General features: G+C 42.3%; 1 protein-coding gene across 1 annotated transcript; it reads left to right on the top strand.

Moving 5' to 3' along the window:
• The first annotated feature begins 20434 nt into the window (after positions 1 to 20434).
• LOC111969368 (FERM domain-containing protein 4B-like) lies at positions 20435 to 68312 on the top strand. The gene is given in 25 exon segments (XM_070445534.1): positions 20435 to 21079; positions 25872 to 25937; positions 26059 to 26153; positions 26646 to 26738; positions 27411 to 27495; positions 35893 to 35949; positions 36388 to 36410; positions 50454 to 50537; positions 51282 to 51347; positions 51854 to 51873; positions 51876 to 51910; positions 52414 to 52500; positions 57068 to 57144; positions 57716 to 57854; positions 59940 to 60081; positions 60212 to 60345; positions 60428 to 60544; positions 60947 to 61175; positions 61406 to 61462; positions 61589 to 61736; positions 62403 to 62540; positions 65398 to 66143; positions 66380 to 66521; positions 66911 to 67176; positions 68201 to 68312. Coding segments are annotated over 25 exon segments (3219 nt in total). The 5' UTR covers positions 20435 to 20917; the 3' UTR covers positions 68212 to 68312.
• The last annotated feature ends 3777 nt before the right edge of the window (positions 68313 to 72089 follow it).

The following is a 72089-nucleotide window of genomic DNA, read 5'->3' as shown; positions in this document are numbered from 1 at the left end:
CCTAAAACAATGAACCCTCCACTTTAGCGGTTGATATCTCTGCTTGTTATTTTGAGAAGAATAACTAAGTTATTCTATCTTATTTTACTTAATCTATATTCAGTTTTCTATTAAACATTATTCATACAATTATTCTCAAAATCAGTCATTTGTTGTTTTTTTCATCTCAAGGGACCTGTACATTTTTAGCTTATAAATAAATACTTGTATGGTGAGGCTTTTGGTTGTTCATACCTGCACAAATAGGTCTTATTCTTATTTATGTACAATATGAATTTAATAGAGGTTTTACTCTGTAGCCAATACCTTCTTTCTCATCAATGACCAGACTGATTTTCTTTTTCTTTTGGAAAACTGCCTCCATCCTTTAAAAAGAAAATTGGTGTACAATCTATATTTATTTTTTAGTGTATCGTGAATAGGACAGATATAGGAAGTGTCAAAGTGACAAGGCCTGTGGTATTCGCCATGGGACCTGAGGCCAGGCTGAGATTTGGGGGTAGAGATGCTTAGTGCACACATGGCACTGGATTAAGCCTAATCACTCGCAAGCAGAAATCCCCCAAAATGGGGGATGGAGGTGAGGCAGTCCCATGGGTGACTAATTTAGGCTTTGAACTAAACATTTTGTCTCTGTACACACCAGTAGGTTGCCTAGACACAAATTATAATCTTTTGTTTTAAATGGGTATGCAAGGGTGAGATTGAGAACAGGGCACCACCCACCTTTAGTTTGTCTGTTAACGCTTTGACCTGGTTGAGCTACCTTACAGTAAACCTAGTCATTTTTTCAATTCCTCCCATTTCCTAGTCCTGCAGTTTCTGGGGATTTCAGAGTTTTTCCATTGTTCAGTTTCCAGTGACTACACAATGATCTGGCACTCCCTTCCTTTCCCGTACAACTTGTTCCACAATTCTGTCAGTTGAAAGATATGCATTTTGCACATTCACATAAATTCTACTGAACAAGTACTACTCAATCAATTTCTATTTTTAGTAATGGGCCTGTTCATCATATTATCAATGTTATAATTTTCATAATAACTCTAGCAGCTTCCTTTTTTGCCTAATAGATTAATCATCATAAAAATTGAACTTTCTGCAGACTAGTCTAAAAAACGTATTACCCCATTGGTTAAACTATCACTGTGCTGAAGAGAGAACAGCAGCATCCACAGAGTCAGCCAGAGGTCTGGATAGGACTGATAGTTGTTATTATATTTCCCTGAAAGCAAAATACACATTTCTGTGATCAATGTAATTGAATGAAGTGCACCTGCAAATATATTGGCATACAAATGTTAGTGTTGGATAGGTTTTGTCCTTCACAAGAAAATACACATTCAGCTCTTTAGCATCAATACCTTGAGAGGTTGGATCCCCAATGTTGTTTTCATCAAGTGGGCTTGCTATTTCTCCGACAACTGAAGGATGAATGCAATGTTTGTTCCAACGTTAACTAATTTGAATGTCCAGCATGAATACATTTTACAGTTCAGTAAATATTTAAACTCCTCTAGCTATCCCACATTCAATTATCACATTATTCAATCTTGAAATGAATAATGTGGTAATTGAGCAAGTTGAGGATGCCTAAACTACTTGGAGGGGGGCTCCAGAGGGACGTAGTGGTCTAAGGCACTGTGTCTCAGTGCTAGAGGCATCACTACAGACCCTGGTTCAATTCCAGGCTGTATCACAACCAGCTGTATTTGGGAGTCCCATAGGGCAGCGCACAATTGGCCCAGCGGGGCCAGGTTAGGGTTTGGCCGGGGTAGGCTGTCATCGTAAATAAGAATTTGTTCTTAACTGACATACCTAGTTAAATAAAGGTTAAATAAATACAATAAAAAATATAAAACTTTTGTAAACGATTATGGTCAAAACATATTAATACAACAGTAGCTAGGATGTGCAGAAGTCTGTCCATAATAAAGCGCTGCTCTTCGTTCTTAACAGCACTATCAAAAAGGCAGGTCCTACAGGCCCTAGTTTTGTCACACCTGGACTACTGTTCAGTCATGTGGTCAGGTGCCACAAAGAGGGACAGGAAAATTACAATTGGCTCAGAACAGGGCAGCACAGCTGGCCCTTGGATTTACACAGAGCGCTAACATTAATCTCTCCTGGCTCAAAGCGGAGGAGAGATTGACTTCATCACTACTTCTATTTGTGAGAGGTCTTGACATGTTGAATGCACGAGCTGTCTGTTTGGCACTGGCACATAGCTCGGACACCCATGCATACCCCACAAGACATGCCACCAGAGGTCTCTTCACAGTCCCCAGAACAGACTATGGGAGGCACACAGTACTACATAGAGCCATGACTACATGGAACTCTATTCCACATCAAGTAACTCATGCAAGCAGTACAATTAGATGTAAAAAATTAAATAAAAATACACCTTATGGAACAGCGGGGACTGTGAAGAGACACACACATAGGCACAGACACATGCATACAAACCCACAATAACATACTCACTATGCACATGTAGACATGGATTTTGTGTTGTAGATATGTGGTAGTAGAGTAGTGGCATGAGGGTACACACTTAATATGTTGTGAAATCTGTTGTAAATGTATTGTAATGTTAATTTTTTTTTAGAACTGCCTACATTTTGCTGGACCATAGGAAGAGTAGCTGCTGCCAATAATAAATATAAAATACAAATGTAGAACTACGTTTGCAGAGCAGAGACTGACAGAGCTTTGTTTATATGGACTATAGTTCAGCAGGTCCCGCATCGCTTGTACGTGGACAGTGCATTTGGGCAGGTCATGCCAGCACTGGCACAGAATAAATAGTGGGAAATTCGTCTTCTCTGAATTGGCTGAAGGATACAGGGGAGGAGGCAGAGAGTGAATGGATGGGACTGTGGACGATAAGGATATGCGGACCTCGTAGACAGCTTCGCTTTCTGGCCCCAATGGATCACTAGCGAAAGAGCAGCGGTTCATTTTACGTTCTTTATTCGTTTTAGTGGGCTACAGCCGGAGAGAACGCCGGTGGAATAATTTGTTTTTATCGCTGCCGGTAAAAAACCTTCTGTTCATACAAAAAGTTAAATTCGAACATAACGGCGACAATAAAAAAAGGTAAGGAACTATCCAGTTTCTTTTCAAACGAATCAATCATGCTTTTGATGGTAACTGAAGCAATGTTTATCAAAAGCAATACTGATTGTGCTGGCAACCATCTGTAATTGTGTCATGCCAGTATCATATGATGTATGGTATAAGTTATATTTTCAACTGCATTGTAGGCTACATTATTTTTTTCTTCAACAATAAGTAAACCTATGTAAAACAAGCTCGTATTGCTAAATTGCTCTGTTATCTCACTCTGTTCTCATCCTTTATCTTGTTGCATTGTGCATTACTTGGCACATGTTATACACTTAAAACACGCTAGTAGCCAACCTATTGTACCTAGACACTTTATACAGTAATAAGTATTCCCCTAGTTTATAGGTTGTATTTAGTTTATGCCATTTCATCATTGGAAGTAATGTTCATTTATTTGTTTATCTCAAGAAAGAGATAAGATCACCCAACAATATGAGAAAAAGAAGATAAGAATGCAATTCTTTCCATCACCTTCATTTACTTACTCCCACAGCTGCTATCAGGTGATGACCGACTGAGGTATCACACCAAAACATGTGTACGCTTGTTTTCTAATAGACATGCTGCTGTTAACATGCACACAGGGTGTTGATTATGTCAATACCATGTCCAGAGGGACAATAAAGACATAACAGACAACACACATTCACACACACACACACACACACACACACACACAACACAACACACCACACACACACACACACACACACACACACACACACACACACACACACACACACACACACACACACACACACACACACACACACACACACACACAGGCTGAGACACAAACAAACAGGTTTTAAAGTCACAGACTCACAACTTCTCTGAGTTTCCTGTTTCCTGGGAAAGACAAACAATGGGAGAAAGAATGTGATATCCTGTATGGGGTTTGTGTCACTCTGGACTCAAGTACCAAAATAGGCACATAAGAGGAATTAGACTGTAATGAATTGTAGGCTACAGATAGGCTACTCAAAGCATTAACTTTATAGGACAGAAAAGCCACAACTAACTGTAAACAAGATGGATAGGTAGCCTACAAAGTTTGATTAATAGACCTCGGTTTACCTCAGCAGCTCAGTTCACTCAGTTACCTCAGGTAGTTTAAATAGCTGTACATGCTGAGGACAGGCAGTGCTAATGTGCCTGTCCTGTCCCAGTCACTACACTGCATAGGTCTGGTTTGTAAAGGGGACAATATTAAATTAGAGGCTCATAAAAMAAGTGTCACACACAGATACACACACACGCACACACACGCACACATGCACACACACACACGTACACACACACTACATTAGAGTACAAAAGCAGGACAGCATTTTGTTTACTTCAGTCTGGGATGTCCAGTTGGTTTTAATGGGGTCAGTGCTTCCAATTCAATAAAGCTATTAACTGTCACCTAAGATTCCATTGCTGGTGCTCCAACCTGGTCTCAGAGCATGTTGTATTATTCTGTACTTAAAATCTAAAACACTCCCTTTATTATTTTATGTTACATTTCGTATGTTATGTATTAATTTGTGGATGTCCATCGCCCAATTCGTATTATATGTTACAAATTTGCAAAACGTACTATATGTTATGTATTTGCACAATGTACTATATGTTACGAATTTTCAAAACGTATGATATTTTACAAATTATAGCTAGGTGGCTACGTTAGCTAGGCTATGGGTTAGAGTTAGGGGTTAGGATTAAGGTTAAGTTTAGGAGTTAGGTTAAAGGGTTCAAGTTAGGGGAAGGGTTAGCTAAAATGGTTAAGGTTGGGATTAGGGTAAGGGTTAGCTAACATGCTAAGTAGTTTTAAAGTAGCTCAAAAGTAGTAAGTAGTTGAAAAGTTGCTAATTAGCTAAAATTGTCAGTGATGAGATTCGAACTCGCAAACTGTGGGTTGATAGAGATTTGCGTTATACCACTTATCCACCCTGACCAACCATTTACTTTAGTTTTGCTTTAAGTAACCATCTGTCTTATGTAACCATACCAAACATAACATATCATACTGGTGGTTAGAGTGTTGGGCCAGTAACCGAAAGCTTGCTGGATCGAATCCCCGAGCTGACAAGGTAAAAATCTGTCATCTGCCCTGAGCAAGGCAGTTAACCCACTGTTCCCCGGGCGCCGAAGACGTGGATGTCGATTAAGGCAGCCCCTGCACCTCTCTGATTCAGAGGGGTTAAGTTAAATGCGGAAGACACATTTCAGTTGAATGCATTGTTGTACAACTGACAAGGTATCCCCCTTTCCCTAATTTCAGTGTCCGAATTTACATTTACCATGTTACATCTAGTCTATGAGACCAGGCTGGGTGCTCAGCCAGCACAGATAAGGTTTATTTGCTAATCAGAATACATTKATTCACGGAGCCATTCATACAAACCAGCCTTTCAGAGAGTAAACAGTAGAAACAGAGGGACCTTTTCTGTCTAGACGTAACTTAGCCTACAAAGGCAACACATGCAGAAARCTGGGTCTGAGAATAGTGTTATTATAATTTCCCACCTTTAGACCCAGCCTTTCTTTTGTCTTGAGATTTGGTTATCAGCATTTTCTGTTTTTCACACACATATCYTTTGAACGTTTTTCATGCACAGAGCAGGAGGATTGGTAGTTATTAGATTCTGTGGTCATGCGGGTGTCGTCTGACAGAGTGAGCAGGTCCTGTTGAACAGGTTTTCCACCCAGGTCATTCCTCTAGTCTACAGGATATACTCTAAACCCCTTACTGTGTACAGATTTCCACAAAAAGACAAAATAGGAAAGAAAAGGAATAATGCAATAAATTGATGGCATCTCTCTCTTCGCAAAATTCTGTACATTCGTAGAGTTTGAAATAGTTTGTCTGTACTTCACTATGCTTACTTTTATGAATAGGCCTAATAGTGTGGCTACTCAACTTGATTATGGTGGGTTCTAATGTAAGTTTATGCCCCAAAGCAGTGCTGATCAATTCCACGGTAACAAAGTACATTTACATTTACATTTAAGTCATTTAGTAGACGCTCTTATCCAGAGCGACTTACAAATTGCTCTGTTATCTCACTCTGTTCTCTCACTCTGTTCTCAGTAATGCTGAGACTCCGATTTTTCACTTTAAAATGCATGCCAAACAAAAACCAATGATTGCAAAGTTAAAGAAACCATGCAACTCTATGGACAAGGATGCCTTTTAACAATTTCCACACGGTGCTCTACCCTGAACCTTAGTCACTGTTGCCCTATGTACAGTACATAGTCACTGAACACTGGCCACTTTAATCATGTTTACATACTGTTTTACCCACTTCATATGAACAGTGTCTTCAAAAAGTACTCATACCTCTTGACTTATTCCACATTTTGTTGTGTTACTGCCTGAATTCAAAATCGATTAAATAAAAACATTATCACCCATCTACACACAATACTCCCTAATGACAAAGTAAAAATTGTTTTTTGAAATTCTTGCAGATTTATTGAAAATGAAATACATAAATATCTAATTTACATACGTATTCACACCCCTGAGTCAATACTTTGTAGAAGCACCTTTGGCAGTGATTACAGCTGTGAGTGTTTCTGGGTAAGTCTCTAAGAGCTTTCCACACCTGGGTTGTGCAACATTTGCCCYTAATGTTTTTCAAAACTCTTCAACCTCTGTCAAATTGATTGTTGTTCGTTGCTAGACAACAATTTTCAGGTCGTTCCATAGATTTTCAAGTTGATTTAAGTAAAAACTGTAACACTCAGGAACGTTCACTGTCTTCTTGGTAAGCAGTGTAGATTTGTGATTGTGTTTTAGGTTTTTGTCCTGTTGAAAGGTGATTTCATCTCCCAGTGTCTGTTGGAAAACAGTCTGAACCAGGTTTTCCTGTAGGATTTTGCTTGTACTTGGCTACATTCTGTTTCTTTTTTATCGTAAAAAATACCCCAGTCCTTAAAGATTACAAGCATACCCATAACATGCTTAAACATATGGTGAGTGGTACTCAGTAATGTGTTGTATTGGTTTTMCCCCAAACGTAACACTTTGTATTCAGGACAAAAATTGTTAATTGTTTTGCCAAATGTTTTGCTGTGTTACTTGTATTATTTGCCTTGTTGCAAACAAGATGCATGTTTTGTAATATTTGTATTCTGGGCAGGTTTCCTTCTTTTCACTCTGGCAATTAGGTTAGTATTGTGGAGTAACTACAATGTTATTGATCCATCCTCAGTTCTCTCCTGTCACAGCCATTGAACTCTGTAACTGTTTTAAAGTCACCATTGGCCTCATGGTGAAATCCCTGAGTGGTTTCCTTCTTCTCCAACAACTGAGTTAGGAAGGACGCCTGTATCTTTGTTGTGATTGGGTGTATTGATACAAAATCCAAAGTGTAATTAATGACTTCACCATGCTTAAAGGGATATTCAATGTCTGACTTTTTCTAGCAGTAGGTGCCCTTCTTGGTGACGCATACTAAAACCTCCCAGATATGCATCTGTTGGTCACAGATACCTTAAAATAAAAGTTATGGATGTGGATCAGAAAACCAGTCAGTATCTGGTGACCACCACTTACCTCATGCAGTGCGACATATCTCATTCACATAGAGTTGATCAGGCTGTTGATTGTGACCACCACTTACCTCATGCAGTGACCAAGATGCAGATCAGATCAAATTATATGACCAATTTCTGCAGAAATACAGGTATTTCCAAAGGGTTCTCATACTATTTCTTGCCACTGTACAATGCAAACAGAAAAATCTCAAATTATTTGTTCATATTGCCCTCTGTACTCCCAGTCTCTCAGAGAAGGCAACTGTCGCGAACATGGTTCACAATGTCAGTTGTGTAAACAGGAATATTTTCCTTGTTAGCGGTTTACAAGCAGTCCGCAGGCAGAGCATCTCTGGACCTTTTCCTTGTTGCCGGTTTACAAGCAGTCCCCAGGCAGAGCATCTCTGGACCTTTTCCTTGTTGCTGGTTTACAAGCAGTCCCCAGGCAGAGCATCTCTGGACCTTTCCTTGTTGCCGTTTACAAGCAGTCCCCAGGCAGAGCATCTCTGGACCTTTTCCTTGTTGCCGGTTTACAAGCAGTCCGCAGGCAGAAGCATCTCTGGACCTTTTCCTTGTTGCCGTTTCAGCAGTCCCCGGCAGAGCATCTCTGGACCTTTTCCTTGTTTGCTGGTTTTAACAAGCAGTCCGCAGGCAGAGCATCTCTGGACCTTTTCCTTGTTGCCGGTTTACAAGCAGTCCCCAGGCAGAGCATCTCTGGACCTTTTCCTTGTTGCCGGTTTACAAGCAGTCCGCTGGCAGAGCATCTCTGGACCTTTTCCTTGTTTTACGTCTGACATTTGTCCTTCCACAGGACATCCTGTGTAAAACAAATACTCTGTAACTTATTTTCACTTACAAAACCATGGACACACTGAACTGTCCCTTTGTCCATTTAGGCACAGTCTTTTGAAATACATGAATAAACAGAATGTTTTTGTTTGATTTAGCAGACATTTAGGAATTACATGTGTTTCTTTTTCCTGGTTTCTTTTTTTTTGTGTTATGGTTTTTGAGTGACCGTACTCATCCTCATTCATTAGTGGAAGGTTTGAATACCTTGGCTTATTGACTGACGTTGACACACATTTCTTTCTCCTCTTTGACTACTCGTGTGTTTGGTGTTCAGTACGATGCAGAGAGCAGAAAGCAATGGGATTAGGCCAGACACGGGCTCCTCAGCTGGCAGGGAATMCCTCTGGGAGGCAGGGCCCATATAGTTTAGATCAGTGTTTCCCAACCTTTGTCGGTTACTGTACCACCAACTGAATTCTGCTCTGCCCGGAATACCCCTGAAGTACCCCCTCATTTGCATTTTACCAGTAAGGTAAGTTGGTCTCATGAGTTTTCTTAAGTACCCCCTGTGGATAGGCCAAGTACCCTTGGTTGGGAACCACTGATTTAGATTAAAGAGACTGTATTAGGACAACAAGCAATCTATTTAAGGAGGAGAGAGGATTTCCAGTTTGTTGACAAATTCCACCCAAAGTTGCCAGAGCACATGCACCTCCTTATAAATAATTTAAAAGATGAACATACTGTAAGGATGGATTTATAGATTACCCATTTGTGTCAGTGGACATTGACTGAAGCACTCTACATTAAGTGCCCCTGTCTCATCGGAATAACAAGTAATGTCACAATTCCAAGCATCCAGATTCCAGACACTCATTCTTTGGGCATGGGCCCCAATTATAAACAAAATGGAAACAAAAATTGCTTGCTTTGGATATATCTTTAATTGGTCTATTTATGGGGAACTATGAGAATTATCAATGTAGCTAGCTTTGTTGACAAAACCATTATTTGTGTAAATTCTGGTCACTTTTCACCTCTCAGAGGATATTGTGTTGTATAGGAAGACTGTTTCTAGCAGATCATGGAGCCTGAGTCCCAGTGGGCAATAGTTGTGCAGTGAGGAATGCCCTGAGGCTGTAGCTACTGTAGTTCCCTTAAGAGCCACACCACAGTGTAGAAAGCACATTACCATCCTTTGGTTATTGTTGGTCTCTTCCTCTGCGTTGCAGACCAGCACTGAATTGCTCTGAGGCTTAGAAAATGAGAATAACAACAAAGCAGACCCCATCTTTAGCTTTTGCTCTGTGTCCGGTCTGCTGGCTGTGGATGCTATCCTGCTTGCCTGCAAGCTGTGGAAGCTGTCGATGATCCTTCCTGTAATTACCCTGTCTGTGTCTCTCCTCTTTATTACACACACACACACACACACACACACACACACACACACACACACACACACACACACACACACACACACACACACACACACACACACACACACACACACACACACACACACACACACACACACACACACACACACACACACACACACACACATCACAAACACACACACACAGTCACGTTACCCCTACCTACATGTACATGTATCTGTTATGATTAAACGTTGTTTATTTACTCCTTGTCCTATTCTTTTTTTCTATATTTTTCTCTCTACGTTGTTGGGAAGGGTCTGGAAGTATGCATTTCACTGTCTGTCTACACCTGTTGTTTACTAAGTGACAAAAACAATTTGATTTGATTTGACACACACATACACACCAGAGGAGCTGGAATGCACATTTAGGAGCTGTGTTTGAGGGCCTGAATGATAATGACCACTGAGAGGACTGTGCTGAACGGGGGGATGGTAATGAACGGATAGACCTGAGATGAGCAGCTATTATTCTCTCACTGAAGCAGCAATAGTGATGTGTGTGTAGAGCATGGAAGCAGCCGTGTTCAGGCAGCAGACATATCCCACAGCCTTGAGACCAGAGTAATCAATACTGCTCAGTGATTCAACCCCCAAGTGTGTGTTTCACAGAGCTACAGCTGGAGGGGATGGCTTGGTAAAGAGATGGTTAGCTCGCTAAAGAGCCCTCTGAACCTGTGATATATATATATTTATAACCTTGGTTTTTTGAGCCCTGAATGCTGATTGGCTGACAGCCGTGGTATATCAGACCGTATACCACAGGTATGAGAAAACATTTATTTTAGCAATAAGGCACCTCGGGGGTTTGTTATATATCGCCAATATACCATAGCTAAGGGTTGTGTCCAGGCACTCCACGTTGCGTCGTGCGGAGAACAATCCTTAGCCGTGGTATATTGGCCATATACAGTACCACACCTCCTCGGGCCTTATTGCTGGTATATACATGTATATATTAGTTTTCTCCTCAATATCTTGTTTAAAGCCTAAAGTGTGTTCTTTATTCTTATTTTCTATATTCTGTGTTTGCTCATATTGGCACTGTTCATTAAAGGTGTAGGCCATATGTTGTGGATTTAGAAGTCATTTCAGTGCTGTCTGGCAGATCGAAGACAATGTGTCATCCATGAGTGGATGAGCCCTGCATCATTAATGTTGTGTTATATGAGCCCTCCTCCCTCCCTCATTAGAGGCCACCTGTCCTGTTCCCCTCCACATAGCAAGCCACTGAGCAGGTAGCCAGCAGCAGTCAGTCATCTTCATAGCACCATGGCCTGTTATCACTCACCTCTTCCATCAGTGTGCATTGGTCTCTATATGGCAATACCCTTTAGTCACGTACAATAATTGGCTTGCAGTGTAAATGAATGTTTTCAGTCAATGTTGTTGAGTACAGCCCCTGATAATGTGACCTGGACATTGAAACAAACCTGATACAGTGGCAGTGTGCTCGGCTGTAAAGTTGGATCGTGCATAAGAGGTGAGGAAGACTGTTTCAGGCCTACCAGAGTTTCTCCTATAATCTGACAAGATAATGCTTATCTTTATGCAAAATATTCGGTTAGAAAATGTACAATTTACCCTCTTTCTGTACGTCTATCTGTAAAGCGGACACAAAAGCCATCTGACATAAAGAAATGCATGTCGATGTCTTAGCATGCCATTGGCATATACAGTATCTAATTAAAAGTAAAAGTATAAATCATGCACATTTGTGGCCTGCTGGAGGTCATTTTGCAGGGCTCTGGCAGTGCTCCTCCTTGCACAAAGGCGGAGGTAGCGGTCCTGCTGCTGGGTTGTTGCCCTCCTACGGCCTCCTCCACGTCTCCTGATGTACTGGCCTGTCTCCTGGTAGCGCRTCCATGCTCTGGACACTACGCTGACAGACACAGCAAACCTTCTTGCCACAGSTCGCATTGATGTGCCATCCTGGATGAGCTGCACTACCTGAGCCACTTGTGTGGGTTGTAGACTCCGTCTCATGCTACCACTAGAGTGAAAGCACCGCCAGCATTCAAAAGTGACCAAAACATCAGCCAGGAAGCATAGGAACTGAGAAGTGGTCTGTGGTCACCACCTGCAGAACCACTCCTTTATTGGGGGTGTCTTGCTAATTGCCTATAATTTCCACCTMTTGTCTATTCCATTTGCACAACAGCATGTGAAATTTATTGTCAATCACTGTTGCTTCCTAAGTGGACAGTTTGATTTCACAGAAGTGTGATTGACTTGGAGTTACATTGTGTTGTTTAAGTGTTCCCTTTATTTTTTTGAGCAGTGTATGTTTAGTTAATACACTGAAAACAAACTTAAAGATACCAAAATATAATGTGGCTGTCCATGGTACTTCTGTCTGTCTGTGTGTGCATGCTCGCGCAAGAAAATATATTTTTGGGGACTCACCCTACTTGTAGACTTGTTGAACACCAATTCTGTCCTAATTTCTTTCATGTTGGCAAATGGTCTATGTAAGCCTTTAGTTTTTGTTTTCATAGGCAATCTAGCTGAAATGCTTGCTAGCCTAACTTCCTCCCATGGGCAACAATGAACCAACTAGTTTAGCTAGCTAGCTAATGTGAGCCAACTAGGCTACATCTACAGTAGGCTACATATTGAACTTCAATCATCTCAGACCAGTGGCACAATATATTAAGTTATGGTTAAATCAGAATCACCATCATAATCATTGGCCTCTACTTAGAATTAAGTCATAACCACAATCCAAATCCCCATCACCGTCCATGGCTTAGGAAAGGGCCGATTTAGCAAGCTAGCTACTGCAGGACATCAACACAAGCAGACAAGAAACAGACATGTTTTTCTGACAATGATGGACGTTTTGCTCAGGATGTGATTTGATTGGTGGGAAGCCAAATCCAAACTGGCCTCCCTTGGTGGGTGTTTTGCTGCCCCAGGACAACCCACAGTTGAGCTCAGCTGTCAACAGTTGATGCCACCAAATACTTGCTGGCATCAATTATTCAAATGCTACGGCGCCAACATGTCATACTCTTTTGTTCCAGACAGCATCAGATACATGGTCTACACATACTAAGACAGAGGGGTGCTGTTTCCCTCGCTCTGATGATTTCTCAGGTGAGATTCAACCACTTGCGAATTTACAAAACAATTATGACAATCCAGAGAGACAAAAGATAAATCATTTTATACTTTAAATGTTTTTATTGGTCAAATATTTGGGGTAGCCTGGCTTCCTTTGGTATCCATGAATACACGCCATTGCATATGCACCCCCCACCAAAGCACAACTCAATGCCAAATCCTGACTTTCCATGAGCTCAGTTTGCCTCCTAAGTGGAATAGACAGACCCTGGCATAAGTGTTCACACTATGACAGATTGAGAGGTCCTCTGTCACATTGGTGGTTTGCTCCAATGGACCAATGGTGAGTAATCCACAGTGACTGCTGGGTATCCACTAGCCTTTTTCCCATAATGCCRCAGGGTCTGTTCTGTCTATAAAAACCACACATAGTGAAAAGTCCTTACTCTTTATCAAATTTGGAGTGGTAAAGTTCTGAGGTTTTCATTGCCCCTCTAAGTCGGGGAGGTCTTCCCTACACATGTTTTGCTGGCATGATAAAGCTGTGCAATTGTTCTGATTATGTAGTGTTAGAGGATTGTTTGACAGTGATAAGCTTAAGTCCCCATAGGGTCTCATTACATTATCCAGTAGTTATGGTAGTTATCAACTGACAAACACTCTCTAAAGGATGTACAAGAAAGAGCAGTGCATCAAATAAGTCAGTGAGTGATAAGACTGGGTTGTAGGATTTAACTGGAGCGAGATATTTGGTTATATAGGTCTTCGAAGTATAGATATTTTGCATTGATAATGCGACACATGTCCACTGTGTGTGTCTGCAACACTGAGTTCTCGACAGTTGGTTTAGCATTCAGAATAACCTTTTGACTGAGTCCCTATAGACCTTCCCCTGGGCACCATTCACATTACTGTGGAAATTGGATGCATGATGGTGGTAATTCATCTATATTTACTGAACAAGGACAATGTCATTGTCAAATATATAGCTTTAAATAAAACCAGGCAGCACAAACTTGTTTAACAAGGGCTGGCTCAAAGGAAAATAAAGTTTCTCCACAGATTTTTTTGTTTTTGTTTTTGTGTTGACTAAAATGAAAAAAGAAAAAAAGATTTTAAACACGACTGAACAGTGATGTGTTGTTGAACAGGCATAGCGTGACACTCATGTCATTTATAGAATAAAGTAAATTCCTCAATCATGAATATGTAAACAAAAACAGTACGTTAAAGGAGCTAGACAATCAAGCATGAGATATCAGCATACATGTTATATGAACCTCTCGCGCTCTCTCTCTCTCTCTCTCTCTCTCCCCCTTTCTTTGTCTGTCTCTTAGGACCCCCGCAGAGATGTTAAGAGCAGCCATTCATGTCCTCCATCTCTTGCAAATCATATTAAAACCCTGCCGCTCCAGGTCATTTTTTCTCTCTCTAACAGCTCTGCCTTTCAGTGGTGTAAAGTACTTTGAAGTACGACTTAAGTACAGTACTACTTTAGATACTACTTTAGTACTACTATAGATTTTTTACAACTTTTACTTTTACTCCGCTACATTCCTAAAGAAAATAATGTACTTTTTACTCCATACATTTTCCCTGAAACTCAAAAGTATGATTCACATTTCGAATGCTTAGCAGACAGAATTTTTTCCATTCACACACTGATCTGGCGGACTCACTAAACACCAATTCTTAATTTGTCAATTATGTCATCAGTGTGCCCCTGACTATCCGTAAAATAATAAATCAAGAAAATTGTGTTGTCTGGTTTGCTTAATATAAGGAATGTGAAATTATTTACTTTTACTTTTGATACTTAAGAATATTTTAACAATTACATTTACTTTTGATACTTAACTATATTTAAACCAAATACTTTTAGACTTTTACTCAATTAATATTTTAGTGGGTGACTTTCACTTTTACTTGAGTCATTTTCCATTAGGGTATCTTTACTTTTACTCAAGTATGACAATTGGATACTTTTTCCACCACTGCTGCCTTTGCAAATCTCAGCAGCACCCACAATCCCTTGGGGCCGTGGGCTTATTTGATAGGGGCAGACAGTGTGCGACTGACACCATGGGCACTGTCTCACCCCCTCAGCCCCTTCAGCTCAGTGGCATCTGGGTTATGCACGCACAGTGTTTGTCACAGGCCAGGGCCTCCAGCAGGCCCCAGAGCAGTGTCCTAGGGTGCAGATAACCAGGCCCCACATCCCCAGCCATAACAGACATCTCAATGGGACGGTGGTGGCAGTTCAGACCCCCAGGCCCCTCTCCTCCAACCCCTGCCATGCTGCACAAAGCCGGGCTTGACTCTACCGCCCGGCTGCACACAAAAAGCTTTTCTCTCTCTCTCTCGACGTTCACCAACTAGAGCTTAATCACAATCGCTTTAATTGGGTATAACCGGGTATGTCCTGTGTGTGTATTACAATGATGTACTGACAACTTTCCTCAAGGAGTATAATGTGGACCTCTCATTCACAGACATGGTGGTGTGACTTTAAGAGCTCACAGAGGGGGAGAAGATACATCCCTCTCAGAATCTATAGGTTCATCCCTGTTGATTAAATGCAGAATGTGTGCTTATGAAGCCACCCGTCTGAATAGGGAGAGCATATTAGAGCAGTGAGGAAGAGTAAAAGTAAGTGATCAAAATCCATTTAATTTGGTAAACACAAACACTACAACGTATGAGACGTAGCGTAATAATCAAGCAATCACTTATGCATAACTAGACTTGATTCTTTTACAGTTTTTATTTGATTTATTTTAATCCACTCATATTTGATTTATGACTACAAAATGCCACTACTGGAATGTGATATCCTGGAACAGAGGCAGCAGTCAGGAGGCTTTCCATGTAAAGCCATGGGACTGTCCCTGTCACTGAAGGCATGTCATGGGCGTCATCTCTGAGAATAAATGGAATGCTAACACTGTCCACCATGCGGCCCTTGCCTTGGACCTACTGTACTATATGTGTTTGTGTCCTAGCCTGCCTGCCTGCCTGACAGCTGTATCTCTGTATGTGGCATGGGGCTGTGCCRTGTCAGCCGTACTGTACTCTGTGTGTTCTTGTCCCAGCCTGCCTGCCTGTCAGCTGTAGCTGTGTGTTAACAGATGTTACCCTGCCCTGTGCTGGAGCTGTGTGTCTGCTATTGTGGGAGGCCATCCTCTTTTAGACAATTAACTGAGCGTTTACTGCACATGGTAATTGACATTCTAATGAAATTAGCTCAGGGACACAGACGTGTGATGATCTCGGTAGCACGGGCTGTACTGTCATGCCCTCATTGTATTCTCTACAGACCCAAGCCTATTAAAACTGATGAGTTATGGAATTGGACTGAGAGGTATCTAAATTGAAACAGACATCCGCTGCCTCAGTACCAGAACCAGAGCATGCCTGTGGTGTGTAATCATCTCCTCAAAGGACTCACTAATCAGATGAGAATGCTATAGGAACATGAGAGGAGGATGGGCATGATTGTCATGAAGGTAACACCCAGGACATGATTGTCATAAAGGTAACACTCAGGACATGATTGTCATAACGGTAACACCCAGAACATGATTGTCATAAAGGTAACACCCAGGACATGATTGGCTGAACATTCTCAGCACTAAATGTACTCCTTACAGATCAGGGGTCTCAAACACCTGTTCTAAAGAACGACAGGATGTGCAGGGGTTTGTTCCAGCTCAGGACTAACAGTGGTCAAACTGTTTCCTGATTCAGTGGGCTAGAACAAAAGGACGAAAGTTGTAGACTGACCACTGCCGTATACATATTCAGTAGTGGAGTCTGGTCTAGTAGTGTGATGTTACTTTGCCTACTGGTGATGTCTGGCAACTGCCGTCTGAATTACAAGTCAGCAGTGACTTGATTCTCCGCAATTGATTGTATTCTACTCATTAGGAGAAAAAAACACAATTGGTGGTAAAGCACACTCTTGAAGTCATGGACAATAATCATCATTCAAATAAATTGATTATTCTGTGGAGCAGATGACTTGGAGGGGGCTTGTCAGTGCAGTGTTTACGAGAGTGACCTCAGAGAGGAGAGTGGGCCAGAGTGTGAGGTCATGCTGTTTACAGCTGAGAGCAGAGCTGCAGTCAGTGGTACCAGCCTCTCCAGCGGGTCTCTCATTATGGAAACAGATGGGTGAATCAGAGTGAGAGAGACAGCTGGAGCACCTGTGTCCACTCACAATGCATCAACAACCAGAGGAGTGAGAGGAGAGGATAGATCTATTCTTTCTTTCTCATCAGGGACAATAAGGAAATATTTAAGGTTTCACAGATCAGTGACAGAAAATATCCTACACACCTATGCATTGTATCACCGCCATTCTTCAAAAGGCCCAGATTAACTGACGGTTTGGATTTTGTGTGAGGGTAGTCTCATTCCCCTGCACTGCACTGTAAGATCGGCCAAGCAAGACTAGTGTGAGGGGAAATGTCAAACTGGCCTGGGGCATCCACTTACAGAGCTGAATAGAATATCCTCTTGAGACATGGACTCTTGCAGACAGTTGATTTTAGGAATAGATAAAGAGTGGTTCTCCCTATGAGAGGTGAGAGTGGTCGACGGTTCTCATTCCCCTGGGATCACCTGTCTGTAAATTCACAAACTGTTTCTTGTTTTGGTCTCACCCCTACCTCTACCCCACCGCCGCCCAATGAAACACATCACACATGGATATCAGCTGTGAATAGCAGGCACCTGCGGGCGGTGTGTGGGTGTGTGTGTGTGTGCGTTTCTGTGTTCTCGGGTTGCTGTGTGCACATGTGTGTGTTTTGGCTGTTCCTTTGTCTCTATGGAAGGCAGCCCCTGCATGTCCGTGTGTGTTATACAAGCAAACAGACCTTTACTCCTCTCACTGTGGAGGGAATCATCTGGCTACTGACTGGTCCAATTCTCTGGATAGAATGGGACAGGAGATATGGCCAGAGGGAATGTGATATCACACTTTCATGTAATATTACAGGACACCTCCTCTCTATTTACAGTTAAGAATGCCATCTATAGCTTCTGCACTGGTTTTATATTGTAAGTGCTTGCTTCGTCTAGTGGACACAGGCAACAACTCTGTACTCTTTATTTTTTGTTGCTAAATATGGTGACATACAGTATGTTGGTGATAACGATGGTATTGTATCCACCACAGCTGTGGTCTTCATAGTTGTTACCACTCAGACAGCTGTGTGTGTGTCATAAGCAACATGGTTAATTGAATATACCCCCCTCCCCCACTGCACTCTTGTATAGCTTCAATGTGGGCCTCTAATGAATTATATCTATCAAGGCTCAGGCTAAGAGCGAGATGCAGACACAGGAGGCAGATAGTACAAGTCTTAGAGATTATTACAGGGGCAGGCAAAGAGTCGTAATCCAAATCACAGTCAGGCAGGTATAGGACAGCCAGCAGGGTCAGGACAGGCAGAAAGGTCAGAACTGGGAAGACTAGGAAAACCACAAACTGGAGCACAGGGAACACGCTGGTAGGACTTGACAAGACAAACTGGCAACAGACAAATAGAAAACGCAGGTATAAATACACAGGGATTAATGAGGGAAGATGGGAGACACCTGGTGGAAGGTGGAGACAAGCACAAAGACAGGTGAAACAGATCAGGGTGTGACAATATCACCCTGAAATGGATCTATCCAAATCCAGTCATCCCCTAATACACACATTAAATCATCAATACCTAGGTTTTGTCATTAGATGTTTTTATCAAACAACTTTTTGATTAAACTATTTGAAATCTTAAATAKAAAATACTTTATGGTTGTCACCTCGAAATAGAATAATTGAATTCCTCCTGAAGGTCTTGTCATAATGGAGCTATATGTTAAAGCTAGACTGCAGTGCCATACTTTGTGTCTCATCTGCAATAGATATGTTAGTGCAAAAATGCCAGTTGGACTTTACCCTGGGTGATTGTTTAGTTCAATAAGTGTTTGTCTTTACTGCGCTAGGAAACTACCATAAATTATCAGACTATACACATGAAGTCCAAAAGATTCAACAATCATGCATGTCCTTCCAGTCAGGACAATTGGAAGTGGGCAGAGATGATACAAGATTCATTTTCCATAGATGAGATAATAGATGCCTGCTCTTGAACTATTTGTTATTTAAATGTTTTATTTTTTACTTATCTATTTTTACTTTACACTTATTTTTCTTCAAAACTAAATTGTTGGTTAAGGGCTTGTAAGTAAGCATTTCACTGTAAGGTCCTGTTGTATTCAGCGCATGTGACAAATAAAATGTGGATTTTATTTGATTTTACTCTCACAGTAATCAGGCCTGTTACGAGTATTCCATGATTCAGCTTTGTTTCAGATGATCCCTCGGATGTTGTTCAGAGGGCTTTGCGACATGTTCTGTACGTGCTGACTGCAAACGTGTTAAGGTTTTATGAGACTCAGAACGCACAAACAAACAGCAAGCTATTGTTGCCAGATGAGACACCGCTAGTTTGACTCAACTAAAAACTTATAGGTCCACAGTCGAGAACACATTTTCTCTCTTTTCACTTGTTTTCTTCAGTTTCTGTCAGAATGGTGTATGGCTCTTTGGGGAAATATGCACATCCTTCTTTGCTAAAAGGAATGTAAAAATATTCAAAATAAACTAAAGAATATGAGTATGTTTGTTKCCACAGTATTTCAAATTTCAATGTTTGATATCAAAAGCAACTACACTATGGAAATCTTTCCCCAGTTTTCCTAAGCTATATCCGTTACATTCTGATGTCAGATGTAGGTTCCAACACTAAACAATTTCCAAAAAAAGACAGTTTCAGATTTAGTACTTTTAGTAGTGTAGAATATATGGAGTAGTGTGGAATATGATGGGTGTAGACGTCTACTGTCCTCGGGAAATTGCACCCGGAGTACTGTACAGAGAAAATTAATGACCTTCAGAAACCATCCTAAATCACTCAAATCTACACCCGCTATTTCACACTATTATATAGCAATATCTTATATCTAATGTGATATTATATATTTGAATACCATTATTAGATAAAGGATAGGAATTGGATGTTAGTGATTGATTAGTAATGCCTGCCGAGTGCCTATAAATTGGTGTGTGTCAAGCAAGATCATTGAGATGGTGGTTGCCTGTCAAGAAAAAAATCACATCTTCTAGAACTCCTGTATGCTGCCTCTATTTGGTCTTAACTGTCATATAGTTGACGTTCCACTCTCTGAACCTTCCAAATGGCGTGTAACACTAGCATTACAGTTGATCCATTTCCCTAATTTTGGAACAACTACAGTCTAAAATGAAGTTAACAACAGAGTGGAAAACCTCAAGAAAAAGACTAAGCTTTAAGTCAGAAAGAAATTAGAGTGTTTATGAGGCGGGGATGGAGTGACTGAGCTGTCCGTCAGTCTGCCTTGGAGTATAGGTACAGCATGTATATGTAAAGTGTGTTTATGTGGTGTGCACTGCAGACCAAGCTTCTTTAGGCTGATTCTCTGTGGCTCTGTCCAGCCCTTTGCCATGTGAGTGTCAGGCTGTCTTGGACCAGGCCCCAGGGCAGGAGGCTGGGAGCTCACCCTTTGGCGCGCCACTCCACTCCAGCACTACAACTCCAGCCTCTCTAGACCAGAGCTGTGACTCTCACAGATTACATCAGCAGGGAGACATAGTAAAGCGTGTGTGTAGTAGTAGACTGCTACTGATGTTCCTCCAGGGCGTTGACATTCTGAGTCACAACAACCTCTAGATGCAGAGTGAAGTTGGTGTTTTACTCAGCAGCGTACATTCTCTTGGGCCAAGAAGACGGAGTAGTGTGCTTACCTTTCAAGCATCTCTCAAGCATCACAGACTTTCTACTTCATCAGTAGAGAGAGACTGTGCCGGGCACCGGGTATCTCAGTCTGGTCTCTGGGAGTGAGTGAGTGAGCGGTGAAGTGACAGCCATGGCTCTGGGCTTCATGTCTAGAGTGGAGGAGTTGCTGGCATCAAGCAGCAAGGTTGTGTGGAGCTTGGCAGAGCAGACCCTCAGAAGGTGGTCCTCTCAGGGGCTCATGCCAGCCCGCCGCTTCCTACAGACATGGTGGCAGCTCGGGGAGTTCTATCAGGTACGCTGGGACTGTGTTACCAATCAATCCCTTTACTCCAGGGGAAAAGTTGTACTGTACATGCTGCTCTAATCAATGTGGTTTTTATTGACTACTATGTTGACAGCTACTGTGCCAGCTGCCGACTGGGATGTACTGGTGGCTGGAGCAAGATCATGTCTAATATATATTCTAATTTGACCTGTCTTGTTGATACTGTTTTACACCTTGCTTTCTGTAAATGTATATATCTGTCAGGAGTTGTCTGGAGTCTGTAGAATAACCATCACATTATGGCTAACTATGAAGCATATCCAAAGGGTACTAGTTTTAATTTGACTTTTAGAATTGCATATTGTATTTGGTAGATTGTCTGTTGGGTGAAAGTTTACTGTTTGTGCCTGTGAGGACTCAGGACAGGGTGTTTCTTTATGAGTCACAGAGACAGGTTTAACATGGGTCTCATTGCACATATGGAAGTCATCAGGAAGCAGCACGGCCAGTCTTTTGATCTTTGAAGGTTGTCTTTGAAGTGCTGTCTTTTGTTGGAGCACCTGAATGGGATCTTGTTCATGAACAATTGAGACATCCTCTAACTATATACATTTCTGTTCCAAACGTAAAAAAATGTCAAGATTTCAAATTAGGAAAGGTTGTTAATGAACTACCATTAAAAGCTAAATTACATCGTCAGTGAAGATAGCTGGTGTTAGGAGATGGTAATCAGTGAGAATATGTCAATAAGCCTGATAAGCAGTCAATTACAGGCATGGCCTAATGCTGCAGGGTTGGAGCTAAGCCTATGTAGGTCAGTGGCTTGAGGTCGTGTGAAGAGGCCACGGCTGGAACGCCCCGCCCCAATGACAGGCCTTTAGGGGGATGACCTCTCTGGCATGGCTATTACACATCACATTATCTTTCTTTAAACCTGCGGGTCAACCTCTCTCTAAAGCCATGGCCTCTAGCCTTTCTGCCTTATGTGAGGGGCAGTCCATCTTGACACTTGGTAAAAAACTGTTAGGAAAAATTGTCAGAGTGAGGTGTTCTCTCATTTATGTCTGGAAGTTGCTAGCATGCTAGCTAACTTTAGCCAGTTAGATTGGGTGCTTGACTGCCGTTGTGAGGTCAGAACYCTCTAAATTAACGAACGGACAATCTGACAACACTCTGAATTCGTTCTCTGGCACTCCAGAGTGAATTTATGAACACACCCATAGTCTAGTGAACACCCATAGTCTAGTGAGCTGGTGAACACCCACATTTTTGAAGAGCTGCTGACTAATGGCGAATCAACAAATAAAGAGTTGCACGTTATATATAAGCTTCCAGTCATTTATTGGATCTTGTTCATGAACAAATGAGACATGTTCTAACTATGTATATTTCTGTCAAATTTGGAAAATGTTCCAAAACACTGCTTTCTTCAGCGGTCCATCCTGACACTTAGAGGTCGACCGATTATGATTTTCAACGTCGATACCGATTATTGGAGGACCAAAAAAAGCCGATACCGATTAATCGGCCGATTTTTATATATGTATTTGTAATAATGACAATTACAACAATACTGAATGAACAATGAACACTTTTATTTTAACTTAATATAATACATATATAAAACCTATTTAGTCTCAAAAAAATAATGAAACATGTTCAATTTGGTTTAAATAATGCAAGAACACAGTGTTGGAGAAGAAAGTAAAAGTGAAATATGTGCCATGTGAAAAAGCTAATGTTTAAGTTCCTTGCTCAGAACAAAGAACATATGAAAGCTGGTGGTTCAATATTCCCAGTTCTTCAATATTCCCAGTTAAGAAGTTTTAGGTGGTAGTTATTATAGGAATTATGACGCGTCGACTATTTCTCTCTATACCATTTGTATTTCATATACCTTTGACTATTGAATGTTCTTATAGGCACTTTAGTATTGCCAGCCTAATCTCGGGAGTTGATAGGCTTGATGTCATAAACAGCGGTGTGGGTCAAGCATTGCTAAGAGCTGCTGGCAAACTCAGGAAAGTGCTGTTTGAATGAATGCTTACGAGCCTGCTGCTGCCTACCACCACTCAGTGAGACTGCTCTATCAAATATCAAATCATAGACTTAATTATAGTATAACACACAGAAATACGAGCCTTTGGTCATTAATATGGTCAAATCTGGAAACTATCATTTCGAAAACAAAACGTATATTCTTTCAGTGAAATACGGAACCGTTCCGTATTTTCTCGAACGGGTGGCAACCCTAAGTCTAAATATTGCTGTTACATTGCACAACCTTCAATGTTATGWCATCATTATGMAAAATTCTGGAAAATTAGTTCACAATTCGCACGAGCCAGGCGGCCCAAACTGTTGCATATACCCTGACTCTGCTTGCACTGAACGCAAGAGAAGTGACACAATTTCCCTAGTTAATATTGCCTGCAAACATGAATTTTTTACAACTAAATATGCAGGTTTAAAAAAAGATACTTCTGTGTATCGATTTTAAGAAAGGCATTGATGTTTATAGTTTGGGTACATTTTTCGCGAATGCGCTTTTGTTAAATCATCAGTCGTTTGGCGAAGTTGAAGTAGGCTGTGATTCGATGATAAATTAACAGGCACTGCATTGATTATATGCAACACAGGACAAGCTAGTTAACCTAGTAATATCATCAACCATGTGAAGTTAACTAGTGATTATGTGAAGATTGATTGTTTTTTATAAGATAAGTTTAATGCTAGCTAGCAACTTACAGCCACTTCCTGCAACTTCCTTGCAGCCACAAGGTCTTTTTTGACGCTGCACTCGCATAACAGGTGGTCCAAAAAGGCTGATTACCGATTGTTATGAAAACTTGAAATCGGCCCTAACTAGAGGTCGACCTCTAGTTAGAGGTCGACCTCTAGTTAGGATAGATAGTCACCAACAAAACTTCCCAATTGGCACAGACAGGTTGAATTAACGTTGTTTCCACGACTTTACAATGAAATTACGTTGAACCAACGTGGTTCAATAGGTTTGATAGGTTTGAATTGATGTCTGTGCCCAGTGGGTCTTCTTTTACTGCCACGCTACTAAAGTAAGGAACATGAATTGTTGTGCAGTGAACTGTGGTGTAATGATTTTGGGATAGGGTTCAGACTGAGCAGTAGCTCATTAGATGTCTTGCTAAGGTGAATTTGAAATGGAGTTACTGTAGGTAAAGGGGGCTTTTGGGGTAGACAAAGACAGGCACAGAAAAGGAGCAGAAAAGCAGGGAGTGTGGGGAGCATGTTGGAGATACCTGATTTTTTAATACTTTAACTCAAAATTAGTACTAATATTGTCTCACTTCATCCCATGAAACAATGTTGGAAGACTAACACATTTTAGACCATGGAGCTACTGGCCTCTTTGTTTGTATGCTTGGATGTCATTTGTCCGTAACAATGCAGCATTGATAAATGCACCGTAGTGTGGATCATGCACTGGACAACCCCCACAATCACTATAGTGACTAATCCCTGTTTAGACAATGGAGATTGTGTAATGAACAGCTACAATAATTCTCTCTATTAATACGGATTACACACAATCCTATGTTGTTCTATGAAGACAGGTCTTATAGTTTTTTTCTCTCTGTGTTATAAAAACTTGTCATCTAGTAATCCATGCTTGTGTTTCTGATTAAGGTTCTTGGTCTTTGCTGTATAAGTGGGCTATTGAACCATTCAGAAAGGGCTTGAATTCTCAAGGGAATCATCTCTAGAAAGTCAACTTTGTTTTTTAAATGCCTAGAAACTACAGTTTGACTTCAGGAAAAGAGAGTTTACATAATAGAATAGAATAGAATTAAACTTTMTCCATCCAGGATGAACATTTTTCTTTGGCATCACCTTCCATTAAAAGGATCACATATGCAAACATTCTCACATCATACACATTTAAACCAGTCAGTCCATTATGTTGCATACACTAAAAACATAAAGGATATTGATACATTCACTCACAACCGACCGCTGTCCCAACTGCACTGGATAGATAAGTACATATACTGATACAATTTACTTTGCATTTAGTAGTCCAACAGCACAAGAAACGAATGAATGTTTGAACACATTCTTCTTGGCCAAGCGCATTCTGAAGTGCTGGCCAGAGGCAAGCCTCTCGAACTGAGGTGGTAGAGGGTGGGTGGGGTCGCCAATGACAGCCAGTGCCTTCTTTTTGGTTGCCTTGTGGAACAGACTGCTCAAATGTGCCTGTGGTCGATTACCAATTACTTTGGTCGACCACAGGCACTTGACCAGCACCATTTTTTAAGGTTGTTGGTCTGTTTAAAATAGCTGTCCCCATCTGACGTAGCATCTTTAAAAAAGAGTCCTACCAGAACCATGTCATCCGCTTCAGTGTTTGTATGACAATAAATAAAATACTTTGTCCAGAAATGCCCCTAAGTCAGTAATTTCATTTCGATATAATGTGTTCAAAAACAAAGCAAAAAAGTAGCCTGTATAACAGCTTAAAAGCAGCTCTGTTGTGGTGGTGGAGGGAACAATATCCTGGTAGACTGCAGTTAACACCAGCCCAGAACTTCTATTTCCACCCTGTGGTCACTTTCCACCACAGAGGCCAGGCCATCCTAACCAGTTGGGAGCCACATGTTTTTCACTCAACACAACCCTTCGCCATAATCAAGCAGCCTTGAGAGTCAACACTGATACGAATCCTGTGCAGCGTCTTTCCCTGGTGGGGGGGATTGATCCGCGGGCCTTCAAAAGGGGGGTATACCGCAAGTTGGCCATCTCTATTCCAGGGGATATCATCTTGTCTGTTCCCTTCCCACAGATGACAGAGGGCCGGCTGTGCCAGGTGCACCTCCTGGACAACAGGAAGCTGGACCTAATGGTCCAGGTACACACACCCTTCACACATCCTCAACCTCTGTACTTCTAATGTTGTTCACTGTGATGTTACACTCTAGTGTGGACACTTCATATATTTGTGTTCATTTATACTGGTTTCATTTTCCTAGCCGAAGCTCTTGTCCCGAGATCTGTTAGACTTGGTGTCCTCACACTTTAACCTGAAGGAGAAGGAGTATTTTGGAATATCCTTCATCGATGACACGTACGTACAACTCCTACAGATGTTCTATCTTAATTTGATCACTCTGTTGTCYCAGAGAATTTTCCTGCACTGCAGGAAATGCAAATTGTAGTGTATTCAAGGTTTAAAAAATGCTTCTAAAGTTTGTAATTTCTACTTTAAAATGTCAGACTTGATTCATGCTCACAAAAGATGTATCAACCCCTACATAAATATCCATTCATTATAATACACATAATAATTCACAACTCCTGTTGCTGAAGGATTATTTTCCTGCTGTGAGAAACTGATCAAATTAAGATAGTACATCTGTAACTACATTCTAGTTCATTGATGTATWTTCAATCTTGTGGTGTCAGGTACAAAATACTGTGAATGGGTACAAACCGGTTTAGCTGCCTTTTCCTGCTGCTATTTGCATGCATCTCCATGACACAAGTGAGACAACTCTGTATCAGTCTAGCAGTTGACATCACAGTTAACGGTGTAGCATCTGCTTGTATCCTTCCCCAGTGGTCAGAGTAAATGGCTCCAGCTGGATCGCAGGGTTCTGGATCATGACTTCACTAAAAAGACTGGTCCACTGGAGCTCAAGTTCCTGGTCAGGTGAGCGATCTCTCTCTCACTGCCTCTCAGCTGGTAGCCTACAGTATGGACCACCATACTATAGTAGCCGGCTACCCATAGTGTACTCTATCACAAACATAGCATCAGTCTGAGACGTTGACAGTGTATCTTACACACTTTAATGCATAGACTCCCCTTCCTCTTTGAGAGCTAGACTACATATAGTTTATTTGAAAATCCATCTGAAAATGTGAGGTATCTATCAATGTTGCCCAAGAGAAGGCTCAAAGAGCTATTACAGTGACAACCCCCAGTGTTAATCAGCGTTAATCGGAGGTACAGTTATTGTAGGGATGGCAGGTAGCCTAGTGGTTAGAGCAATGGACTAGTAACTGAAAGGTTGCAAGATTGAGTCCCTGAGCTGAGAAGGTAAAAAAAAAAAAAAACATTATAATAATCTGTCATTCTGCCCCTGAACTAGGCAGTTAATCGACTGTTCCTAGGCTGTTATTGAAAATAAGAATTTGTTCTTAACTGACTTGCCTAGTTAAACAAAATTAAACTTGTAACCTGGACCACATGTAGAGACTCATGTCCAGTAGATGGCACTAATMTGACAATCTGCAATAAGAAGATGTTCTGAAATTGGAAGGGGAGCACTATATACCCTTATTCAAGTACTCCATATGATTTACATTATGTGTTTTACAGGTTTTATATTGAGAAGATAACCTTTTTGAAAGAGAATACAACAGTGGAGCTGTTTTTCCTAAATGCCAAATCGTCAGTCTTCAATGTAAGTGGATGTAACTAATTTTCTACATTTGTTACTCAATATGATTGTATTGAGCATGCCACGAATCAGCCCTCCGTAGCCTGTCCTTCAATTTCCATGCCATTGCACAAATAATGTGCTTACCCTGTTTGGGCTCATCCACTGCATGCACAGACAAACCAATTGTGTGACCTGTGATCATTTGGGTGAAAATATAATCCCATAAATGGAATTACAAGACAKAAGTTCCTGCTGTGGAATCATTGTGGGGCATTCTAGTTGGTAGGATGAGTTGCTGCTGGAACTGAAAGTTGGCTCCAGATGTCAACATCTTAAAACAAGCAAGGTGGGCCCAAAACACAGTTGGTGGCCAGAGTTATTTTGTCTACACATCATTTACAGAAGACAGCTGTTTAGTAAGGAGTGCCTGTTTGACTGGACACTATTAATTTGAAGGCCATTACTATTCATTATGTCAAGCTCTTTCAAAAACAGTCTTACGAGTAAATGTTCTGTACATAGTTCATTACTCATGGGGCTAAACTCACTTCACTTGCTGACTTCACAGAGACTTCCCGCTTTTGTTTTATGTACTCTAATACTACATTCTTCAACACAATGAGCATCAAATAGTTCCCTAATCCTCCAACATATAATTTGACTCAGGCCTTTCTTTTGGAAACGCTGCACTATAACAACATGAACAAGAACAATATCCTGATTCACTGCCTCCCCCTCTCAGAAACCTGTGTATATTTCCTATGCCACACACAGCCAGAGTAGCAGAAATGAACTGTATTGTTGTAAAATATTAGATAGCGTTTGGGATAATTAACAGGAGGAAATCATCTACCATACATGTTGGATGATGGAGCTGGAGAAACAGGTCTTATATTTCAAACACATACAGACACACATACATCACATATTAGCCTATACTTACACATACACGCACGCACGCTCGCTCGCTCGCACGCACCCAAACACCACACACACACACCACCACACACACACAACACACACACACACACACACACACACACACACACACACACACACACACACACACACACACACACACACACACCACACACACACACACACACACACACACACACACACACACACACACACACACACACACTGATTGATCAATGATCAATAGCACTCATATGGTTTGTCATTACATGAACAGACATTTATATTTGTGTAATTACACAATTATACCCCAGGTGGTGAGGGTAGGCAACAACACATCCACCACGCTGACCCTCAACACGGGGGCCCCTCAGGGGTGTGTGCTTAGTCCCCTCCTGTACTCCCTCTTCACCCACAACTGCATGGCCACGTACGACTCCAACACCATCATTGAGTTTGCTGACGATACTACGTGGTAGACTGATCCCCGACGACAATGAGACAGCCTAAAGGGAGGAGGTCAGAGACCTGGCAGTGTGGTGCCAGGACAACAATCTCTCCCTCAACGTCAGCAAGGCAAAGGAGCTGATTGTGGACTACAGGAATCAGAGGACCGAGCACGGCCACTGTAGTTGAGCGAGTCGAGACCTTCAAGTTCCTCGGTGTCCACATCACTAAGGATCTATCATGGTCCACACACACCAACACAGTCGTGAAGAGGGCACGACAGCCCCTCTACCCCCTCAGGAGGCTGAACATATTTGGCATGGACCCTCTACAGCTGTACCATTGCGAGCATCTTGAATGGCTGCATCATCGTTTGGTATGGCAACTGCTTGGCATTCGACTGCAGGGCGCTACAGAGGGCAGTGTGTATGGCCCAGTACATCATGGGGGCCAAGCTCCCTGCCATCCAGGACCTCTATACCAGGCATTGTCAGAGGAAGGCCCTTAAAATTGTCAAAGACTCAAGCTACCCAAGTCATAGACTGTTCTCTCTGCTACCGCACGTCAAGTGGTAACGATGCACCAAGTCTGGAACCAACAGGAGCCTGAACAGCTTCTACCCGCAAGCCAGAATACTGCTAAATAGCTTGTTAAATAGTTACACTAGCTACCCGGACTATCTGCATTGACCCTTTTTGCACTAACTAATTTGACTCGCTGTGTAACGAACGTTGTTTGTTCAAGTGCGAGGAGCTGGCACAGAACGCACCAGGCTGTGGAGGCGCACTGGAGACATGGTGCGTAGAACCGGAAAACATGGCKCCTGAACGGTGACCAACTCCACACGGTGAGTACAGGGAGTTGGTTCTGGTTCCCAKCTTGGCTCCGCCAATCACCCCGTGTGGGGGAGGCTGCCTCTCGGGCTTCCGTCGTGTCCGCGAACCCCGGTGTCGTCGTTGTTGCTCCCTCGCTGCCTCCGTCTGCTCCCATGGAAGGTGATCCTTTCCGGCCAGGATTTCCTCCCACGTCCAGGATCCCTTTCCGTCCAATATATCTTCCCACGTCCAGGATGTCTGCTCCTCCTGGGCAAGCTGCTTGGTCCTGGGGTGGTGGGATCTTCTGTAACGATCGATGTTTGAAGGATTGGACCAAGGTGCAGCATGGAAGGCGTTCATCATTTTTATTAATGTGAACCAGCAACAAAACAATAAAGAGTAACAAAARGAAACATTCAGCTTTGTAGGGCTAAAAAGCAACAATACAAAATCAAGATCCCACAAACAACAGGTGGGAAAAGGCTGCCTAAATATGATCCCCAAACAGAGGCAACGATAGACAGCTGCCTCTGATTGGGAACCATACCAGGCCAACATAGAAATTAAAAAACTAGAGMACCCACCCTAGTCACACCCTGACCTAACCAAAYTAGAGAATAAAAAGGCTCTCTAAGGTCAGGGCGTGACACGCTGCTGCTATTTAGGGGGTGGATCAGTTTTAATATAATAATAATATTAATAATATTTTTAATATATACTGTATTTAAAACATATATTTTCCCTCTTTATTATTTTCCCCTAACCCTACCTCCCCTCCCCCAATTGGAGTAAAATGAATGGACAACAATACTTAGGCTTCTACTTCCAGCTTACTATATACATTTTACTGACACAGTATATTTTACATTAGTTATCTTTTTTATTTGTTTTATTTGTTTTTAGTCCCAGCCGTTAGCTCCCCTCAATGCCTCCCATCTAAAGTACCAGTCAAAAGTTTGTACACACCTACTCATTCAAAGGTTTTTCTTTGTTTGTAATATTTTCTACATTGTATAATAATAGTGAAGACATCAAAGCTATTAAATAACACATATGGAATCATGTAGTAACCAAAAAGCTGTTAAATACATTTTAGATTCTTCAAAGTAGCCACCCTTTGCTTTGAGGACAGCTTTGCACACTATTGGCATTCTCTCAACCAGCTTCATGAGGTAGTCAACTGGAATGCATTTCAATAACAGGTGTACCTTGTTAAAGGTTAATTTGTAGAATTTATTTCCTTAATGCGTTTGAGCCAATCAGTTGTGTTGTGACAAGGTAGGGTTGGTATTCAGAAAATAGCCCTATTTGGTAAATGACCAACATCTCAAATAAGCAAAGCGAAACGAAAGTCCATCATTACTTTAAGATATGAATGTCAGTCAATCCGGAAAATTAAGAACTTAGAAAGTTTCTTAAAGTGCAGTCGCAAAAACCATCAAGCGCTAAGCTGTTCCGGATGACTGTGTGATCACGCTCTCCGTAGCCGATGTGAGTAAGACCTTTAAACAGGTCAACATTCARAAGGCCGCAGGGCGGATGACCAGGACGTGTACTCTGAGCATGCGCTGACCAACTGGCAAGCGTGTTCACTGACATCTTCAACCTGTCCCTGACCGAGTCTGTAATACCAACATGTTTCAAGCAGACCACCATTGTCCCTGTGCCCAAGAACACCAAGGTAACCTGSCTAAATGACTACCGACCCGTAGCACTCACGTCTGTAGCCATGAAGTGCTTTGAAAGTCTGGTCATGGCTCACATCAACACCATTATCCCAGAAACCGTAGACCCACTCCAATTTGCATACCGCCCCAACAGATCCACAGATGATGCAATCTCTATTGCACTCTACACTGCCCTTTCCCACTTGGATAAAAGGAGCACCTACATGAGAATGCTATTCATTGACCACAGCTCAGCGTTCAACACCATAGTGCCCTCAAAGCTCATCACTAAGCTAAGGACCCTGGGACTAAACACCTCCCTCTGCAATTGGATCACGGACTTCCTGATGGGCCGCCCCTAGGTGGTAAGGGTAGGTAACAACACATCTGCCACGCTGATCCTCAACACTGGGGTGCATGATCAGTTCCTTCCTGTACTCCCTGTTCACCCATGACTGCATGGCCAGGCACGACTCCAACACCATCATTAAGTTTGCCGACGACACAACAGTGGTATGCCTGATCACCGACAACGATGAGACAGCCTATAGGGAGGAGGTCAGAGACCTGGCAGTGTGGTGCAAGGATAACAACCTTTCCCTCAACGTGGTCAAGACAAGGGAGATGATTGTGGACTACAGGAAAAGGAGGACCGAGCACGCCRCCATTCTCATCAACGGGGCTGTAGTAGAGCAGGATGAGAGCTTCAAGTTCCTTGGTGTCCACATCACCAACAAACTATTGTTGTCCAAACACACCAAGACAGTCGTGAAGAGGGCACGACAACACCTATTCCCGCTCAGGAAACTGAAAATATTTGGCATGGGTCCTCAGATCCTCAAACATATCTACAGCTGCACCATTGAGAGCATCCTGACTGCATCACCGCCTGGTATGGCAACTGCTCGGCTTCCGACCGCAAGGCACGACAGAGGGTAATGCGTACGGCCCAGTACATCACTCCTGCCATCCAGGACCTTGATTTGATTTGAAACTGGTTCTCATGAGGATTAGCCACGGGAAAGGAGGACCCAGAGTTACCTCTGCTGCAGAGGATAAGTTCATTAGAGTTACCAGCCTCAGAAATTGCAGCCCAAATAAATTCTTCACAGAGTTCAAGTAACAGACATATTTCAACATCAACTGTTCAGAGGAGACTGCGTGAATCAGGCCTTCATGGTTGAATTGTCACGACCGTCGTAGAAATAATTGGACCAAGGCGCAGCGTGAGTAGAGTTCCACATTTTGTTAATAGTGAAACTTCCAAAAACAACAAAGATATAATGAACGTGCAATACGTAGTGCACATAGGCACTAACACGTAACAATATCCCACATCGCAGGTGGGKAAAAGGACACACTAAGTATGATCCCRAATTAGAGGCAACGATAATCAGCTGCCTCCAATTGGGAACCATACTCACACACCAACATAGAAACACAATACCTAGAACACCCCTAGTCACGCCCTGACCTAAAACACCATAGAGAACCCCGAGGGCTCTCTATGGTCAGGGCGTGACATGATTTGCTGCAAAGAAACCACTACTAAAGGACACCAATAAGGAGAAGAGACTTGCTTTGGCCAAGGAACACGAGCAATGGACATTAAACCGGTGGAAACCTGTCCTTTGGTCTGATGAGTCCAAATGTGAGATTTTTGATTCCAACCGCCATGTCTTTGTGAGACACAGAGTAGGTGAACGGATGATCTCTGCGTGTGTGGTTCCCAACGTGAAGTATGGAGGAGGAGGTGTGATGGTGTGGGGGTGCTTTGCTGGTGACACTGTCAGTGATTTATTTAGAATTTAAGGCACACTTAACCAGCAAGTCTGGTTCWTCTTTGGGAGCAATTTCCAAACGCCTTAAGGTACCACGTTCATCTGTACAAACAATAGTACACAAGTATAAACACCATGGGACCACGCAGCCGTCATACCGGTCAGGAAGGAGACACGTTCTGTCTCCTAGAGATGTGTGTACTTTGGTGCGAAAAGTGTGAATCAATKCCAGAACAACATCAAAGGACCTTGTGAAGATGGTGGAGGAAACAGGTACAAAAGTATCTACATCCACAGTAAAACAAGTCCTATATCGACATAACATGAAAGGTCGCTCAGCAAGGAAGAAGCCACTACTCCAAAACCGCCATAAAAAAAGCCAGACTGCGGTTTGCATCTGCACATGGGGACAAAGATCGTACTTTTTGGAGAAATGTCCTCTGGCCTGATGAAACAAAAATAGAACTGTTTGGCCATGGTCGCAAATGGGTCTTCCAGATGGACAATGACCCAAAGCATACTTCCAAAGTTGTGGCAAAATGGCTTAAGGACAACAAAGTCAAGGTATTGGAGTGGCCATCACAAAGCCCTGACCTCAATCCTATAGAAAATGAAAATGTGTGGGCAGAACTGAAAAAGCGTGTGCGAGCAAGGAGGCCTACAAACCTGACTCAGATACACCAGCTCTGTCAGGAGGAATGGGAAGCTTGTGGAAGTTTGACTCAAGTTCAACAATTTCAAGGCAATGCTACCAAATACTAATTGAGTGTATGTAAACTTCTGACCCACTGGGAATGTGATGAAAGAAATAAAAGCTGAAATAAATCATTCTCTCTACTATTATTCTGACATTCCTCATTCTTAAATAAAGTGGTGATCCTAACTGACSTAAGACAGGAAATTTTTACTCTGATTAAATGTCAGGAATTGTGAAAAACTGAGTTTAAATGTATTTGGCTACTTCAACTGTACTTAATGTTGATTGGTTTGGTTCTGCCCACTAGATTGCAGTCCGGTTAGAACATGATGTTGAGGCCCATCACTGTACTCTTGATTTGATAGTCACCACCACACACACACACACACACACACACACACACACTCTCACTCACTCACACACACACACACACACACACACACACACACACACACACACACACACACACACACACACACACACACACACACACACACACACACACAGCTGTTTCCATTTGAAGATGTTTATATGATTGGGGTAATCTGAATGACTTGAAATCTTATTGTCATGTTTATTTCGATGCATGCACACCATTATGACATTCGTGTTACTGTCGATAATAAAAAGTACTCAGAAGCGTGCATCTTCTCTCTTCGGATGATGATAACACTCTGACCTGGGTGGGCGGGTGCAGTGTCCAGATGTGCATTTCCAAGCTCTCTGATTGGTTAGGAATAGCAGTGCTATGATGGGTGAGGTATAACTAAGGTAGGCTGAGCAGCCAAACGAATGGGACTTAAGTGAAACTGAAGGGACTGCGAGGGCAAGTTAGGTAGAGAGGAGAGAAGCAGGACATACTTTCTTTTACAATGACACCTGCACTATGGGGCTCTATCGCCACTTTCAACACAACTGGGAAGTGGGAAATCGCAGACTTCCAACTTCAGTGCATTCAAAACAACTGGGAACRRTGAAAAAAAACAAGCTCTGACTGGGAAATATCTATTTGAACGGTCACTGCAACTCGGGAACTCAGGTGTCTTTCTATATTTCCAACTTTCCGACCTGATATTTGTATTTATTTTTTATTTCACCTTTATTTAGCCAGGTAGGCCAGTTGAGAATAAGTTCACACTTACAACTGCGACCTGGCCAAGATAAAGAAAAGCAGTTCGACAAAAACAACAACACAGAGTTARTGTGATCACTAACGTTATGATTTGACCTCGTATTTTTCCATGTTCCCAGTTGTTTTGAACGCAGCGTAAGAACTAAGTAGACCAGACCCAGCTGCTATTGCATTGGTGTCTATGGGAGACACACCCGGTTAGGTAGACAGGAACTAACCATTTTCTTCTATGGTAAACGACCTGAGTGAATTATCTTAATTTATCCACCATCTTAGATACAATGCTGACAACTTGCCAGGGGTGCATTCATTTAGCTGATTCTGTTGAAAAACGGCGATGTACCTACCTGAATTTATCCAATATAAACTCTTGTTTTGCTCTGTTTGTTTCCGTTTTGGATCCCAGGGGTGTTTCTTAAACGGAAGCAAACAGAGCAAAACGAGAGATTCTGTTSGACAAATTCAGGTAGGTATCTCCTCGTTTCGTCCCGTTTGCTTCCGTTTAGGAAATGGTTTGAGACAGAATTGGCGTAATGAATACGCTCCAGGACCATATAGCTCAGTGCCCAAGACGATTTTTTTTTTCAACACTGGAGGAACGTGAACTTGCTCGTAGAATGTACCATTTTGATGATTAGGTTGTTAAAATTATAAATAACTGTYGTAATAGAGGCTTTGTGTAGCTATTGTATGTACTTTGTCGTTCCATGTTATTATGTAGTCTACGCAACAATATTTAGTTTCGAACGTCGATGAAGAATATTAATAACTTTTAAGATTCAGAATCAACCTTAAATACGTACAACCGTTTTTCATTGACATTGGTTCAGACGGTAACTGTGGCGTTGAGGTACATACTGGTGGGAATGATATTTATACTAAGTCAAGTGCTACTGTTCGAACGTGGTACCTTTGTTGTTTTTTTTACACTATAACACATTTTCTCATTTTTTAACGGCAGGAGATCATCGAAGTGGAMAGTGAAAATGTTTTCAAATTAGCTGCATATGCTTTGCAGGTAAGTGCATTTTTGTAGCTTGTGTGATTTGTAATTCATCAGGGATTTGAATATAAACTGAATCAACACTGTCATGCACGCTGTTAAAATAAATTCATTTCAGGAATCGTCTTGTGAGTGATGTACAGCTACGTTTTTACTTCAATATTGAAATCATTGTACTTCTTATAGTGTGCAATAAGATGTTTTGCTGTAAATACTATTCAAAACTGAGTAAGATTGAAAAGTGTTACCGTAGTCCTAAATATCGTTGAAGACTTATTAATGACTTATTAACAAGCWTTTCGCTACACTCGCATTAACATCTGCTAACCAAGCGTATGTGACCAATACAATTTGATTTGATGACGTATTGATAATGTTTTAATAAGTCCTCCAGGCTAGTACTTGATGCATATTAATTATTCTAACTTGTAACGGTACTCTTTTGTTTCCCAGGAGGCCAAAGGAGACTACACAAGGTTAGTCACTCATGTCAACACTAATAGATTATTATTATTATTAGATCAAAATTATCACTAATCTGCATACATATTTTGTTAAATATCATAACAAATTGCTTCAGCTTACTGGGGCTAACTCATTAAAGATGTTTTTGTGAAAGTTTCAGGGTCATTCCAATTCAATTCAGCAAGCCATGTCACCCACCATCTCAAATTGTTTCTGTAGTTAGAAACCCATAAGAATAGCATTCCTGGAACATTATTTTGTTGAAATATCATTTGCTCTCTGAGAAATTAAGCAAATTGATGTCACCCAAATTGGCCATTTTAATTCATAGGATTCTTATAATCTTCAATAAATGTAGTACCTAATGTATAAAGTATCAGCTCTCTGTCTGACAAGTAGTATTGAGCTGCTGCTTGGGGTATTGCTTCTTCAACCTTTGTAATGTATTCCCTGTAAATCTGGTGATGGTTTTCTTCCCCTGTACAAAGAAATCAGCCATTGAAGTCACTTACATTCTTTAGCCACTACAGCAAGGAAGTACAGATGTCCCCAACTTCGCTCCTGGGAAGCTGCAGGTGTGCTACCATAAATTAGTGTGAAAGTACCAAGTTCTGCCCACTAGATGCCACTGTTCCTGCTACTGCCACCACATGCTTTTATCCATTATGCTGATATCTTGTGTTTAATAAATAGGACTCAACGTTTTCTTTGCAACTTTTGGTAGAAACCCGATAGCTTTGCTCATGATGAAAATAAATAGTGTGGTCAAGCCAGTCCTCCATGAAAGCAATTAGGTTTGTTCTTCTCTTAGCAACCTAATGCTTCAACCCAACTCCTTGAATAGTCCCATATTTCAACAAAATAATGTTTCAGGAATGCTAATCTTATATGTTTCTAACTACAGAAGCGTTTTCAGAACAATCTGAAATGGGAGGTGTCGAAATCCTCTTTCTTCTGCTTTCTGAGGTGGAATGACCTTAAAAGCTTCTTCAGGGTCGGTGGGTCCCCTGCGGGACGTTGAGCTAACGTAGGCTAATGCGATTAGCATGAGGTTCCCAGGACATAGACATATCTGATATTGGCAGAAAGCTTAAATTCTTGTTAATCTAACTGCTGTTAATCTAACTACTGTTAATCTAACTGTCCAATTTACAGTAGCTATTACAGTGAAAGTTTACCATGTTATTGTTTGAGGAGAGTGCACAGATTTGTACATGAAAATGTATTAATAAACCAATTAGGCACATTTGGGTAGTCTTGACAGAWTTTTTTTWACGGAAATGCAATGGTTCATTGGATCAGTCTAAAACTTTGCACATACACTGCTGCCATCTAGTGGCCAAAATCTAAATCGCAGCTGGCCTGGAATAATACATGATGGCCTTTCTCTTGCATTTCAAAGATGACGGTACAAAAAAAATACAAAATATATTTATATATTTTTTTGTATTATCTTTTACCAGATCTATTGTGTTATATTCTCCTACATTTTTTTCACATTTCCACAAACTTCGACGTGTTTCCTTTAGAGGTCGACCAATTATGATTTTTCAACGCCGATACCGATTATTGGAGMACCAAAAATAGCTGATACTGATTAATCAGACGATTTATATATATATAATGACAATTACAACAATACTGAATGAACAATGAACACCTTTATTTTAACTTAATATAATACATGAATAAAATCTATTTAGTSTAAAATAAATAATGAAACATGTTCAATTTGGTTTAAATAATGCAAAAACACAGTGTTGGAGAAGAAAGTAAAAGTGCAATATGTGCCACGTTTTGTAAAAAAGCTAACGTTCAAGTTCCGTGCTCACAACATGAAAACATATGAAAGCTGGTGGTTCCTTTTAACATGAGTCTTCAATATTTCCAATTAAGAAGTTTTAGGTTGAAGTCATTATAGGAATTATAGGACTATTTCTCTCTATACGATTTGTATTTCATATACCTTTGACTATTGGATGTTCTTATAGGCACTATAGTATTGCCAGCCTAATCTCGGGAGTTGATAGGCTTGAGTCATAAACAGCGCTGTGCTTCAAGCATTGCGAAGAGCTGCTGGCAAACTCAGGAAAGTGCTGTTTGAATGAATGCTTACGAGCCTGCTGCTGCCTACCACCGCTSAGTCAGACTACTCTATCAAATATCAAATCATAGACTTAATTATAGTATAACACACAGAAATACGAGCCTTTGGTCATTAATATGGTCAAATCGGGAAACTGTCATTTCACAAACAAAACGTTTTTTCTTTCAGGGAAATACGGAACTGTTCCGTATTTTCTCGAACGGGTGGCATCCATAAGTCTAAATATTGCTGTTACATTGCACAACCTTCAATGTTATCTCATAATTATGTAAAATTCWGGGAAATTAATGACGGTCTTTGTTAGGAAGAAATGGTCTTCACACAGTTCGCAACGAGCCAGGCTGCTCAAACTGCTGCATATACCCTGACTCTGCTTGCACAGAACGCAAGAGAAGTGACACAATTTCCCTAGTTAATATTGCCTGCTAACATGAATTTATTTTAACTAAATATGCAGGTTTAATATACTTGTGTATTGATTTTAAGAAAGGCATTGATGTTTATGGTTAGGTACGTTGGTGCAATGACAGTGCTTTTTTCGCAAATGCGCTTGTTAAATCATCACCCGTTTGGCGAAGTAGGCTGTGATTCGATGATAAATTAACAGGCACTGCATTGATTATATACAACGCAGGACAAGCTAGTTAAACTAGTAATTTCATCAACCATGTGTAGTTAACTAGTGATTATGTTAAGATTGATTGTTTTTTCTAAGATAAGTTTAATGCTAGCTAGCAATTTACCTTGGCTCCTTGCTGCACTCGCGTAACAGGTGGTTAGTCCTCGTGGAGTGCAATGTATTCGGCGTCCAAAAATGTAGATTACCGATTGTTATGAAAACTTGAAATCGGCCCTAATTAATCGGCCATGCCAATTAATCGGTCGACCTCTAGTTTCCTTTCAAATGGTACCAAGAATATGCATATCCTTGCTTCAGGGCCTGAGATACAGGAAGTTAGATTTGGGTATGCTAATTTAGGCGAAAATTGAAAAAAAGGGTTAAGATCCTAAAGAGGTTTTAATCACGTTGGCTCGTTTTTTGTTTTTTAATCTTAGTTTATCTTCTTTTTTATTTTAGTGGGCTCCCGAGTGGTGCAGCGGTCTAAGGCACTGCATGTTAGTGCAAGAGCCGTCACTACCGTCCCTGGTTCAATTCCAGGCTGTATCACACTCATCTGTGATTGTGAGTCCCATAGGGCGGTGCACAATTGTCCCAGTGTTGTCTGGGGTAGGTTGTCATTGTTAATAAGAATTTGTTCCTAACTGACTTGCCTAGTTAAATTATAATTAAATGAGGGCCTTGATGTTGTTCTTTTGACATTGAACTGAGCTGGAATCTGATATTCAAAATCTCTACAGTGGTTGCTCRACTAAAAGTTTTGCGATTATGCTGCAGTACTTGGAGGTAATTTGTGGTTTAGTACGGTACCCTGCGTCACCACTTCATTGCTCCAGACCAGTGCAAGGGGGAGTTAGAGCACTGATTATGCTTTTGGGTCCTACTGTGTCTCTAACGGATAATGAATGGACGACATAAACCTAAATAGAAACTGATAATTGTGCACGACTTCAGTATTACTTACTAAAACTGTTGTTACACTAAGGTTTTTATTTTATTTTGTTAGGATTATTTTCCTCTTACTGTAGTACTGTAGGCCACTCCCGACCGGTCACATTGTACAGCACCTGAGTGGCGTAACGGTCTAAGACACTGCATAGCAGTGCAAGCTGTGTTGCTACAGGTGCAGGTTCTATACCTGTGCTGTCCTCAACTGGGAGACCCATGAGATGACTGTAGGTTTTTGGTTTCTCTCCTTCTAAAAACAGAAATGAATAATTCTAAATAACAAACTGGCTATAATTACAAATGAGTTACAATGTCTCACCCCATGTTCAAGAATTGCCTTTTTCTCGCTAATTTTACATTATCATCTCCAAAATATTGTTATTTTTTTTAAACAAAGCGATTATTATTAATTTAGAATGATATAAAAGCCCCTTGAATATTCTCACATATATACTATTAACCCTGTTATTAGCAGGACAATATATATTGGTCATGGCTCCCGAGTGGAGCACAATGGGATTACCTTGCAGTTCTCAGCTGTATCCACAGAAAGCGCGCAAGGTTCAAGGCACGAGGGAAGGGGCACGGGATGGGCCGCAGAGCCGCGCACAGAAGACAGACCTAGCCCAGACCTAGGAAAGGGGGGTGGACCCCCCCACCCCACCACACTGGGCAGCACAGAGCAACAATTTAAGGGGTATTGCACTAATAATGGCGCTGACTAGGGAAACGTTCTAGCAGGTAGCTGGATAATAGACTTGCCTAGATGGAGGATAGGGGGAGAATTCTGTTGTCAAATGTAATTCTAATAAGTATTATTATTATTATGTCTCACATCCAACCATGATTGGGAGTCCCATAGGGTGGTGCACAATTTGCCCAGCGTTTCTCTCCCTCTAAAAACAGAAATCAATGTTTTGGCCTTTACAAATATTATTTTTGCCTTTATTCAGATTACAATCGCTGACTTTCATAACCTCCAAAATATCGTTATATATTATCAAGTTGATGGCACAGTCATATAGCCTCGGCACCTACGTACATAAAGCTGAGTGACTCACTCATTCATGGCTTCGGATCAAAATAAATAAGTACCAACATTCTTTCTGATGGTCTTTAATAAATACATGTTTTGGTTATCCTGACCTGGACACCATGTACAGTATTATAATAGCCCGTTTATGAGCTATTATCAAGACAATATACCTTTACCAACACCTCTCTGTATTTTGATACTTTGTGGATGTGGCCTCCCCAGTGGTGCAGCTGTCTAAGTCACTGCAATGCAAAATGCGTTGCTACAGATAGCCGGCCAGCACCGGGAGACCCATGAGGCGGCTTATGGTTTAATTTAGAATCSTCCAATCCTCTATATGTAATTATTGGCGGAGAGTCACGTCATATTTTTCGATGTACTGTAGGCCTACCGTAGGCGACATGAGTCTCACTAGTGTTGAGTAATGTGCTGTTAAAAGTGGTGTAGGTCTTATTTAAAGAGCATATTGAAGTTAGAAGCAATAGCCTTCAACTATTTTAGCACCGTTTCGTGCTGCTCTGAGACAAGCATGGGGACTGGTCTTGATAAATCAATTAGATATTTTTTTTGACTGAATCTCCGTTTGGGTATTGGTTAGACTAAAATGATGGTGTAGAAATGTTATGCGCTTAGTGTAACCTTTATTTAACTAGGCAAGTCAGTTAACAAAAAATATGATTTACAAGGACATCCTACTCCTTCCTCCCCATCAGGGAATTGAACCCCGGTCTCCCGTGTGCCCGCACAACATGGGGATTCTTTAGCTAAATAGCCCAGCACTGTAGCCTACTCCCGACTGTCACGTTGTACAGCGCCATATTTTCCGTTCCATCCTAATGGAAACCCAGAGGGTTTTTAGTTTTTTTTTGGAATAGAAACACCATAATATGAATCAAATTAATTAAGCCAAATTTCTTAACCTCTCTGGGATATTCGTGGACGGTAGCGTCCCACCTCAACAACAGCCAATGAAAGTGCAGGGCGCCAAATTCAAAACAGCAGAAATCCCTTAATTAAAATTCCTCAAACATACAAGTATTTCACACCATTTTAAAGATAAACTTGTTGTAAATCCAGCCACAGTGTCCGATTTCAAAAAGGCTTTACGACGAAAGCACACGAAACGATTATGTTAGGTCTGCACCTAGTCACAGAAAAACACAGCCATTTTTCCAGCCAAAGTGAGGAGTCACAAAAAGCAGAAATAGAGATAAAATTAATCACTAACCTTTGATGATCTTCATCAGATGACACTCATAGGACTTCATGTTACACAATACATGTATGTTTTGTTCGATAAAGTTCATATTTATATCCAAAAATCTCAGTTTACATTGGCGCGTTATGTTCAGTAGTTCCAAAACATCCGGTGATTTTGCAGAGAGCGACATCAATTTACAGAAATACTCATAATAAACATTACTAAAAGATACTAGTGTTATGCATGGAATTTTAGATCCACTTCTCCTTAATGCAACTGCTGTGTCAGATTTCAAAAAAGCTTTACCGAAAAAGCACACCATGCAATAATCTGAGTACAGTGCTCAGACAACAAAGCAAGCCATACAGATATCCGCCATGTTGTGGAGTCAACAAAGTCAGAAATAGCATAATAAATATTCACTTACCTTTGATGATCTTCATCAGAATGCACTCCCAGGAATCCCAGTTCCACAATAAATGTTTGATTTGTTCGATAAAGTCCATCATTTATGTCCAAATACCTCCTTTTTGTTCGCGCGTTTAGCCCAGTAATCCAAATTCATGAGGCGCGAGCAGACGAAAAGTCAAAAAGTTCCGTTACAGTCCGTAGAAACATGTCAAACTATGTATAGAATCAATCTTTAGGATGTTTTTATCATAAATCTTCAATAATGTTTCAACCGGAGAATTCCTTTGTCTGTAGAAATGCAATGGAACGCAAGCTAACTCTCACGTGAATGCGCGTGGTCAGCTCATGGCACTCTGCCAGACCTCTGACTCATTCAGCTCCCATTCCCTCCTCCTTCACAGTAGAAGCATCAAACAAGGTTCTAAAGACTGTTGACATCTAGTGGAAGCCGTAGGAAGTGCAATATGACCCCTTTTCCACTGTATCTTGGATAGGCAAAGAGTTGAAAACCTACAAACCTCAGATTTCCCACTTCCTGGTTGGATTTCTTCTCAGGTTTTCGCCTGCCATATGAGTTCTGTTATACTCACAGACATCATTCAAACAGTTTTAGAAACTTCAGAGTGTTTTCTATCCAAATCTACTAATGATATGCATATTCTAGCTTTTAGGACTGAGTAGCAGGCAGTTTACTCTGGGCACCTTTTTATCCAAGCTACTCAATACTGCCCCCCTGTCCCAAAGAAGTTAATCAGTCCCATATATTATGTTCTTACAAAAAAGGGGGTTAAATTCTRTATTACAGCCACTATTGAAGGCTATCAAATGCTTCTCAAAGATGCCCTCTGGTGGTCAAACTAGCACTAACTAGCATTAATGGTACCAGTGGTTTTAAATAATGTGCCATAGAATTCTGCTGTACCCCGCAAGCTGTGCTGCTGGACGCTGCAACTTTTTAAAGGACGAACCACTGTACATATCTGCTTTACCTGTGACTGTTTATATATTAAATAATTATGTATTACTCAACGATAAAGGCATCTTTAGAACATACAACGTGATGTATCTAGATCCGGTTTTCCTGGTCAGTGTTTTATTGTTTTCAACTCCATTCCTCAGTGGCCAAAAGCTATAGGCTCTATACTCTGGCAAACCTGACCTCAATTGCTTTCTGTTTGACTTTGTGTCCTGGCTATTGAATTTCCTTTCCCCCTCTTGTTCAGTCTAAATATGTCTTGGATTAGATTGTTGTTGCCTGCACAAGATACAGATAACAATCATACATCTCCCCCAGAAATATAAATATGTATATGTATACACAAATACATATACATTTGAAGTCGGAAGTTTACATACACTTAGGTTGGAGTCATTAACTTGCTTTTCAACCACTCCACAAATTTCTTGTTAACAAACTATAGTTTTGGCAAGTCGGTTAGGACATCTACTTTGTGCATGACACAAGAAATTTTTCCAACAATTGTTTACGGACAGATTATTTCACTTATCATTCACTGTATCACAATTCCAGTGGGTCAGAAGTTTACATACACTAAGTTGAATGTGCCTTTAAACAGCTTGGAAAATTTCAGAAAATGATGTCATGGCTTTAGAAGCTTCTGATAGGCTAATTGACATCATTTGAGTCAATTGGAGGTGTACGTGTGGATGTATTTCAAGGCCTACATTCAAACTCAGTGCCTCTTTACTTGACATCATGTGAAGAAATCAGCCAAGACCTCAGAAAAAGAATWGTAGACTTCCACAAGTCTGGTTCATCCTTGGGAGCAATTTCCAAACGCCTGAAGTTACCACGTTCATCTGTACAAACAGATGTATAAACACGATGGGACCACGCAGCCGTCATACCGCTCAGGAAGGAGACGGATTCTGTCTCCTGGAGATGAACGTACATTGGTGTGAAAAGTGCAAATCAATCCCAGAACAACAGCAAAGGAACTTGTGAAGATGCTGGAGGAAACAGGTACAAAAGTATCTATATCCAGAGTAAAACGAGTCCTATATTGACATAACCTGAAAGGCCGCTCAGCAAGGAAGAAGCCACTGCTCCGAAACCGCCATGAAAAAGCCAGACTATGGTTTGCAACTGCACATGGGGACAAAGATCGTACTTTTTGGAGAAATGTCCTCTGGTCTGATGAAACAAAGTAGAACTGTTTGGCCATAATGACCATCGTTATGTTTGAAGGAAAAAGGGGGATGCTTGCAAGCCGAAGAACACCATCCCAACCGTGAAGCACGGGGGTGGCAGCATCACGGGGGTGCTTTGCTGCAGGAGGAACTGCTGCACTTCACAAAATAGAGGCATCATGAGGAAGGAAAATGATGTGGATACATTGAAGCTACATCTCAAGACATCAGTCAGGAAGTTAAAGCTTGGTCGCAAATGGGTCTTCCAAATGGACAATGACCCCAAGCATACTTCCAAAGTTGTGGCAAAATGGCTTAAGGACAACAAAGTCAAGGTATTGGAGTGGCCATCACAAAGCCCTGTCCTCAATCCTATAGAAAATGTGTGGGCAGAACTGAAAAAGCGTGTGCGAGCAAGCAGTGCTACAGACCTGACTCAGTTACACCAGCTCTGTCAGGAGGACTGGGCCAAAATTCACCCAACTTATTGTGGGAAGCTTGTGGAAGGCTACCTGAAACATTTGACCCAAGTTAAACAATATAAAGGCAATGCTCCCAAATACTAATTGAGTGTATGTAATCTTCTGACCCACTGGGAATGTGATGAAAGAAATAAAAGCTGAAATAAATCATTCTCTCTGCTATTATTCTGACATTTCACATTCTTAAATAAAGTGGTGATCCTAACTGACCTAAGACAGGCAATTTTTACTAGGATTAAATGTCAGGAATTGTGAAAAACTGAGTTTAAATGTATTTGGCTAAGGTATATGTAAACTTCCGACTTCAACTGTGTATATATATATATATTTTTTTTTTTTTACAAAGCCTAATGTGTTTTGGTGGAGAGATAAAGCACTGAAAGGCTTGGCCTGGTGATAAGGTTTGTTATTTTAGTCATCAGGTGGAAAAGAGAGGGCTGAGGTAATCAGGAAATATTGTCCTGTCCGTCAGAGTGGACGAGCACTGAGCAGGTTGTACCTGTGGGATGTTATCCCCAGCTTGGGTCTCCTAGAGACCGCTGGGCAACAGCCCTATCTGACCACAAAAGCTTTGCTCTGCTCTGTAAGAAATTGTATTGTGTGAATGCACACTGTGATATTTAATGCTTAAAATGCAGTTTGTTTCTACGTCAAGGTCTTATCTTTGTACTCGCAAAACTCTAATTTCAGCAGCACCTGTTTTTTAAAGCCCACTTCTCGGGCAAGCTTCAGTTCATTGTATAGTTTTCAGGATGCCCAGTGATGCCCTTCACGGCCTTGTGTTGCAGTATATTAAGGGTGCGTTTTCAGATTGTTTAGCCCTGAGGTGTCAGGCAGCTTCGTCAGTTAATGTTTCAGCTGCACTTTGTCCTGTCTGAAAGCACAATGAAACAGACCCTGCCAACAAAGTCTGTGAAATCAGTGTGGATGGGAGCCTGTCCAACTACATATCCCAGGAGAGAGTAGACTAATACATATTTTTCCTCTCTGATGGTTTTAATTTCTACCTTTTTGGATAAGGAATGTTGGCAAATCCTCTCATAAAACATGTGCAGCTCTAGACACAAATTGCAAAGGGCCCTGCAGCTCTGAGATTAGATGTGGAGGAGTTAGGGAGAACCCCCTCCTCCAATGTACTGCCTGTTCTAAAAGGGATGAGCTTCAGGAGTGCAGTCTTCACTGGCCCACGGTAGACTGCCGGGCGTCAAATACTTACCATTATGATGTCATTTCTCTGTAGTCAAAGCCGGCCCCCCTGCTGAGCAATCACTTTATAGTTTCCTGTTGTGCTTCTAGCCTTGGATTGACTTTGCATGTTCATTGGGATCATGTGCATATAGGGGAATAAAAACATGTAGCCTAAGGGTTATCATTTTACCTTTGATGTTATGCAGTGTTAATGTAGTAGCCTAGATGACATGCAGTGTAATATCACCATGTAATACTTTTCAGCTGATGACTGTCACATCCCAGTTAAACTTCATTAGTATAAACCATTATGCCTAAAGGCTACAGCACCCCTGACACTGTCGATTTACTCACTCAAATGTAGACCCAACCTGCTTTTACTGGGAATTTCACAGCAATGGGGATCTCCTGGTCTCTTTCTTTGCATTTCCTTAACAGGGACTTACTATCAGCCCACTGAAATAGCTGACCTACTGTATGAGTGTTTAGCCGACACCCTTGCTGGCTGGCAGGGTGGAGGAGCTGCCCCCAGCCCACGTCACAGGACGTGTAATGAATTCCAGATTGCTGACAGCGCAATGTGGCTACATAGTAGATCACCCTAACAACACCAGCCTCAGCGCCCTATAAAATGTATGCCATCCAACTCCACAGCAGTGAACTAACTGCCATAGCAGCAGAGACTAGTGAACCTCCGAGAGGCAGCTAGCTAGGGAACAATGATTCAAGTGGCTTTCTCTCTGTAGTGTTTCACCTTTCTAGCAGGTTCATATTACTAGATCATTATGGCCTCTGCATTCTAAGGATTGTTTAGTTCTTTTCATTTCACTTTGGAGACCATTGAGAAACTGCAAGTGACATATTTGAAAATGTTCAGCTCATGCTTTGTAGTTTCTTTTGTTGATTTTCTTTAGTAGTTATTACATCAAATAGTTTCAATGAAAAAATACCAAAACATAAGTATACTATGTTGTCCCAGTAGTTTAGAACATGATACAGATATGAAGGATCTACTGGTCTGAGTCCTGTCTGAGAGGCCAAGTCCTATTTTTGAAAAGCTCTCCTCTGTGAGTTGTACAGTACCTTTCAACACTGCATGGGCTGCCAAAACTGGTGAATGGCTTTTGTTCCGGGCTCCAGTGCTCTGGCCTGCCAAGTCATAGCCCTCTTTGTCGATCAGTAATTGTAGAGCAAATGCTCCCCCATCATGTGTTGGAGTGACTCATAGTTCACTATCTCAGACCTTGACAGTGACATACAACACAGTTAATACAGAGAGGTACTTTTCTATTGCTGTGTATTAGATCACCTCCAGACTTGAGGTACCTGTGGCATTTATGATTAAATTAGGTCTTAATTGTGTGTTTATGAAATTGTATGGTAAATGACGTATGGTAGGACTATCTCTCACTCTTTACACTGGCATGCAAAGATTGAGGTCAACGCCTGTACTGTACACACACACCTCAAAGAATGCACATGTGATAACATTGAAAAACATTTACTTGTGAGTCATAATTACCATCCCATTCTGGAACTGCGCCTTGACATGATAGAACTATATTTCAATTTCCTCTGTTAATTAAAAGGGCTTTTATCTGTTTCTATTGAGACACTTTGGCAAGACCTAAGTGGATATTAAGCCTAGTCTGTTGGAATGCATCAATAGCCTGCCAGATAGAAATATGAAAAATGTCCAGACATGACCACTTTTTATTTTGATTTGGTTATCACTTTCTTCCTATATGACGTGGGACTTTACCTGTTCTGTAAAACGCATCAATGACAATTTGTATAACATTTTAATGTTGATATTTCACATGATCTCTGTCCCCTGTGTTCTGATCTGTAGAACTCATTTGGGGTTATTATTGGATATAGGGGTTTATTGAACTCAGAGATGGTCATCATGGAGTTCTAGAGTAGTAATTACACAGTGTAATGCCAGTATAATAGTGTAATGCCAGTATAATAGTGTAATGCCAGTATAATAGTGAAATGCCAGTATAATAGTGTAATGGCAGTATAATAGTGTAATGACATAGTATACATAGTGTAATGACAGTATAATAGTGTAATATAAGTGTAATGCAGTATAATAGTGAAATGCAAGTTATAATAGTGTAATGCCAGTATAACAGTGTAATGCCAGTCTAATAGTGTAATGACAGTCTAATAGTGTAATGACAGTAAATAGTGTAATGACCAGTATAATAGTGTAATGCCAGTATAATAGTGTAATGCCAGTATAATAGTGTAATGCCAGTATAATAGTGTAATGCCAGTATAATAGTGTAAACAGTATAATAGTGTAATGGCAGTATAAATAGTGTAGACAGTATAATAGTGTAATGCAGTATAATGTGTAATGGCAGTATAAATAGTGTAATGGCAGTATAATAGTGTAATGGCAGTATAATAGTGTAATGCAGTATAATAGTGTAATGACAGTAATAATAGGTAATGCAGTCTAATAGTGTAATGACCAGTATAATAGTGTAATGACAGTATAATAGTGTAATGACAGTATAATAGTGTAATGACAGTATATAGTGTAATGACAGTATAACAGTGTAATGCCAGTATAATAGTGTAAATGCCAGTATAATAGTGTAATGCCAGTATAATAGTGAAATGCCAGTATAATAGTGTAATGCCAGTATAACGTGTAATGCCAGTCTAATAGTGTAATGCCAGTCTAATAGTGTAATGACAGTATATAAGTGTAATGACGTCTAATGTGTAATGCCAGTATAATAGTGTAATGCCAGTATAATAGTGTAATGCCAGTATAATAGTGTAATGCAGTAATAAATAGTGTAATGCCAGTATACTAGTGTAATGACAGTATAATAGTGTAATGCCAGTATACAGTGTAATGGCAGTCTAATAGTGTAATGACAGTATAATAGTGTAATGGCAGTATAATAGTGTAATGGCAGTATAATAGTGTAATGACAGTAATAATAGTGTAATGAAGTATAATAGACAGTATAATAGTGTAATGAAGTATAATAGTGTAATGGCAGTATAAATAGTGTAATGACAGTATAATAGTGTAATGGCAGTATAATAGTGTAATGGCAGTATAATAGTGTAATGAGAGTATAATAGTGTAATGGCAGTATTAATAGTGTAATGGCAGTATAATAGTGTAATGGCAGTATAATATTGTAATGACAGTATAATAGTGTAATGCCAGTCTATATAGTGTAATGCCAGTCTAATAGTGTAATGCCAGTATAATATTGTAATGACAGTATAATAGTATAATGCAGTCTAATAGTGGTAATGCCAGTCTAATAGTGTAATGCCAGTGTAATATTGTAATGACAGTATAATAGTGTAAGGACAGTATAATAGTGTAATGACAGTATAATAGTGTAATGGCAGTATAATAGGTGTAATGGCAGTATAATAGTGTAATGCCAGTATAATAGTGTTATGACAGTATAACAGTGTAATGTCAGTCTAATAGTGTAATGACAGTCTAATAATGTAATGACAGTCTAATAGTGTAATGACAGTATAATAGTGTAATGACAGTATAATAGTGTAATGACAGTATAATAGTGTTATGACAGTATAACAGTGTAATGTCAGTCTAATAGTGTAATGACAGTCTAATAATGTAATGAACAGTATAATAGTGTTTATGACAGTATAACAGTGTAATGTCAGTCTAATAGTGTAATGACAGTCTAATAATGTAATGACAGTCTAATAGTGTAATGACAGTCTAATAACGGCGTTTTAAAAACTTTTGATCAATCAGCAGTGTTATTATTATGGAGCCTTAAAATGCCCCCTGGCCCTATTGGAGATGTAATGAGCCTTTTAAGATACAACTGTTACTGTTCTTGTGAATTAATTCAGTTGATCATTATGTCTCAATCCTTCTGTATTTACAGTGTTGAAAGCTCCAGGTCGGACCTGAACAAGCTCCCGGTTTTACCAACTAGAATCCTGAGGGAGCACCCCTCCCTGGTATACTGGTAACAGTGCCACATTAACAACACTTTAACCACAAATGCACAAGGGGTATTAATCCAAGTGGATTCACCACAGTCCCATAGATTACAGACCGCAGTCCTGTCAATACCAATCCTCCCCTCACCCCCTATCCCCATCAAATGGCTTTTTAAATTGTAGCTAACACCTGGATGCACAAAGCACTTATTTTCCCATGCAGATGAGCTGGTGTGGGCAGCGAGGTGGAGGTACACCCAGAGTCCTGCCAGGCTGTTTATCTCCGATGCGCTGTATTAATTAGTGCTCTGTGTTAATTATGTCTGGCTGCATCATGAACAGCCAGGGTGGTGCTGACTTCATCATGTCTCATGGGAGCTGGGCTAGACAGGAGGGAGAGAAACGAGACGGCCAGGCCAGCCGCTGGTTAACAGCTCCTGTGTCTGTCTGAGTGCATGCTGCTGCATCTTGTTCATCTGCCTCAGCATTCATCTGTGGCTGCAGCCCAGCCCACTGATGAACAGCAGCTGTATGGATTAATGGCAGATTGGAATTACAGGGCCGTGTGTGTGTGAGCAGATGGGTCGTGTGTGTGAGCTGAGAGGAGATGAGAACCATGGTCAGGCCAGTAGGCCAGACAGAATTCTCTCCATGAACAGGAACAATGTGTGTCAGGGAAGGACTGTCTCACCACTTGTCTCTGTTTGGGGATATGTTACAATCAGTAATGGCTTATTATTCATTTCGGCTTTTATTTTTCTCTATTACAGTGAAGACCGAGTGATCGAGCACTATGAGAACCTGAAGGGCCTCAGCAGAGGGCAAGCAATTGTGCAGTAAGTCATGTATAAATGGGCCTTTTTTATGTTAATCTGGGTCAAGTGGCATGGAGGAAATGAGCTGCTGTGTACCTCTAGTTCAGCACGTTCATCAGTCCAACACAACTCTGCAGTCCTCTGTAGCGTCTACTCCTGTGTTTTGTTTGAAAGGGGTTTGCTGTCACACTGCCAGAATGTGTCATTAATTAGGGACAGCGAACTTTTACTATGCTGTGGGCAGCCAGCAGTGTGTGACAGAGGTTCCACTCTGTTTTCCCTGGGAGGGCTTAGCCTAGTGAGGTCGTTTACACACGGCTGTATGATTTGTGCCCTTGACTTGATCAATTGATTCTCCAAGGCCCTGTAAAGAAATCGATGGCTCCGCCACTGTAAATGACTGTGTCTGGTGAATGACTGACTGGGGCTTAAACCCCTTTCAAACTTCTGTAGAGCAGCGCCTCACAGACGTTGATGAAGTGTAACTGCCTGAATTAACTGCTAACGTGTCCCTCTCCGTTTTGAAGGTATTTGGCCTTAGTGGAGTCCCTCCTACATATGGAGTTCATTATTATCCAGTAAAGGTAAGAACGAAATCAACCCTGTATCTTACAGTAGGAAGCATCAAACATTGTACATTTGTTTTCATGTTTGCTTTCCCATCTAGCTAACATTTTTATAAATATAAAAAGTAGTGTGTTCAGATAGAAAACAAGCCGTTTTCCCCTCTGGAGTCTGGACAGGGACCTTAGCTGGCTGTTTTCTCAGGCTCAGTGCTTAGTTAACTAATGATTGAGTGATCCTCTCTCAGCAACTCTCTCACTCCCAAGCCTCAACCCCACCAGCCCCCGCTCTCCTACCTCACTCATTAAAGCAGGGTGTCTGAGCACATCAAACGCTGCTGTTAAAAATGACTCGGTCTGTGGCTTTTTAGGGCTGCTTCAATGCATTTGATCTCTCCTTGTGTTGCTAGTGCTGCTAGCCTAATGGGGTAATTGCCACAGTATTGGCCCGTTCTTCTTTTAAAAATGTACCAACTTAAGCTGCTCCCTAATGACTGGTGTGCCTTGCCTTGCCTTCCCAACAGGAAAGCCAGGGCCTGCCGTGGTGGCTGGGAGTCAGCTATAAAGGCATTGGACAGTACGATTTACAGGACAAGTTGAAACCTCGGAAGGTAGGTTGGCCTTCTGTGACTTGTTTCTCCTTATGGTGTTAACTGAACAACCAGCCCACTCTGGTTAATAATCCACCAAACTGTAAATAATGGCAACAAAAAGCTTGTGGTTCTTGGGCCAGGGTAAAGGGAGGGAAAGTTTGTTTATCAACGTGGGTGTGATAGTATCTGGATTATGGTGATAAGATTGTGGCATTCCTCATTTAGGGTGTGATTGAAATAACTGGACTGTGATTCCAAATATGAATACCTAAAGTTACAGTTTTGGCACAAAAAAAAGTTACAATATATTCTTGTGTGTTTTCCTCCGCCAGTTTCATTACTATGTCTTTACCCTGTTCCATGTTGGATCCTGTTGACAACAGCTGGGTTTGCTTAATGCCAAGGCATTAATGGGCGTGTCCCATGTATTAAACCCAGCGTATATCCCAGTTCCTTTCTCAGCAGCCCTTCCAGTGGAAGGTGTAATTATGGTGCAGGATGGGGAGCAGGCAGGCAGGGCTCTGGGCTGGATGAGCCGGCACCAAGCCAGCTGGGCGGTCCTCTGTGAGGGGCTCAGCTCTGAGAGAGAGCTATGGCTCTTACCCAGGCCAACCAACCACACATGGAGGGAGGGAGCACTCATGCCAAAACTCCTCTGTAGCAGACCCCTGGTGAAATGGTGGACTTTTGGTAATATGCTTTTTTTTTTAAGTGCACAACTCTTGTTGCTGTTCTAGAGGGGCCTGTCATCTGGTAGAATATTGATAGTCTTCCTATCAAGGCGGCGACCTTTGTATTCATCGCAGCCCCCTCTGCCCTTCTCCAAGCATGCTGTGCTCATTTTGCAAAGCTGCCTGTCATTGTGTGTGTGTGTTTCTCTCGAGAGCAAACAATTGATCAAGCAATAAAACACAATCACCTTGGCAGGGGGGCTGTGAGAAGCTTGGAAGGGTGTGAGGGGTTGGAACGGGGGTTTGAGTGGGTCTTGAAGGGTGGGGGGTTTGAGGGGTCTTGAAGGGTAGGGGGCTTGAACGGGGTCTTGAAGGGGGGGCTGCAGAAAGGAATCCCACTGCAGCACTCCAATCGTCCTGTGAGGAATCTTGGGAACTCAGGATGAAAAGGCTTTTGAAAGTGATGTTTTCCCAGACTTCAGTGAACATGCGCTGAAAGAAGCTACTGTAGCCTTCTTATGGATGTCAGCTTTTATCAACAACTTAATGGATGGGATGAAACCACAACTTCCTATCCTGTCTGTTGGGTAAAAGAGAACTGGGGCTTTTTCCCAAAATCTCAATAGTAACCACACGTCGTTCTGAGTCTTCAGACATAGTCATAGATGGACCATGACTATGGAAGAAGGGAAGGGTAAGTTGTATTTTAATGGGTATAGGACACAAAAACCATACAGGAGAATAAAATGTATGCTAGAGCACCACATTTTATACAATGGCCGTACTTTAAATGAAAAGTTATTTCTAAGATTGGTCTGAGGAGCAAATGGCTGTGATATAGAGAGCGCTCTCTCTCTCGCTCTGGCTCTCTGTGTGTGTTTCTGTCTATTTGTTTCAGTCTCTCGCTCTCTCTCCTCCAATTTCAATTCAAAGGGCTTTATCACTCTATCTCTCTTTCTCTCTCTCCGTGTCTGTCTGTTTCAGTCCATCTCTCTTTCCTCTTATCAGCAAGTCATTTGACACTTACTTGTATTATAAATCACTTTGGCAGGTCCAGTTATATGGTCAACCAATAAAAAATGTAAGCACAGCTCAGTAAGGATAAAATAATTTCTGTAATGGTAATAATCATATATGATTAGACCCTTCATTTTTTTATCTTGGAACAATAAAAAGGCTGCTCAATATTTTATATGGGTGCTAAAATCCAAGGCTAGCTGTGTCAGTGGACCGTGCAGCTCCATTCCCTATAAGCCGTCTTACACTTCTTTCACCTCAGTATATAATAGGTTAAAACCAGAGCCTTAATTAAATGTGTGTTTTGTAGTCGACTGTAGCATTCTCTCTCGTCATGCCTCTGCTGGAAATGTTCAGTGAACCCAGCGTGCATGTGACTGTATGAGAAGGGTGTGGTGGTTTCTCTTCTGCGTGTAAGTCCAACCTTTGACACACATTATTTATCTTCTCAGAGGATTCCTCCATCACGTCACAGGGCCTGGGGGAGTCTGGGGAGGTTGTTGTGGGTTCAGGGTTGGGTCTGCATCAGAAGTTCTGGGAATATCTCAAACCACAGGTATTTTGGCATGGGCTCTAATGAGAAGTGAAACCGCTAACATCTGAAATAAATGAGACTGAGATGGGGAACTACTGTTCTGTTCTCTAGATGACTGGACTGTCTCTCTACCATTCACCTCATGTTTAGTTTTGGTGGTAGTTTCTCTGCAATGCAGTTTGGCAGCATGGCTTGGACTGTTTCCTCTGTCCAAATAGTAAGTGGGGTCTTGTGATCAGAGTTGAAGGTGTGTCACACATCCTTGATATATTTTGGCACTCACACTTGGTTGTGTGTGGTGTGTGTGGTGTTTTGAAACTGTCTAATGATCTAGTTATGTAAATGTTGTGTATCTGTTTATTTTCTGAATGTGCTGTAGTAAGTATCCAGGGGTTTGTGAATTAGAGAGGGGTATCCCACACAATGGGGTGAGTCTGTGGGAAGTGTGGAGCCTGCTGGTTCCCATTATTCAGTAATTACCATGCTCCCAATCCACAGTTAGACTGGGGATCTAATTGATTAGGCTAGGCCTACAGTATTGGCTGGAGCAGCAATGGAGAAATGGTCTGGGTCACTTTACTTAAAGCATGAAGTAACATCTTATGAAATATTGACACCTAATACACTGTTATTGGCTACAGCATTTGCTTTGTGAGTTGCAGAAATTCAGTTTTACATTTTCCTTTGGTTTTAATAACTGACTTTAGAGGTGTAGTGAGAGATTCTTCCTTGTCAGCTTGGGCCCAGTTCTGAGAGCTGACCGAGAGCCGTCCTGTATTCACATGGAGGTGAAGAGGGGCCCGCTATTAATGATTAGACCAAAGTAGTAGATTCCTGAAATATTTGTCTTGGGGAGCGGTGGGAGGCTGGAGTTGATAGCACTCTGAACAACAGGGGTTGGCATGGTATGTAGAACCCAGATAACACATCACAAAGGGTAATGAAGGTACTAAGGGTTATGAATGTGGAGGGCTAATCTAAGATCTGTGGATGAAGGGAAACACACTGAAAGAAAGGGGGTCATGATGGTCTTTTCCCAGAAGAGGAGAGGAGGTTGAATACCTCTCTGTGCACAGCTTGTTCATCTGGTTTGACTGAGGAGGAAGATTGTGATAGAGGGAGAGAAGGAGTGAGTTACACAGAGCCAATTGATGAGGAAAGGAGAGAGAGCAGAGCAGTGCAAGGTGGGCGAGGTCAGAGTGAGGTGTCTGTGATGTCAGAGGGGATGGGGGGAGAGAGGCGGAGCATGCTCAGCTGACACTCTTGCAACACCTATCTGGCTGTCTGAGAACAGATGAATGTATTGTTCAAGGACGCTCTAGCCCTGTGGGAAACTTGGCCAAAGGATTCAATAACACCCTGATAATTCACCCGGGACTTAAAAAGCACATATACCTGCTCTGGTAAGCCCCCTTTTACCTGACTAGGTAGTTCAGGACACATTTAGTTGAGTTGCTGTTGTCATTCTGTTTTTGGGTTACCTGTAAGTAATTGTATGTTAATGTGCTGTACAATCCACAGTTGTAAAGCAGTGACTGCGGTGTATACTATACTGGAAACATGTAGAACCTGTTTAGAAGAATAAGATCCCTATTCTGTTATTAACATTTTTACCAAGACTTCAATGTACTAAAATCAGTTCTCAGGCTGGGTTGCTTGTGAGATCATTTAGATTTCTCGCTGAGGACTGTAGTCAAGGGTCATGTGTTCTATTATTTAGAGCTATGGCTATCTGCCTGGCTTGCCAGTACCTGGTAGAGAATGTTTATTAAATCCTCTGCCATAAATCTACACCCCAGACCCTGGTGCCAGTGCTGGATTCTCACACAGCCAGACCAGGGGAGAGTCCATCGCTCTCAGCGAAAAGAGCTCCAAATCTCTCTAAAGCTCGGTTTTGCTGTTTGCAGATGTTTCACCCCACTCCTCCTCCTGTTTTCAGCGCTCTCCCTCCAGGGCAGAATGAAATGAGAGGCTTCTTGCTAGGCAAGTCTTGCTCTCTACACTGGCTTAATTACTGAGTAGTAAGTAAATTCCACCTGACTGAGTGGCTGTCCTCTGTTCACAGCTGCTGCTGTTAATGTTGCAAGTTCACTGGGATTTAACGAGGAAGGGCCAAGAGAAAGGCTGGTGTGTCTGGGACAAAGCGAAGAGTGTTTATCCATGCTTGTGGCATTTTCTTTGTGTTTCGATGGTACACATATTGGACGCCTCAAGCACTTTGGAATGAATAAGGATGTAAATGTTTGTTTTCATGCAGCGATGTATCAAACCACATCTCTTTGTAGGTCTGCACTCACTCAAACAAGGCATGGTCCCGTATACTATGTACTGAGTGGTGTGTCCTGTTTTTCTCTGTCTGCAGTTGTTTCAGTGGAAGCAGCTGGAGAATTTGTATTTCCGTGAGAAGAAATTTGCTGTAGAGGTGAACGACCCTGACAGGTGAGATGGAACAGACACTGGATGCATATAGTGATCCTGGGTTGTGTTCTGTAGCGTCAGGTTCAAACCTCAAAATGTTTGGTGCCTACTGAACTCAACCCAGGAATCTGTTGTCTTCTATTCTGATCCTAGCCTTTCTGAATCATAACAGGCGTAATTTCAGAGCCTAGTGTCAATGAGCTGTCTCCAATACAATATCTTGCTAGTGTCGAATGAAGGCCTTCCTTCTTGCTGTAAAGGACTGCTGCAGTCAGTGTTCTCAGGACATTGCAGCACTTCCAGCCTCAGTGCTGTATCACATGTTTAATATGGTGCTGCTAGCCACCTTGGCTGGAATTAAAAATCTCTGTTCCAACACTGCATCTCTCTCCCATCAATGTATTGAATTACAGAACCAGTCATGAGATTAGTTTATGCAAGGAATTGTTTTCTAATCTCTGATTGTGTTTGATTCTGATATCAGTACCCATCATGTTATTAAAAGTGTATCTATAGTTAGATATCCAGGTATTCACTTGTTGTGTTGTCAGTCTGGATTAAAGAGATGAAATTACTCTTTTTTTATCCACAGAAGGATAGTTACCAGGCGTACATTCGGGCAGACTGGATTGGTCATTCACACGTGGTATGCCAGCCACTCTCTGATTAAGACCATCTGGGTGATGGCCATCAGTCAGCATCAGTTCTATTTGGACAGGAAGCAGAGCAAAGTGAGTGTGTCAGCAGCACAGCACTACTGCTCTTCTCCTACCCTCATCCCCATACCTGCATCTGTGCCTCTGTGCTGTTCCTAGCCTTATCAGGGCCTTGTCACCCCCACCATGCTCTTTCTCACTCCACTCCACATCTGAGTGCTCCTGTCCTTGTCTTAACCTTTACTCCTCTGTTTGCTAACATGTTTCTTATGGTTGACCCAATTTAGTCGACTGGTCGATTGTTTGGTTGATAGGCTGTTGGTCGACCAAGATTTCTTTAGTCGAGCAGTAGCAAAAAATTGTTTTTGTTAAATCATGGTGTACAAGACACCTGTCTGATTCGTGCCTGTCTGAGTGGACTGATCCATTGTTGGGATGGCACAGTCCATCAGTGTAAGACATGCTACTGAAATCGTATATGGTTATATTATGTAAGAATAATAGTGCAAAACAAAAAAAAAYWGTATTTTATTTAAAAAGATACGCTTTCTCCCACGTTGGATAGTGGTCGCTGTCCGTGGTTTTGAAAAATATCAGTGCGCTTCCTAGACGATGTTGCTGTGCGCATAATTGCAAGGTTAACCAGCATATTGGTGTTGAGAACAATGCGGCGGGAGGCAGCAGCGGAGTTAGGAGACCAGAAAACAGCCCGTGACTTAATTGTCTAAGAAAAGTGAGGAGAGAGGAAACCCCAACTTAATTAGGTCTATAATCAATAGCCTAACTGTTAAATGTGCCTGGCTTTATAAATCATCCATATATATCTACAGAAATAAGACAGATCTTTCTTCTGTTGGATGTTTGTTTAATAGCCTACTGATTCTGTGTGCACCAAGCCTCACGCAACCACAACATGTTGGATAAACAATTTCACAAATTCTGCTTTTTTAAATCTTTGCTATGCTGTAATAAATGCTTTACAATATTTTTTTGTTTAGACCAGCTTCTGGTATTATTTATAACTTATTTCGTGTTGTTTACACTCTTCCAAATTGTCCCAAAATCAAGTCAAATTTATTCCACACGTCTGACTTTCCCTTTACCTCCTGAGCTATGAGGGAAAATTGCCTGGTATCGAGTTTATATGTCACTTCCTCTGCATCCATTTTGTGTTAGGAGTTTGTTATAACCAATTTATTGATGTGATTATTTTGTATTTAACCTATATTTAGCTAGGCTTGTCAGTTAAGAACAAATTCTTATTTAAAATGACGGCCTACTACAATGACGGCCTACATATTATGATATGCTATAAGTCAGGCGCTATTGGTGCATGTGATGCATACGTGTCATGTAAGTAGAGCAAGGGTTGAGGGAATGGAGAATGTTTTTCCTAAACAAATGAGGGATTTCGAGAATATAACTTTTCAGTCAGAAATATCTGTAATTATGTTGCAGCGTCAGCAACATGGACAGTGCAATACACACTGTTGATGTTCTGTGGTGGTCTCTGCAGCATGGAGGAGAGGGAGACAACGGGTGCTAGTCAGTCACTCGCTGTTTTTTTAGTTTTTTTTAACACAGTGCAGCAAGTCTGAGCCAGGCCCAGCACAATCGATTGGTCGAAAGAATAGCCTACTGAATAGCCAATCGATTGGTCGAAAGAACAGACGACTCTTGATCGACCAAGATTTTTTTTGCAGGCCTAATGTCTCTGCCCCATTTTAATTGATGTATATTATAGTATTCTTAGAATAGCCTATGCATAGCTGTGGGGATTCTTGATTTAATGTCGACTTTCCTTGCTGCTCTATTTGATGAATCAACACAGAAGGACATTTTTTTACGTGTTTGTTTAGATGGTGCATATTTTGGTGGGTTATTTTGCATTACTGTCGTTACACAAGCTGAGTGTGAGTTATGATAGTTGCTCCGAGGGGTGAATGAGTGTGTGGCTGCAGTCAGATGGGTTTCAGCCTTTCAMAAGCAGATAGTGCTCATCCAGGAATAGTGTTGAGAGACAGGGCTCCGTTCCCAGCCTGGGCTGAAGCATGCAAATGGGGCTCTTATCTCGCTGCGCAGTCATTTAAGAATAAATACTGATGTGTGATTGTCACTGTCTCCCTCTTTTTCCTTCTTCCCCTCCCCCTCTCTCTCCAGTCCAAAGTTACCACGGCCAGAAGTTTGGGTGACATCGCCATGGACCTGACGGAGATTGGAGCACCCAGGATCAGTAAGCTGTCCAGCATGGAGAGTAAAGACCAGCTCATCATGGCCAGCAACGGATCCCTCATCTCAGCAGGTAGATAATGAGCTAACAACGGACAATGCTTGACGGACATATCGGTCCTATTGACTTCATTAAGACAAATGCTGATTAGATGAGATTGAAGTGGTCATAATGGTTTTAATAGAATGTCTGCCTGATGCAGGGTCAGGAGACTCTGATGTGAGCGAGGAGTTAAAGAAGGAGAAGATTGCTGACCTGAAGAATAAAGAGAAGGACTTACAGGACTCTCTGACTCAGAAACTAGAGGAGCTCAAGAAGATCTGCCTGCGAGAAGCTGTAAGCATCTTCATCAGTACTTGAATTAAATAATTTCAATTAGATTATATCACTGCTGATTGTTCTCTTTTTGTTTTTCCAGGAGCTGACAGGCAGGCTGCCTAAAGAGTACCCTCTGGKCTCGGGTGAAAAGCCCCCTGCGGTMCGTCGGCGCATGGGGACAGCCTTCAAACTGGACGACCTCTTCCCTTATGATGCGGTTAGTATAGGAGTCACAGGATGGGAGCACTGGCTGTCATAAATATTATGTGTTCTTTTGGCTAATAAATCTTAGACTTGATTGACATTGTAATGCAACATTTTAATTGTGTGTGTGTGTGTGTGTGTGTGTGTGTGTGTTGTGTGTGTGGTGTGTGTGTGTGTGTGTGTGTGTGTGTGGTGTGTTGTGTGTGTGTGTGTGTGTGTGTGTGTGTGTGTGTGTGTGTGTGTGTGTGTGTGTGTGTGTGTGTGGAGTAACAATCCTCTATATATGACAGGATAAGGAATTTCTAGTGATGAATATGCTTCTTTTATCCTGTGAAAATCCCCTTTGCACTGATCTGCATGCCTGTGTGCAAGTTACTCATCTCATCTGTTTCTACTGTGTCTTCTTGTCCTGCAGGATCCCCATCTCAGAAACCTGGAGAGCAGGTTTGCCCTGCAGCAGAAGATCGTGGAGGCGGCCAAGAAACTGGCCAACGAGGCTGAGCTCTGTAAGACGGTGAAGAAGAAGAGGAGGAGGAACTGCCTGGACGCCATGAGGAAGCTGCAGGAGATTGAGGAGGAGATCAACAAATACAGGATCCTGACGGGCAAAAAGCCCACCCAGAGAGCATCAATAATCATAGCAGGTAGCCTACACCACGCCATACCAACAGCCAGACATTGCATACAGTCACAGTGATAACACAGTTTAGATTGACTGTAGCATACTGAGGAATCACAAGTCCTGTCAACAGCACCTTGTCTGTACTAGTCTGAAAGAAAGAAGACTWCAGGACATGGGTTTTTATCAGATGTGGCTTCTAATGAAAAGCCCAACACAAGCATGTGTTAACCTCCGTTTCTCCCCTTTTCTCAGATGATGTGAACCTTGCAGAACTCAGCTCACTGTCCGACAGTCTTACTCTGGACGATGGTGAGTGCTGCGGAGGTTATATCATACATACATTAGCTAAACTTCTCTGTTCACATCTGTAGCATCCCCATAGCTTTTAGCAGGCTGTGACAATGACAGTTCCTTCTGTTCACCTGTGTGTTTTAGACGAGGATCTGGGAGGCCAAAGGCAACAGTCCCATTCTGTGCAGTACTCTCCCCGGCCCCACCACTCAGAAACCCTGAGCCTCCACTACCAGTCTGACCGACTGGCCTCAGCCCACGACCAGTCCCAGGACCTCAGCCCCAACAGCAGGTAAGTGCTCTTGCATGGGCCTGGRCACTGGCTACAGCTCTCCTGGCTCTGGGTTGTTTTGTTACCCAGTCTGTTTCAGACTGTTATTCTTGGGGTCCAGGGAGCAGCAGCGAGTATAGACCTGTAGAGGAGAACCAGGGAAAGCTGCCTGCATTCCTACCAGCCTCTTCTCCTGCTGCCCCCACTACCTCCTCTTATCAGCCCGAACACGCTCCATGTAAAAATAAATAAAAATAAAAAATAAAAATAGACAGCAATAGGCATGTCTCTGCCTGCTAAGGAAGAAACCACAATCCCAAGGACGGGAAAATAGTCTGGGACCGGAAAGCTGCTCTGGAAACTCTGAATTTGAACGTATTCGCTCACTGCGTGAACATTTACCAAATTACTTGGATGATATGCTGCTGGGAGAGAGGAGAGCAGGAGTTCTACTGCTACTGTTTGGTAATGTTATTTGCTTACCGTTCCATGAAGAGAAAGATCAATGAGCWATGAAATGACAGTCATCCAGGTGAAAATTCTGACTGAAATCGCAGCACACGAGGATGCAGCTTTTATAATCATGTTTTGAGTGGCGAGGAGAGGGAGAGGCCGTGTAATCACGGTACAAGCTCCACCCTGAGGAAGTCAAGTCTGTGAAAAGCATGGTTCTTATCTGTGTTTCAGATTAAATTATGGCGAAGTCCAGGAACCTTTCCACTACAATCACCGAGATGCCTTATCGAGCCACAAGCCTGCCTCTGCACACAGCATGCCTCCTACCCCCCTCCTCACCCGCAATGCCTACAGCAGCATCCAGTTCAGGTAGGTCAGGCCCYTATCCACAAAGCATCTCAGAAAGGTCCTAGGAATCCTATTCAAACCTGTTTTAAGACAAAGAATCTCRCAGCTCAGAGCAGATTTTAGGACYATGTTAAAAGACTGCTCAGACAAACTCTGAGCCAGGAGTAAAATCAACTTGTAAAAATTATTCAACTGTTAATCACGACAGTTCGAGGTACCGCAAAGTAAAGATAGTGATGACGCTCATTGACATGTTGCAAATGATGGGGAATAGCCAATCGCGATGAGGCATAGTCCGCTGTGAACTACACTGCTCAAAAAAATAAAGGGAACACTTAAACAACACAATGTAACTCCAAGTCAATCACACTTCTGTGAAATCAAACTGTCCACTTAGGAAGCAACACTGATTGACAATACATTTCACATGCGTTGTGCAAATGGAATAGACAACAGGTGGAAATTATAGGCAATTAGCAAGACACCCCCAATAAAGGAGTGGTTCTGCAGTGGTGACCACAGACCACTTCTCAGTTCCTATCTTCCTGCTGATGTTTTGGCACTTTTGAATGCTGCGGTGCTTTCACTCTAGTGGTAGCATGAGACGGAGTCTACAACCCACACAAGGGCTCAGTAGTGCAGCTCATCCAGGATGGCACATCAATGCGAGCTGTGGCAAGAAGGTTTGCTGTGTCTGTCAGCGTAGTGTCCAGAGCATGGAGGCGCTACCAGGAGACAGGCCAGTACATCAGGAGACTGGAGGAGGCCGTAGGAGGGCAACAACCCAGCAGCAGGACGCTACCTCCGCCTTTGTGCAAGGAGGAGCAGGAGGAGCACTGCCAGAGCCCTGCAAAATGACCTCCAGCAGGCCACAAATGTGCATGTGTCTGCTCAAACGTCAGAAACAGACTCCATGAGGGTGGTATGAGGGCCCGACGTCCACAGAAGGGGGTTGTGCTTACAGCCCAACACCGTGCAGGACGTTTGGCATTTGCCAGAGAAATCCAAGATTGGCAAACTTCTTCACAGATGAAAGCAGGTTTACACTGAGCACATGTGACAGACGTGACAGAGTCTGGAGACGCCGTGGAGAACGTTCTGCTGCCTGCAACATCCTCCAGCATGACCGGTTTGGCGTGTGTCAGTGTGGGTGGGCATTTCTTTGGGGGCCGCACAGCCCTCCATGTGCTCGCCAGAGGTAGCCTGACTGCCATTAGGTACCGAGATGAGATCCTCAGACCCCTTGTGAGACCATATGCTGGTGCGGTTGGCCCTGGGTTCCTCCTAATGCAAGACAATGCTAGACCTCATGTGGCTGGAATGTGTCAGCAGTTCCTGCAAGAGGAAGGCATTGATGCTATGGACTGGCCCGCCCGTTCCCCAGACCTGAACCAATTGAGCACATCTGGGACATCATGTCTCGCTCCATCCACCAACGCCACGTGCACCACAGACTGTCCAGGAGTTGGCGGATGCTTTAGTCCAGGTCTGGGAGGAGATCCCTAAAGAGACCATCCGCCACCTCATCAGGAGCATGCCCAGGGTTGTAGGGAGTCATACAGGCACGTGGAGGCCACACACACTACTGAGCCTCATTTTGACTTGTTTTAAGGACATTACATCAAAGTTGGATCAGCCTGTAGTGTGTGTTTTTCCACTTTAATTTTGAGTGTGACTCCAAATCCAGACCTCCATGGGTTGATAAATTTATTTCCATTGATCATTTTTGTGTGATTTTGTTGTCAGCACATCAACTATGTAAAGAAAAAGTATTTAATAAGAATATTTCATTCATTCAGATTAGGATGTGTTATTTAGGGTTCCCTTTATTTTTTTGAGCAGTGTATATAGCACCATTCAGACAACCACAGTGAATGTGACTGTACATCAAATTTTGCAATGGTCAAACTGCTTGTAATTTTAGCCTGACACGATCACTTTGTCTACTCTTTATTATTGCCTCATATGTTGGCATGCATACAGRTTTTTTAACTAATTCCGATTGTTGTTAACAGCTGCATGTTTGCAATAAAACTGTTTTATCAACACACTTGTCACTCCTGTCTAACAACTCTAAATCMTTTTGGCACAGTAGGSATCAAGTCACTTGCCGATAATGTCGCATACAGCGTTTAAAAGGTCTAACTTTCATCMAACACAATCAAGTTAACATAACCCTAAGATCAAGACGAATTCAACTGCCAAACGTTAAGGCATGCCCAATTTAGACATCTGTTTTAACAACGTGATGTTGCGCTCCAAAGGGATAACTTGAAATGACATAATGRAGGTAAGTCAATAAGCGAAAGAAAAACATTATTTATTTCGGTATATCATGTAAAATAGGCCTCATAAGAAATCATTATCAAAASTGCAAGAGGTACTGTTGCATGTAGGTCTAGATTATTTATGGGTTGATCATGTAGAAATATCAAAACKGGAACCACTGAGTTGCTGCATTTTTCTATTATCAAGACACCWGCTGGTAACTCTTAACTGMTTAGGACAGCTCATGAAGTGTCCTAAATATGTCGACTAGGTGGGACTCTTATTACTAAAGAGGCTTCATGCATAGKTTTTATTTTTACCCATAAGAGTAGGAGTAAAATGTTTGTTCTCAGCACCAATTTTCTACTCTGAGATGTTTTGTGAATACAGGCCTTGGCCTCCATGACCTCCCCTCACATACAAAGCTGCCTCTGATGTTCCTCAACACCGGCCAGGAGCCCCAATTAGACTAGCATCCTGTCMAGACCTTTGTTCTCTGTATAACTTCTGGATGGGATTTCTAACCCTATGTCAGATAGTGATCAATCTAATTCTGTATATAAGAAGGACAGAGGATTATGTTGTTCATCATGATGTTGTTCATTTCCAGGTCAGATGATGACCCCCAGGATTTCCGCCAGCGGAGTGGCAGTCTGGAGTRCCAGTCTCAAGAGACCACACCCCTGGCGCCAGCGTACGTCCCGTTCCGCCGCAGCAACAGCACAGAGGTCCTGGACGATGGCTCATCCTACACCAGCCAATCCAGCGCGGAGTATACAGTGCCTGGGAACCATACCCACCGCCCCAGGGACCGRCGGCGTGGCAGGAAGGGCAACATCTACGCCAACACGGGCAGCATGCCCAACTTGGCACAGGCTGATGCCTGCTACAACACATACCAGCCCCCCCGTGCACCACGACCCACCACCACAGCCTACTATGTGACGGGCTACCCCAGCTACACAGAGCCAGAGCCCTACTCTAACGGAGTCTACATGTACAACAACGAGTTAGAGGGTCACTACAACGTTAACCCTTCGTACCACGCCYCGCCGGCCTACCACGGACATGATGCGTACAGCAGTCGCTATGGTGACGACGAGATGGACGGTATGGCTCAGAACCCCTACGCCACCCTGAGGCCGCCCAGGAACCGTCAAGCTCTGCCCAGGACGGAACATTTGACCAAGAACATCCAGAAGGCGCTGGTGGCAGAGCACCTGAAAGGCTGGTACCACCGGAATGCAAGCCACAAGCAACCACAGGCCTACGACTACAACCAGAGGGGTTCCCAGCAGAGCCTGGGTTACCAGACCATGCCAGCTCCCTACAGCAGGAACACATCCTACTCCTCAGGTACAGACAGCCTGCAAACTCCCTCATCTCACATGCAAACAGAATGATATTCCAGTCTGTTAGTCAAAGGCAATTATTTGGTAACACTTTAATGGGCAATGCAAAACGACACGCATCAGCCAACTCTGCATTCAAGCATGTCAATGAATGCTAACATTCAGTCACTCGTATGCGTTCTATATCTCAGAGATAAATTGTCCTATTGTAACTTTTCTTTGTTGTGGTTTCTGTTCCAGTCTCGTCACAGCAGTCCTCCACAGCAGGAGGCTGGCACGGTCACCTGGGAGGGGGTATGTCAGAGTTCCACATGCCTCTACCGGTGCAGCAGCCTTACCCCTCCTACGGCACCGCTCACTACAGCCACCACGCTCACAACAGGTGAGAGAAGTAACTCTTAGTCCCAATTCAGCTCCTTATCTGATTGGCTGTCCCTGATCCTACTTAACAATGGAGCTAAACACCACTACTGTGTCATTGTGGAGAATAGGTGCTCGCTGAAAAAAATGAGGCTTCTCTTTGATTTTATCGGCCACACACCATTATGACCTGTGTGTCTGACATTCCCTTGCTGATCATGATATGTCCCAGAAGTGTTGGAAACAGTTTGATAGTTGGTGCTCACTCACTTGCAGGCCAATTAGCATGGCTGCTTGATATGGATTATAGCGTCTGTCTGTGCAGCCAGTGGTTAGCTCATCTTACTGGCCTTAGGAATGGTTCTTCTTCTTCTCCTACTTTAACTGTCCACTGGGCTGCTCTCTTCATAGATATGGCTCKTCTTGCTCCTCCTACCAGCACTCTAAGGGCTCTTGGTACAGCCCTGATGGCCAGAGGTGCTGTGCCTTTGTCCCTGCTAGCTCTTTATCCTCCACCACCTCTCCTCCTTTCCTTCCTCCTCCCCTGGCTGTGGGCTCTGGCTGGGCCCGGGGCCAGGGCAGGTGGGCCAGGGCTCCAGTCCCCTGCAGCAGCCCCACAGCTACAGAAGCCAGAGGCTTACTAAAGTCTCCTTTGCTAAGTGTAGCCCACGATAGTAGTAAGTAACCAGCTACCAGTCTGTCCTCAGCGTGACTTCATTGCTTGCTTGTTTTTTTAAAAGTGAGCTAAAACAATGTCCTGGTCTGTGCTTTGGGCTTCTCTTTTTCAATTAGTATCAAAGCTGTTTGTTTGGGCTGTCTCTCTCTCCCTCTCTATAAGGTAACTGCATGGCTTTTATGGTTGTTGRTCATTTCTGCCATCTCTTTCAGCTGCCATACCAAATTGTCATCCAYCGGTCACATTTCTCTTAAGGGGTGTGCATAGACATACACCACTTAAACTGTCAGTTACCCCTGCTGTCTCCTCTCCCTCCCCATTATCACTATCACTGACCTTTGACCCTCTCGTGCACAGATGTCCCCCAGCAGGGTATGGGTGGAGGAGCTGTGATAGACTGGTGCCGGGGCCAGCAGTGGCTACAGGGTCATTAGAGAGGTTTGATGCTGGTGCCTGTCATGGTACTGAGTTCTGACCACCGAAATTAAACACCCGCGCTAAAGAATGGGTGAGAGAAGAAACTAACTACCGCCACAGATTCTATGGTGTTGGTGGTGACTCATTTTGTACGTGGCAGTAAAAAAACAACAACACAAGACTGCTTTGGTTGTCCTAGTACTCTTTACTCTATGGTGGTGTACACTGGTGGTGGTGGGGGTGGTGGGGCAGCAGCTCTGGAAGTGGTGGTATCTGTGGAAGAAGGAAAGTGACCCTGCATTTTGGATATTTGAATGCTGCGTGTGTTTGATGCTTGTTGTTCATCTGTCCATCTGCTTTGTTTTAAGGTGTGTGAATAGTTTAATCCTGGTGGAACACACTAACTAACACCTGTCATTTTGAAACTGGGATAGAACTCTCTTAAAGGTGTTCCATTTCATTTCTCCAGTGCTGTATTCCAATGAAGTAACAACCCAGGGTTAAATTACTCAAATAACTTTTCACCAGTGGAGATGTCTCTTTTCTTGGATTGTATTATCAGTTTTTTGTTGCTAGCCTAACCTGTATACATCCTGTATGTGTTGCAGACCCAATGTAGATGTGAACCAAACAGAAACCTACATCAACAGCCAAACGAACTGCAGCTTGGATCCAGATGACCAGAGACTTTACTGGCATGAGGGCTCCTCCAAACCTGGAACTATAGTGTAGCAGTCAGGGCCATCAACTTTCTCAACTTCCACTTTGTGACGCTAACATGTGCCTTGGACTGCACTTACCTGCTTTTCTGGATGGAAAAAGGATCCAAAGAATCAAATATCAACCACTGTGGAATTCACACAGGGGAGGACCTTAAGTCTAAGTACAACTGATTTGAGTTCTCATACACGGAATTGCCAAAGTAGGTCCACCTGCGTACGTTCTCTGAAAYCAGAATTACAACACGGTCACCTGATCTGAATGTTCTGGATTGCTAGGGGGGTATGTGTCTGTGCACTGAGGTGCACTTGGTGCTGTGGCTGGTTGGGTTAGTCTGAGAGGCTGGCATGAGGATGGAGGATAATGAACATGACTTGTCCTGCAAGATTGATAATTGGGCAAGCTGTATGCTCACCATTACAATGACAGATCTCTCCAATATTGACACTTTTAAATGTTGAAATGAAGGATTGAAATTGGATTTTGAGTGTGAAGATGACTAGCAATGGCGACCTGCTGAAACGTTCTCCAGTCACTACTAATTTCTAGAGCCCATTCTATGATAGTGTTTGCAGATACTGTACAGCACTTTGTGCTATTTGTAGGTTYTCAGTCTTTTTGCACCAGCCATTTAACACAGTATTTGGACCTCTCTCTTGTTCTCAGTAATTTGATCGTCTTTACTGCCAAATGCTTCAGTCTAACCATTAAAGTCTAGACTCAACCATGTCAGCTTTTATACTTTCAAAGACCATGTTAACACTTTATCAGTGCCGGTTATGTAATACGTCCACTCTATTACATGGCTTCATTTTATTGCTCAGTGCAGTGAGACAAAATGTCAGTTTTAAGTGCTTATTGCATCCCATGCTGGAATCCATGGACTGGTGCTTTCCATTCCTCTCAAGAAGGAATTTGTATGTACATGTTGATAATGTAAATAGATTGTACAGAACTGTTTTTGGAGCATTTTTTATATATTTTAAGAAGCATGTTATGAATAGTAAACCATCACATTTGTCAAGCTGGTTCTTAGTCGTTTGTATAATTTGAAATGCGTTTGAATTAAAACAAACATTCTGAGCTATGTCCTCAGTTTATTCATGTTTTAGTCTATGGTTGTGATGACGTCTGTTGAGGATCTGAGAAGAACTGAAAAACAAATATCCAGTAACTGATTCAGTACAACACAGGATTTAAATCTAGATCCATTTAATCAATCACTTCAATTTGTCTCCTTTCAGCCAGTGTAATTAGTTAATTGGGTTTTACCGTAAAGAAAGTACAATGCTTTTTTTACTTAAGATAATGAACTTAAAGAGCTCAGGACGATAATGACTCTTTTACGTTGCTATAATCCCCCCCTAAATAAATCAGTTTCAGTAAAGTGTCGCATGAATGGCTTTGGATTGGGATGTTTTTCAATGTGACTGTGACAAACATTTTCAACCTCTTTCCCACCAGACTATGTAATTAGTACTTCTGTTCTAACCATCACCACAGTAACATATCTATCTCCCTGCACTTGCTAGGGACAAGTTAGAGGGATAAAATATGCCTGACACAGAAAATGAGCTTGTGCGGTGGAGGAGATCTTCGTGGGCTATACTCAGCCTTATCTCAGTCTGGTAGGTTGATGGTCTGTTGCGCCGAATAAAGGAAATAAAACGAATATTCAAAACTCCTTGCACACAGAACACCAAGCTGGTAATGGTGATATAACTGAGTAGAACAATCCTTCTACACCAGACTGACAACATTACCTACATCCTTCATTCACCTTACAGTGAAATTTTTACTTACAAGCCCCTAAACAACACTGCAGTTTCAAAAAATACGGATAAGAATAAGAGATTAAATTAACAAGTAATTAAAGAGCAGCAGTAAAAAATAACAATATATACAGTGGGTTGCCAGTACAGAGTCAATGTGCGGGGGCACCGGTTAGTTGAGGTAGTATGTACATGTAGGTTGTGTTAATTAAAGTGGACTTATACATAGATAACAACAGAGTGGCAGTGGTGTGGAGAGGGGGGGGGGGGGGTTCAAAGCAAATAGTCTGGGGAGCCATTGACTAGTATGTTCAGGAGTCAAAGACCTTGGGGGGTAAAAGCCTGTTTAGAAGCATCTTGGACCAAGATGGCGCTCTGGTACCGCTTGCCATGTGGTAGCAGAGAGAACAGTCTATGACTAGGGGGCTGGAGTCTTGACAATTTTTTTAGGGCCTTTCCTCTGACCACCGCCTGGATAGAGGCAGGAACTGGCCCCAGGATATACTGAGCCGTTCGCACTACCCTCTAGTGCCTTGCGTCGGAGGCCCAAGCAGTTGCCATACCAGGCAGTGATTACAACCAGGCAGGATGCTCTCGATGGAGCAGCTTAGAACCTTTTGAGGATCTGAGGACCTATGCCAAATCTTTTCAGTCTCCTGAGAGGGAATATGTTTTGTCGTGCCCCCTTCACGACTGTCGTGTGTGCTTGGACCATGTTAGTTTGTTGGTGATGTGGACACCAAGGAACTTGAAGCTCTCAACCTGCTCCAATGCAGCCCCGTTGATGAGAATGGGGGCGTGCTCGGTCCTCCTTTTCCTGTAGTCCACAATCATCTCCTTTGTCTTGATCAGGTTTAGGGAGAGGTTGTTGTCCTGGCACCACACGGCCAGGTCTCTGACCTTCTCCCTATAGGCTGTCTCGTTGTTGTCGGTGATCAGGCCTACCACGTGTTGTGTCGTCGGCAAATGTAATGATTGTGTTGGAGTCGTGCCTGGCCGTGCAGTCATGAGTGAACAGGGATACAGGAGGGGGCTGAGCACGCACCCCTGAGGGGCCCCTGTTGTGAGGATCAGTGTGGCGGATGTGTTGTTACCTACCCTCACCACCTGGGGATGGCCCGTCAGGAAGTCCAGGATCTGATATGCCCCCCCCCCCCCCCCCCCCGTCTCAGCCTTCAGTATCTATGCTGCAATAGTCTATGTGCTGGGGGGCTAGGGTCAGTCTGTTATGTCCGGTGTTATTCGCCTGTATTATCTGGTGTCCTGCGTGAACTTAAGTATGCCCCCTCTAATTCCTTCTCCTCTCGGACGACCTGAACCCTAGGACCATGCCTCAGGACATCCTGGCCTGATGACTCCTTGCTGTCCACAGTTCACCTGGTCGTGCTGCTGCTCCACTCTTCTGTCTGCGGCTATGGAACCCTGACCTCTTCACCGGACGTGCTACCTCTCTACCGCACCTGCTATTTCAACCTCTGAATGCCTGGCTATGAAAAGCCAAGAGACATTTACTCCTGATGTTCTGACAGGGTGCCCCTCTACAACCACTGTGATTATTATTTGACAATGCTCGTCGTCTATGAAAGTTTGAACATCTTGGAGAACAATCTGGCCTTAATGGCCATGTACTGTTACAATCTCCACCCGGCACAGTCAGAAGGGGACTTGCCACCCCTCAGAGCCTGGTTCCTCGCTAGGTTTCTTCCTAGGTTCCTGCCTTTCTAAGTTTTTTTTCCTAGCCACCGTGCTCTTACAGCTGCATTGCTTGCTGTTTGGGGTTTTAGGCTGGGTTTCTGTATAAAACTTTGTGACATCTGCTGATGTAAAAAGGGCTTTATAAATACATTTGATTGACCTATTTCAGAGTAGCAGAGTATAAAGTGTCATAGCTGTAAACAACTGTTGCTAGCCTCAGGTTTTGGCTCCATTTTCTCACCACTGTGTAGTCAAACTGGTTTTGTCACTGCATAAGCTGTAAACCAGACAAAACCAGTTTGTTTAAAGA

Source organism: Salvelinus sp. IW2-2015, linkage group LG1, assembly GCF_002910315.2.
Source record: "Salvelinus sp. IW2-2015 linkage group LG1, ASM291031v2, whole genome shotgun sequence".
In the NCBI taxonomy this organism is placed as follows: domain Eukaryota; kingdom Metazoa; phylum Chordata; class Actinopteri; order Salmoniformes; family Salmonidae; genus Salvelinus; species Salvelinus sp. IW2-2015.
This window is presented reverse-complemented; position numbering and strand designations above follow the sequence as displayed.